Source organism: Gossypium arboreum, chromosome 6 (genome assembly GCF_025698485.1).
Source record: "Gossypium arboreum isolate Shixiya-1 chromosome 6, ASM2569848v2, whole genome shotgun sequence".
NCBI classification, from domain to species: Eukaryota; Viridiplantae; Streptophyta; class Magnoliopsida; order Malvales; family Malvaceae; genus Gossypium; species Gossypium arboreum.
This window is the reverse complement of record NC_069075.1, coordinates 65,153,471-65,225,559: the sequence shown is the minus strand read 5'-3', so window position 1 is coordinate 65,225,559 and position 72,089 is coordinate 65,153,471. Positions and strand designations below refer to the sequence as shown.

The 72,089-nt window shown below is 35.8% G+C and overlaps 2 protein-coding genes and 1 non-coding gene across 6 annotated transcripts; 1 reads left to right on the top strand and 2 right to left on the bottom strand.

Annotated features, from left to right (window-relative positions):
• Positions 1-4,020: 4,020 nt before the first annotated feature.
• LOC128294524 (small nucleolar RNA R71) lies at positions 4,021-4,126 on the bottom strand. The gene has a single exon (XR_008284833.1). It is a non-coding gene; the product is annotated as a small nucleolar RNA R71 (small nucleolar RNA).
• A 31,140-nt stretch (positions 4,127-35,266) lies between these two features.
• On the bottom strand, positions 35,267-55,808 carry LOC108486124 (uncharacterized). Of its 4 annotated transcripts, XR_008284162.1 has the most exons (23): positions 55,473-55,808; positions 54,047-54,431; positions 53,332-53,445; positions 53,164-53,243; positions 52,725-52,871; positions 52,485-52,633; positions 52,274-52,404; positions 52,060-52,182; positions 51,868-51,941; positions 50,753-51,340; positions 50,503-50,614; positions 50,227-50,364; positions 49,625-49,954; positions 48,973-49,246; positions 47,287-48,536; positions 45,644-46,043; positions 44,584-45,515; positions 44,431-44,496; positions 44,206-44,331; positions 37,541-37,785; positions 36,233-37,410; positions 35,858-36,031; positions 35,267-35,749 (listed from the first exon to the last, which is right to left on the bottom strand). XR_008284162.1 is itself a non-coding variant. In XM_017789963.2 (22 exons), the coding sequence occupies exons 1-22, from the start codon at positions 55,604-55,606 to the stop codon at positions 36,015-36,017; spliced, it is 6,993 nt and encodes a 2,330-aa protein (XP_017645452.1). In that variant the 5' UTR covers positions 55,607-55,808; the 3' UTR covers positions 35,267-36,014. The 4 variants fall into 4 exon arrangements, 2 of the variants coding, with proteins under 2 accessions (XP_017645452.1, XP_052885532.1); XR_001871430.2 differs by having other exon boundaries at positions 35,267-36,031; positions 36,167-37,410; XM_017789963.2 differs by having other exon boundaries at positions 35,267-36,031.
• A 2,815-nt stretch (positions 55,809-58,623) lies between these two features.
• LOC108486549 (conserved oligomeric Golgi complex subunit 4-like) lies at positions 58,624-64,233 on the top strand. Its single transcript, XM_017790667.2, has 2 exons — positions 58,624-60,891; positions 63,543-64,233. Exons 1-2 carry the CDS (start codon positions 59,278-59,280, stop codon positions 64,170-64,172), a joined length of 2,244 nt encoding a protein of 747 aa, XP_017646156.1. The 5' UTR covers positions 58,624-59,277; the 3' UTR covers positions 64,173-64,233.
• The last annotated feature ends 7,856 nt before the right edge of the window (positions 64,234-72,089 follow it).

Here is a 72,089-nt window from a genome sequence, read left to right as displayed (position 1 = left end):
TTAAGTTGGCTTGAATTATATGTTGGATAAATGATATATGTGATGTTTATAATGTCCTAAGTGTTGGCTTGTTTGGAATGGTTGTATGGATGCTCTTTTGGTTAGTTATTAGTTGATACATTAATTCTTGAGAAATGGTATGATTTATATATGATGAATTGGTATATTGAGAAGCATGATTTGGTTGATAGAAAGGTGAGAAGATATGTAAGTTTATGATGATTTTAGTATATTGATTTGGTATGTTTTTTTAACATGGAATTGAGTAGTTGTAATGGTTGATGTTAAATGGCATGATTTGTATGTCATTTGACATATTTTGGCTGCTCATATATGTATTGAATGATACCATTTTGATAGCTAGGTATGCTTGTGGAAAGGGTGGCAAATTGGCTTTGCAAATGGCCTATTTTTGTCTACACAGGCAGAGACACGGGCGTGTGTCTCAGCCATGTACGACACATGGTCATGTAACACAGCCATGTGTCCTTTAGGATACCCTTTCGAATGAAGGCAGTATACCCAACACTTTTGACACGGCCTGGACACACGGACGTGTCTATTGGCCGTGTCTGACACATGGGCGTGTGGCTGGCCGTGTGACCCAAGTCAGCAACCCTCATTAGATTTCACACGGCTTGGCACACAGGCATGTCCTCGGCCGTATGGTGCAAGTCAGTATGTATGCGTTGTGTAACGCCCCAAATTTGGGCATAGAAGTATTAGGCCTTGTGTATGGGTCCGTAAGGAGGTTGTATATAAGCATTTAATTGTATAAGGAAATGACACAATTAAATGTCTGCTTTGGTGGTAAATGGCCCTGAGAAGTGTTGGAGAAATCTTGGGTTCAAACCTAGGCTTTAGCATAAATTTTGGTTTTAAGTGAATAAAACCCTGGGTGTTTGGATGAAGGCCTTTTAAATTATTGTGGTAAATAATGACACAAGGAAGCATGTGGTCTAGTGGTTGTGGCGTCATTAAGTTTGCAAGGGAGCTTGGGATAAAGTCTTGTCTCTTGCAATTTATTTTGGTTTTTCTTTTAAAGGAACCTGGACTTTGGCCTATAGACCTTATAATTAATTGAAGCTAAAATGGTGGCACAAAGAGCCTTGTGGTGTAGTGGCAAGGTGGCGTGTTATGTAACCGTGAGGTCTAAGGTTCAAGACTTGGCATGCACAGTGGAGTGATTATTTTGCTGTTTGAGCTGTGTAAGAGGTGGAGTTGGACTAGAACTCTATGGTTGAAGTGGTAATAAAAAATAAGGAATTTTCTTAATGGTTATAGAACGAAGAACATAAGTTGGTGAGGCAAAAAGTGATTAAGACTCAATGCAGGATGCGCCAAGGTTAGTGATCATGGACTTCAGTGCGTTCTCATAAACATGTGTGTATTTTGCACTCTCTAGCTGTAGAACGGAAAATGCCAGAATGCCGAAATGTCGATCACACGGTGATGGCAACCACACCAGCTTGCGAGCGCACATGTGGGAGCTTTGACGTGATGGTTGAGGCCATCATGAGTGCTCTCATGGGCTTAGGTTGCTTTGGGTTGAGATGGGCCAAGTGGGCCCAATGGGCCCAAGTGGATAAATTGTATGACTCTGTAGTAAATATTGGATTGGACTATGTGAATCTCATATTTGTAGGCTAGTATTACTGAAATGCCCCTGTAAGATAGAATTACTGAATACCCTTAGTTTACAAAATTACCAAAATACCCTCGATTAGCAAAATTAATAAAATACTCCTGATTTGTGAAATTACCGAAATACCCTCAACCTGTAAAATTATTGAAATACCCTCGACTTGTAAAATTACCGAAATACCATCGATTTGTAAAATTATCAAAATACCCTTGAGTTAAAAAATTACCGAAATACCCTTGATTTGGAAAATTATAGAAATACTCCTAATTTACAAAATTACAAAAATACCCTTGACTTTCAAAAATTACAGAAATACCATTAGTTTGCAAAATTATCGAAATACCCTTGGGTTGTAGATTTTCCAAAACACCCTTTTAGGGTGAAATGACTAAAATGCCCCTAATAGGTAAAAAGACCGTTCTGCCCCTCTAGGGTATATGACTCACTAATAATACAATTTGATTGATTTGACTATGTTTTGACTGAGAATGTATGACTGTGATTGGACTGTTGTAACTGAGATTTGTATGATTTTGTATGTCGTGTGTATATTTGCTGCACTCGTATAATATTATGTTGCACATGGGTGGGGATTATTAAAAAGGAAGAAATTGAGGATCGCATGGTCGCTTGACGACCATGGACCCACCGATTGAGGATCGCATGGTTGCTTGACGGTCGTGGATTCACCAATTAAGGATCGCATGGTTGCTTGACGACTGTGGATCCACCGGTGGCTTTTAAGCCCAATATATGATTATTGACAACTCTGTGTCGATCATATTTACCCGAGGCTATGTACCGACTATATTACCATCGCTAATGGCTATGTGCCTAAAATGATACAGCTACCGATGGCTTAAAGCCAATTATTCTGATTATGGCTTTGTGCCAACCTACATATGGCTCTGTGCCAACCTGATTATGGTTGTGTGCCAAACGTATTTGCCTAAGGATATGTGCCAATATATGAATATTGACGACTCTGTGTTGATCACATTTACCTAGGGCTGTGTGCCAATTATGTTACTTTAGTTGAGGGCTATGTGCCTAACATAATGCAGTTATCGATGGCTTTGTGCCATTGTGCCATTCTGCTTACGAATTCCAGCCGTCCTATTATCTGGTAGCATTGCTGTGATGTTTAAGGCTATGTGTTGTCCTGTTTACGGCGTTGAGCTGTCCTGTTTATAGCGTTGAGCTATCTTGTTAACTTAATGCCGCAATCGGTGCTAAGCTTGGTATGTTGGCTGGGTGGGTCGATTTTATCCACACATGGTGTGCTGGTTGGTATGGGTGGTGTGTTGGTTGGACTGGGCTGGTAATCTGTCTGCATATCTACATATGATACTGATTCTGTAATGGGCTCCGACCCAAACTGATTCTCAATTCTGTCTGTTTACTAACTGTTTTAGTTTAGGAGGGGATTACACACTAAGTTTTCATAAACTCACCCCATTTATTAACTGTTCAGGTAATCCCCAGCATTAGGAGGATCGGTGCCGCGAGGGGCTCGGAGACGACCACACAACTGCACATGTTTTTCTATTTCATTTATTTAGTTAAGCACTTTGGTTTTTGATTTGGGTTGTATTAAGGCCTTTTTATTTTTTTAACTTTTTGTTTGGGAAATTTATTTAGTATGCTTAATATCGGTTAGAAGTAGGACGCGGTTTTCCAAAACAACCATTGGTTTTCAAAAAATCATATTTCCGCAACTGTTTAAAATTAAGCTTCCGCAACAAGTAAGGTTTTAAGGGGATTAACATTTCACAAGTTTTAAAATGGCCAGAGGTTTTAAATAGTAAGGAGGGTTTTCAATGAGAACATGGTTTTTGAAAAACACTTCAATGTGACACGTCAGATTCAGGCCTAACTTCTAGGTCAGGTTTGGGGTGTTACACCCTGTTTTCGCACAACCTGTGACACGAGCGTGCCTGGTGATCGTGTGAGGCACACGGCCGGTTCACACGGACGTGTGACCCTTATATGTTTGAAAATTTCTTTAAGTTTCCTAAAGTTTGTAAATGTTTTCAATTAGTCCCGAACCTCTTTTAAGCAAGTTTTAAGGTCTCGCAGGACCTTAGAAGGGACAATATGATTGAGATGAATGGATTTTGATAATGAATGCATATATGTATGTGAATGTTGTGTATTGATCGGTAATGCCTCATAACCCTATTCCAGCGACGGATACGGGTTAAGGGTGCTACAAATGTGTTCCTGAAGATGCCCTGAGACTTAAATTGTTTCCATGTTCTTTAAGAGATCGTGCAAGAGTATGGTTGAATGGTTTACCGTCAGGAACAGTGGCATCATGGAATGATCTTTGCCAGAGGTTTTTGCTACAGTGTAATCCATCAAATATGAATTCCAAGCTTAGAAATTACATCACATATTTTTTGCAATCAAAGGATGAAACACTATATGAAGCTTGGAACAATTTAAAGAATTAATTCAGAAATATTCGATGCATGGATTTCAACACTGGACTCAGATAGAGATATCCTACAATGGGTTGAATACACATACAAGGATGGTAGTTGATGATTCATCCAATGGTACTTTGTTGGATAAATTTTATAATGAAGCAGATAAGATCTTGGAAAAGATTGCCAACAATGATTATCAATATTCGATCAAAAGAGCCAGGACGGACAAGAGAGCTATTGGTACTATAGAGCTAGATGCAGTAACTTTGTTGACAACCCCGGTATCTTCTTTGGCTTATATGATCAAAACAGATAAGAAACCCCTTATAGTTCAGGAGATGAAATTAGTCGAGCTATCGTGTGTTTATTATGGTGAAGATCATGTCTTTGATGAATGCCTATCAAACCCAACATTTGTGTACTAAATAAGTAATTTTAACCAAAATAGTAGTCCCTATTATAACACCTACAATTCAAGGTGGAATCAACATTCAAATTTTAGTTGAAATAATAAAGGTGTGAGGAATTCAAACAATGTTGCAAGACAGAACGCACCACCTGGTTATAATCACCCTCTGCCAAGATAAAATATTCAACAGGGTCAAACATCATCATCCTCAACATCTATTGAAGCTTTATTGAAGGAATATATGGCTAAAAATGATGTTGTAATTCAAAGTCAGGCTACTGTAATTCAAAGTCAGGTTGCGTCTCTCTGAGCTCTTGAGAATCAAGTGGGGTAAATAGCGAATGATTTGATTCGAGGTCACAAGGAGCATTGCCAAGCGATACAGAGAATTCAAGTACAAAAGACAGTCAACATTGCAAAGCAATTACTCTTAGAAGTGGGACTCAGCTGGAAGACATTGTTCAAGATGCCACTGTAGCAGAAGACAACTCTAGACTCAACCAGGGAAAGAGTTCAGATTCATATCAAAAATATCCTGCAGCTAAAAAGTATAAGCAGCAAAATTTTGTGGCAGAATCAGATCATGTTGTCAACAATAATGCTACAGCAAAACAATATCGGCGATTGGAAGACGACCACATCCACCTTTTTCTTAACGATTCAAAAGTTCTAAACAGGATGTTCAATTCAAATGATTTTTGAAGGTCTTGAAGCAACTCTATATCAACAAACCGTTAGTAGAAGCTTTGGAGAAAATTCCCAATTATGTGAAATTTTTGAAAGATATACTGTCAAAGAATCACGGATTGGGAGGATTTGAGCTTGTTGCTCTCATTGAATGGTGTACAACGATGTTGATGAATAAGTTACCTCCAAAGTTGAAGGACCCAGGAAGTTTCACTATTAGTATGTTGGTAAGGCATTATGTGATTTAGGAGCAATTATAAATCTAATCCCTATGTCTATTTTCAAGAAGCTGAGAATTAGGAAAGCAAAACCTACTACGGTTACGTTGCAACTGGCTGAGCTATCCTACGCACATCCGGAAGGTAAAATTGAAGACGTACCTAGTAAGAGTAGATAAGTTTATTTTTTCGACAGATTTCCATATTTTAAAATGTGAAACTGACAAAGATGTGTTAATTATTCTCAGAAGATCATTTCTTGCTACAGGCAGGACTTTAATTGATGTGCAGAAAGGTGAACTAAATATAAGGGTAAATGATCAGTAAGTTACTTTCAATGTATTTGATGCTTTGAAATGTGCAGATGATAATAAAGAATGCCATGCCATTGGTTTGCTAGAAACAACAGTGTAAGAATAGTTTGAAAGATATTTGCCACAACAAAATCTTCTATTTGGAACAATCCATTCGAGCAACAAGTGCTCAACTCACTCGGTCAATTACAGAAGCAACTCAATCTCCCTAAGACTCGACAACTCCAAATTGTTGCGAAATTGGAAAAAGCATAAAAAAAATCTTTTCTTTCTTTCTTTTCTTTAATTACTTTCCTTTAATTTTGTTTTTATTATTTTTATCTTTAATTACTTAGAGTTATTTTCATTTATGATTGATCATCTTATTAATTAGATCATGGAGTCTGATAAAGAAGGGGGGATATACACCTAATGAAAAGGAAATTGTGTTATAAGATCAGTGCACGCAAATCCACCAGCAAAAAAGAATGAAGTAACCATACTTCACTCCAAGTTAGGCAAGTTTTCTTCCTTTCTTTGCATCATGCATTCCATTTGTTTTGCATGCCATTTTTTATTCATATATATCTTCTCACATTCATGTTTTATATTTGTACATACCTTGAGGACAATGCATCCCTTAGGTTTAGGGGTGTATTGTGCATTTAGGCTGTATTTTATATTTAGTATGTATGATCATTTTAGTATAGTTATTCTAGTATAGTTAAAATTGTTTTTCCACCGCCATGTAACTACTAAGTATTATTTTTCCTATGAGGATTACAATATTAACTTATGATTTTTGATGATGACATCAAATTCTTCAATATACCTAGAACATGTGACTGTGGATTAGGTGAAATTAGCTTAGGTTAGGTTGCTTGAAAATGACTTCCTAAAAAATGAGATGTCCTATACTCAGTTTTTTTTATAGCAAGTGTCTTTTAATGAACTTAGGGACTTTTGATGCCAAAATTAATCATATTGCCACAACATTATTAAAATAAAAGAAATAGGCACTCCAAAACTTAGAATTGTCGAGTAAGTCAGCACTACTTTGTTTGCTCCATTGTGTTGCTGACTAGAAAGGTGAGTTTAAGTAAGAGTGTGTAATAAAAAAAGAAAATAAATTAGGGGCGCACTCCACTATAGTAACGGGCTGAGTAGCTAAGAGGTAGTTGTTTGCCCCATCCATCTTCTAAGTTAAAAGCCTTAGCTTCAAGAGTGATTTTTATTTAAATTTTTACATGATTGAGTACTAGGTAATTCAGTGTATGCTCTATTTTGATTATCATGTCAAAGAATTTTGTGACATGCTAAATCCCCAAATACACATAATAAAAAAAAACAAATACAAATAAATATTTTGAGTAGGCTTAGAGCAAGGGTTACAAAGTAACTTGAGTTTAGGTAACAAATGAATTGAGTAAATTAGGAGATGTTTGCTGTGGCCAGAAAGCACACATGAGTACTTAGAAAATTTTGTTTTTAGGGAGAAATTTTATGCACTACCTTTGTTGAGTGAACCTTTAAAACTTGAACACGTTTTAGAGAAAGAAGAGTGCCGAGAACTGATGAATATATTATTCTTTAAATAGACTAGCAGTACAGGGTAGTTACATGTGCTGGTAAAAGTTTCGCATTCATGCATATTTTGCTTGAGGACAAGAAATAACTCATGTTTGGGGGTGTGATAAGTTTTAAAAAGAGTTGTATTTCTTTCTTTTAAATTACCTAGCTAATTGTTTGAACTTGGGTATATTTAGTTGCATTTTAGAACATTTCATTGGTATTTTTCTCATTGCATTAGGATCTTGGACTGTGTTTAAATGTTAGGTACTTTTAATTGCATATGGAAGGGTTGTGTTTGGTGGTTTGGCAGGTACAGGATGTGGAGAATGAAATAAATGAGTGAAGGTTTGTCAAGGGAAAAGGTTGGACAATTTTCCAACTTGTATGCCGTGGCAATTCCAGGAAGATAACCGAGTCAACACTCAACGCATACCAGTCTCATCCCAACTCTACTTGTACCAGAAAAACCTACCTAAAAAATAGGAGAGGATATCATGAGATGTTGGATTTATCCTAGGGGAAAAGCTTATAAAAAGCCAAAGGAGGAAACCCTAAAGTGCGTGGAGATTTGGAGGCAAAAAATAGAGGGTAGCGTCTAAGTAGAGATGAAAAGAGGAAAACGAAGGCAGTCCCTCTCAGCTACCATAGGACATTGTGTCACTGGAGTGTGAATTGGATAAGAGAAAGTTGTCTTCCTAAAGTTCTTTCATATATCTTACTTTGTTCCTTCGTGAATTGATTTGATTGAAATGATGTTGGATGATATTTTGGTTTTGAATTTTACTTGGCAACCCATGAGCTAAATCTCGTAGGGTTGGGATTACATGATGAAACCTTTATTTTCTTTAATGGTTAAAGCATAGATCTACATTAATTTATTATTTCATTCAATTATTTTTATTTCTAAATTGTATGCATGCAAATCCCTAGACATAGATGACTATGCAACATGCCCATAAATTGACCTAATTATGAAAATGTTGGATTAGTTAGACTGAAATTGAATGATATAAGCTAGAACTCAACCGATACTTGTAGTAGACTCTAGATATAGAGCAGCGTTCATATGGGAAGCAAACAAAATAATGTAGGATACCATGCTAAAGGCTTATAGACATATATCACTTAAGGCAAGGTAACTTGAGGTTTTTGCTCTCGAAAGAAGTAAACCACTTTAAAACTCTTCTGAGCAGTAGATTGAGTATGATTTTGCTAGGGCATTATTGATAAAAATGGTAGATTCATAGTAATCCTGACCTTCCAAATCAACTTTGTATATCCTCTATCCTTTGCCGTAGCATCTTGCCATAACATATTTAGTTGTTTACTTGTTCATTACATATTATTCACATAGTTATTCTCGTAATTGCTATTGAATTTTTACTCTTGCTTTGCTTTAGCATTTTCCAGTATTAATCAGTACACATTTATCACATATATTTTATTCCTTTAAATTACTACCGCATACTTATCTTCGTTTTTCTATACCATTAATCATAATTTTTTATAATAACTTGACCACCTAATTCTATCCCTGTGGAGACGATCTTACTTATCACTTTATTACTTGATTCGACTTGTATACTTGCACAATTCGTATATCATTTCACACGCGACACTTCAAGTTTGTGTGATACTATGAGTTTGCATGTAAGACACTTGCACCCTTCTATGAGATTGCACAATGTAGGTTAGCACACTATCGCATAGGCGAACCCACATCATATAAACACGTGTTAAACCTAGAGTAGGGTACATGTCGACATGCATGAAACCTACCTACAATATCACATTTATGAATAATAACCATATAATATAAATACACAACTAAACCCATCCAAAGGACACAGAGAAACACTCAATAATTTGGTGCGGTGAGTGTGGATAGGCTTCTGATCTTCATATTGCTAAAAAAACCAAAATTACTCACCCTAATGATAATTTCCCCACTAATTTCCTGTCGGGACAAGCAAAAGGTTCTGGCACTGGCAGTCAACCCAACGAGATAGATATTTTTGTTGGTTGGTTTGTCGACCGACTAGAGAATTTCGGTAACTTGGGCCATGCAAGTGTTTCCAACTCTTTAGATCTCAACGCTTCTTCTAGTCATGGATTGTCATTTTCCTCTGATCAGGGAGCATCGCCACAACAAGTGTTAGGTTTGTAGGAGTAGATGGCTCAATAAAGTGCTAAGTTTGAACAGCAACAAGCATTTCAGTAAGAAGTATTAAGACAAAATGAAGAGTTGAGGAGGAAAATTCAATTTGACAACTTTGATCTTTAAGATAATTTCATGTCTACCCATGAGGAGGATGTAGGGGCACATGCAAAACCGTGGCAGAGTGAAATGGTTGTTCTGCATTAGAGATGTAAGAACATTACATCCAAATGCCTAATATATGGATTGGTTGTTTTGTTTTAACAATCTATTAGCTTCTGAGATAGTAGTTGTGAGCCTACCAGCTGAGTTTAAGGTTCTGAAGGAAATGTTCGAAGCAAGAAGGGATCCAGAAGAACATCTCATGTAGTACAATGATTATATGAATGTGCTAGGGACCTCTGATGCTGCAAAGTTTAAAGCCTTTTTTATGACCCTTAAAGGAAGTACGAAAGATTGGTATTTGTTTTTACCACAGGGCTCCATTTAGAGCTTCTTGCTGTTGGGCCAAATGTTCTTAGGAAGATTTCAAACTCATAGAACAATAATGAGCAATCCTATGGGTTTGATGTCAATAAAAAAGAGGGATAGAGAATCCTTACAAGATTATGTTAAACGTTTTCATGTAGTAATGCTAAACACAAATTTGTAGGATTAGTAGGTCATTGATGACTTTATCATGGGTGTTTAGAATAAACATGTGCAATATTCATTCACTTATAATAGGCCACAAAGTTTGGCAGATTTGTATGAGAGGGCTCATAAGTTCGCTGAAGTAGAAGAAATTAAAAAAGCGGCTCGCAATACCTTCCAAAGGGATGATAGATAGTTTAGAAACTGACAGGGAGTTTGCAATCATCATGGCCCTGTTTCTCAGAGTCTACGCATAGAATGAGGGGCACAACAGAGGACTTATTCATAAAATGAATCACCAAGACCATTTCAATGATCTCAGGTTTAGCACATAAGAAGGTATGATCCTCATGGAAAATTTGAAACCTATACTCCCTTAAATGCTACACGTGCCTATATTCTTAATCAGGTTAAAATTTTAAGCATCTTGCCAAGTCCTCCACCCATACGACATAATTAGTCTAGGTCAAACTCAAGGGACAGGTGTAATTTTCACAATGATGGAAAACATAAGACTAAAGATTGTTCTTCTTTGAAAGATTCTATTGAAGAAGAAGTGAGGAATGGAGAGCTTAAAAATTTTATGGCTCGGGATGCTACACCATCAGGTCAGACTTTGTGAGAAGATGATAAGGGTAAGCAAAAAGTTAGAGGTAGAATACATGTGATAATTGGTACGGATGAAGAGTGGACGACCTCCAACACAAAGAGAAAGCTTATCATAGAAATGTAATGTCACTCAGTTCACCGAAAGATTGCATCAGTAAGAAAAATGGAAGGTGGAATTTAATGATGAGGATTTGGTGTGTGATGAAGAAGGAAATGATCCAATGGTCGTGTCAGCAAGTATAGCAAGGTTTGAGGTAAAGAGAATTTTTATTGACAGTGGAACATTTTAGAGGTGTTGACTTCGGATGCATACCAAAAAATATGATGTAAAGAGCAAACTATGAGGAGGGCAAGCCCTTTGTATGGTTTTGTGAACTATACAATCGAGGTGAAGGGATGCATTACTTTACCTATTCAACTCTTTGTCGTAGACCTTCAAATGGCCTATAATGCCATTTTTGGACATCTCATTATTAGAATGGCAAAGATGATGCTTGCAACTTTTTGTATGAAGATCAAGTTTCCTACAAAAATAAGGATAGCTTTTATGAATTCTAATCAGCGAACAGCTAAACAGTGTCACCTGTTAGCAATCAAACAAACGTACAAACTAGTGTCGCTGGGATAAAGCTCATAGTAAACAAGAGTGGTTGGTCAAGTTTTGGATTTGGATAGTTTAGATGTCAGAGGTGAAAAAAGAATTCATAAGCCAGAAGTAATAGAGGTCACAAAAACTTTACAATTATTCTATGATAACACAGATAAGTTTGTAAATATTTCTTCAACATTGGCAGAGGGGGAAAAAGAGGACTTGGTTCAATGTTTAAGAGTGAACTCTGACATTTTTGCATGTTCAACTACAGATATGCCTGGTGTGGATCCTCAAGTGATCGTTTATATGTTAAATGTATCTCTCGAGATCAAGCCAATTAAGCAGAAGAAAAGAAGATTTACTCTACAAGTCGTGAAGGCCATAAGGAAGGAGGTACGAAAACTGCTTTCAATAGGCTTCATTAAAGAGATGGCATGCCTTGATTGGATTTCAAATGTAGTGATGGTGAAGAAGGCCAATAAAAAGTGGAGAATGTGCATTGATTTCACCAACTTTAACAAAGCTCGCCCCAAGGATAGTTTTCCTTTACCCTCAATAGGTTGGCGGATGCATCCTCAGGTCATAAAGTCATGAGTTTTACGGATGCATTCTTGGGTTATAACCAAATTTTCGTGGCCCCAGAAGATCAAGATAAAACAGTAATTTATCACAAAAGGCTTAATTTGCTATCGAGTTATGCCCTTTGGGTTGAAGATTGTACGTGCAACCTACTAGATAATAAGATTTTCAGAGAGCAAATTGGACACAATGTTGAGGTTTTTGTTGATGACGTGTTGGTAAAGAGCTCCACTCTAAGGGAACATATCTAAGATTTATCTCTATCTTGGGAGCTCATAGCATGAATTTGAATCTAGAGAAATGTGTTTTCGTTGTAAGAGCAAGAAAATTTCTAGGCTTCCTGATTGTAGATAGAGGAATAAAAGCGAACCTAGAGAAGATTCGAGCCATTTTAGATATGCCTCCCTTGATGGCCACCAAGGATATTCAGCGCTTAACGGAGAGGTAGTTGCGCTTAATAGGTTCGTCTCTATGATGGCAGATAAATGCTTACCATACTTCAAAGCCTTAAGAAATTGTTTTAGTTGGACAAAAGTGTGTCAAGTTGCTTTTGACAAACTCAAGTCATATCTCACATCCCCACCACTCTTGATGTCACCTCGTATGAGGGAAACTCATTATCTTTATTTGGCGACCTCAGATGAAACAATAGCAGTTGTTCTAATTAGAGCAGATAAGGCTTACCAATTTCCAGTATATTATGTTAGCAATGTGTTATAGAATGGTGAACAAATGTATTCAAAGACAAAAAAGCTCTTTTTCACTTTAATTGTGGCAACTCGCAAATTGCATTCTTATTTCCAGGCTCATCCTTTAATTGTTATGACTAATCAACCTATCAAAGATATTTTGTTTAGAGTGGATACTTCAGGTAGAATAACCAAATGAGGAATTGAATTAGTTGAGTTTTGAATAGAATATGCCCCCCAAGAACAATAATCAACGCTCAGATCCTAGCTGATTTTATGGTAGAATGCTTTTTTCATAAATCATCAGACCCTGTAGGTAAATTTTAATTTCGAACATTATCATTCACACAAGATTATCCAAATTTTACTTAACAAATACTTACTTTTTCTTACGATGTTTTATTATAAATGCATATATGCCTCTAAAAAGAATATTCTATTCATCACACAAGATGTAGTATTTAGCTCATCACAGGGGCAAACAAGTTTAGTTGCAAAGCCAAAGTGTTGGGCAATTTATGTTGATGGCTCCACAACGAAGCTTGGGTTAGGAGCAAGTGTTCTTCTAGAAGATCTTGATGAAAATGAGTGGCAATATATACTATTTTTTTGCTTCCAAGCATCTAACAACATTGTGGAGTATGAGGAACTAATGTCAGGATTACAATTGGCTCTACATCTAGGGGCAAGGGAACTACTCATACATACTAATTCTTAGCTTGTAACGAAGTAGATGAATGGTGAGTATGAAGTGAAAGAGCCAAGCTTGAAGAAATACCACTCCCTAGCAACTTAACTACTCACTCAGTTTCATAAAGCACAGGTTAGACAACTATCAAGAACGGAGAACACCAAAGCCGATATTTTATCAAAGTTAGCATCCTCTATTACCATTGAACAATGAGGAAAAATTTTGTTAGAATGTAGAGTCAAAGCCACTATTAAGCTTGTACTTAACCCATATGTACTTGCAGCAGTTTAGGCGAAGGTTCGAATACCAATTCGTAATAATGGATTCCATATCTTCATGAGGAGAGAAAAAAAATAAACCCACCGAGCCCCCTCAATTTTAGGCCTTTAGTTGGTACAAATTTTGAAAAACAACGATCAATGGCACTTCTTCCCATTGACTGCACTCAATGAAGTATGTCATTGTGACCCGCCATGAAAAACCAGATAACTACCCCAGAGATATCATGTATTCATCAAGAAGGTGAAAAAAGAGGGGTGGAGAGGTAAATGGAAACATGTCTCTATCACGTGTAGTGGAAGTATAAAACTACCATTGTGGGTGTCACTCAACCGATTTAATCCTCCGGGGGTTGAGAAGTCATAAGCGAAGTTCAGTATCTAAATTCCCCGAACAGCCAAAATGCGATTCCTTTCCTCCACCTTCTTAGTGCAAACATAGGCCTTATCCTCCACCAGAGTACTCACTTCATGGTGTTGCGAAAGGATGTTCTGAATAATGCGACCACTTCCTCTAGTCCTAGCCATTGTGTTCTAATAAAACTAGAAAAAATTAAAAAAACGATGGAAATTTTAGAGAAATTACCTCTGTAATTGTTCTTCTCAACAACGACTTCTTCTATAAAAATTTTATGTTCAGACAATGTAATTTTTAAGGTTTAAGTAACTTCCTTTTAAAAGGGTTTTTCGCACTTTAACAATTCATATATCTAAGAATAAAGGCAGAATCAGTTACTTGCAAGTTTACCCCTTCTTGACATATGGCGAAGTGTACGTTGCAAGCTAAGGTATAAAATTTTATTCAATAAGCTTCTCCTTATGTTACCTATCGTCTCATAAAACCAGTTTCTACGAAGAGTCACTTTATAACTCTTCCTCAAACTAGGCGAGGACAAATTGTTATGATACTTACTATTACCGACCTATAACCAGGTTGGGTCTAGATCGAGTTCTACATGGTTCGCACTTTAATTTTGCATGACACTACGAGTTCGTGTGTAAGGCCCTCGCACCATTCTATGAGACCGGACGATATGGGTTCACACTTCATCACATAGGTGAACCCACAATATATAAACATGTGTTAAATATAGAGTAAGGTACGTGTCGACATGCATGGAACCTACCTATGATATCACATTTATAAACAGTAACTATATCATATAAATATACAACTACACCTATCTAAAGGACATATAGAAACACTCAAAAAAGTCTTTTTTTTTATCATTTTGAAAGTATCTACTACAAACTAAACATCTCCATTTTTGGATTGATAATCGAGACATAAAGGGAGCTCATTATTCCTTACCTTTTTCCCAGGATGAAAAACTCTTCCAACATCAAGCCTTCACGAAGGAGAAATTCAAAGAGGTGGTATTCCTAATTGGTGCTCTAAAATTTCCAGGGATCGATACTAAATTCGATTTTTTCTATCAACATTTCTAAGATGAAGTATAACATCTTACCACTAACTCAACCTTATCCTTCCTTCAATTGGGATTTATGATAGAGGAGCTCAATAAAACTATAATTACTCTAATCCCTAAAGGTGATTCTCAAGCCTTCCAAAAAAATTTTAGTCTCATCAACCCTTGCAATGTGGCCAACAAGATCATATCAAAGGTCTTTACCTGTAACAGCCCGATTTAGGGCCAAGTCAGAATAGTGGTCTCGGGACCACAAATCCAGAGTCGAATAAATTATTTTATAATTATTTAGATGTTATAGCATGTTTTTAAGAGTGCATGAAAAATTTGGTGAGTTAATTGAAAATGACTAAATCGCATAAAATGCAAAAGTCTTATTTTCATAGCTAAAAGTACCAAATAGCTAGAGAACCTAAATTAAGGGTATTTATAGGGAAATTAGACCCTTTAGGGAGGCATACTCAGCCATAGGAGACAAAAGTGGTCAAATTTTCAAAATTTGGTAAGTTAGGTGGCTTATTTTGACTAAAATAGGAGTAAATAAAGGAAAGATGATATCATCCCTTTTTCATCTTCTTTCTCCACTGAAAATCAGCCATTGAAGGTGGTTTGAAAGCTTAAAAATGTTATCAACTTGTAATCCTCAAAAGTAAGTGATTTTGATAGTTTTTCTTGATGATTTTTACATTTTTGAGACCCTTGAAGCATGAGCTTTCAAATGAGGGTACTATTTTGCTAAATGACTAAGATTTTAGGGTTTTACCATGAAAATATTTGTAAAGTTTGCTAAGTTTCTTAAGGAATAAAATGAGTCTTGGTGTCTAATAAACAACATTTGTGAAAGGTGTTAGCATGAAAACACCTAAAAGGACTATTTTGCATAAGTTGTAAAATAGATGATAAATGTGTGTTATAGTGGGAATTTGGAGTTGGCATAAGAGTAAAAAGGGTGCGGCTAGACTTAAGATAAGAAGAAATTTGATAAAAATTGATTTTAGAGCTTAGAGGCAAAAAGGTCATTTTGTCAAAGTCTAAGGGCAAAATGGTCATTTTACCAAATATATGAATTTTTGATTGCCTAATTTTAATTAGTGACTAAATAAGTACATTTTTCATTTATAGATCAAGAAATACCGAATCCGAACCTAGACCGAGTTAAAGACAAGCAAAACGACTAAATCGACTAGTTACCATATTTTATAATCCGAGGTAAGTTGTATGTAAATAGTACAACTCATTAATAATATATGTATTTGAATTGTATTGAAATTATTATAGTATAAATTGTGGAAATGAGAAAATGTGATGAGAATAGAGATAGTAGAACTCTCATTTGAACCTTACGAAATAAATCGGATATTCATGCCATGACGTTTGGGTCACTTGTGTGAGCTAGTGTAAGACATGTCGAGGACATGCATCAGTCACATTATGAGAGCCAATGTAAGACCATGCCTGGGACATGGCATCAACATTGAGACGATGCTAGTGTAAGACATGTCTACATGCTTCGGCCACGAGACGTAAGCCAGTGTAAGACATGTTTGGGACATGCATCGGCTACGAGATGTGTCAGTGTAAGACCATGTCTGGGACATGGCATCTGCACAGATATGCTAGAACTTGTGTAAGACCATGTCTGGGACATGGCATCGGCACATGACCCCATGTTTGAGGCTAAATGAATATCCGATAATGTTCCAAACAGTTCAACTGTGAAAGTATGATTTCAAGTTAACAAGGAAAGTATAACCATGTTGTGAGTGGTACGGGTACCTATATGGTATGTATGAAATGTGAGCTGAATATATGCTATATGAGGTGTATTGAATATTGATGAGTAAGTTTTTCTTATGCCACTTGTGTATTATGATACTTGTTGATGAATGGTAAAGTTATATTGTATATTTATTTATGTGCAACTTACTAAGCTTTATGCTTGCCCCCTCTCCTTTTTCATTTTCTTATAGTGCCTCCTATCTAGATCAAGGACCAAAAGAAGTCAGAGATATCAATCACACTATCAATCGAAGCATTCACTATAGTTTGATTTATATTTTTGAATATGGCATGTATAGGGCTTAGGCTTTACTATTTTTGTGTCATTGAGAACTGGCCAAATGCGTTGGCTTGGGTTGGAAACCCTTCATTTTGTATTAAGCCTTGAATGATGGCAAATATTCATTTTGATATATGCAAATGAAGTTACTCTCATGAATAAGTAATTGCTTAATTGATATGCAGTCTATTGTGGCTGATTGGTTTAAATAAGTTATTCTTGTATTGGTTTGGTTGCTTTTTTGTAGGTTGTGTAAGTAAGGGTGGCAAAGAGGCTTGGTAAATAACTTTATATCATCCACACAGGTAGACATACGGGCGTGTGTCTAGGCCATGTGTGACACATGGTCTGCCCCATGGGCGTGTGGTTTGGCCATGTGTCTCTTGCACGTAAAACTTTCAAGTCAGTATACATGGTAGTAAACACACAGGCAAAGACACAGGTGTGTGTCTTAGCCGTGTGATGGACACGGCCTAGCACACGGGTGTGTGTCTTAGTCGTGTGACATTTTTGGGATGCTGACATCAGAAATGGAATGTCCAAGCTTTTGCAAATGGGCTAGGACACAGGCGTGTCATGGCCGTGTGAAGGACATAGGCGTGTGGCAAGCCGTGTGAAAACCCTGTAGGTGTGCATTTAGAATTAATTCCACATGGGTGGAGGATACGGGCGTGTCCCTATATTACTTTAGGTCGTGTGAGCCACACAGGTCATCAACACGACCATGTTAAAATGGCCACACGGGCGTGGTACCCTTCTACACGGGCGTGTGCCCTGTTTCAAAGTCAAATGTTCTATAGATGGTTTAAGGGCCCGGGTTGATCCCAAATAGATTTCAATGGTCGATTTGAGGCTCGTAGGCCCATAAGAAAAAGTTTAAACTAGAAATAGAAAAAGTTTGAAATTGGACCAAGTCTTGGTAACTTGGGGAGCGTTTGTATGCATGAGATCGAGTTAGGTAATGCATCATATTCTGCTCCGGCATGGGTTAAGGGTATGGGGTGTTACATTTAGAGGTATCAAAGCTATGGTTTAGTCGGTTCTACGACTAACCTAGCGAGAGTACGAGTCTAGCTATACATGCCATAACTGTATATTGATAGTGTAACAACTTCTGACGATTATAAACTGTATTTTTTATATAGTAAATGGATCCTGATAGAGCCACAACGAATGACGTGGCGAATAACGTGTCGGCTCTCGTCGAAGGGACCGCGCCAGTTGAGAGTGAGCCCGTGACTATGGGCCAAGCCGGAGGGGCTAGAGAAGCCTATCTCCGAATGATGGATGCTTGGTATACGGAGTTCGTTCGTGCGAATTCGAACACTCCACCTCTCCCACCTCCTACGATTCCTTAGTATGCCTCGATAGCTCCGTAAGGCGCGGACTTGATCAGGAGGGAGAAGCCTCCGGTAGACAATATTAGGAAGCAAGAGGCCGAGGAATTCCGGGCTAACTTAGATAACGACCCTGAGAAAGTAGAGTTTTAGTTAGAGAATACCATCAGGGTATTTGATGAATTGTCGTGCACGCCTGAAGAGTGCATGAAGTGTGCAGTGTCACTCCTACGGGATTCGGCTTATCAGTGGTGGAATACTCTCGTGTCCTTTGTACCGAGAGAGGAACACTTGGGAATTCTTCCCGGAAGAATTTATGAAAAAAAGTATATTAGCCAAAAGGTTCATAGATCAAAAGAGGAAGGAATTCCTAGAGCTAAAGTAAGGCCGAGTGTCGGTGACGGAATATGAGCGTGAATTTGTGAGGCTCAGTAAGTATGCGCAGGAGTGCGTGTCTACAGAAGCTACTATGTGTAAAAGGTTCGAGGATGGTTTTAATGAAGATATCTGAGTATTTGTTAGCATCCTAGAACTAAGAGAATTTGTAGTGCTTGTTGAGAGAGTATTCAAGGCAGAAAAGCTGGTAAAGAGTGGAGGAAAGCGACTATTGAGTCGCGAGATTCAAAGAGGAGACAGATGGGGAAATCACATCAGTCCTTATCCAAGAGATCAAAAAAATTAGCTACCCGATCGAATGCTTTGGTAGGGTTTTTGAATAGAAACAAGAACCGGCAGAACAGAACTTCTAGAGCCTAGACCACTTCTGTCGCGATCTTCGGTAGTGCTCGGCCGAATAGGCCAGAATGTTCGCAATATGGTAGTCGTCACTTCGGTGAATGCTGGAGGAATGAAAGGGGCTATTTTAAGTGTGGATCATTAGAACATTTCATTCGAGACTGTCCTGAAATAGAAGAGAGAGAAAAAATGTAACACCCCAAACCCGGCCTAGACGTTACGGCCGAATTTGGCATGTCACATTGAAGTGTTTTTCGGAAACCATGTTTTTATTGAAAACCCTTCTTGATGTAAAACTCAGTGGAGCGTTATTGTAAAACTCATGTTTTAATTAAAAATCTTTTAAAAGAATATTTTCGTTATAGATTAAAGTGAATGGAAGCTGTGCACCAGGTAGGAAGCCAAAAAAGAGGAGGTGAGTCAATTAGACTGCTTAAGTACCCAGCTCTTCACGGATCCAATCCTAGACATCCACACAACCATTTCCACACTTTAACTGAGTGATTGTTTAGGGAAAACCAATTCGTTTAAAACCATTTGAAAAGGTTATTAATTTTGAAAACGTTTTCGTTGCGGAAGCCTTGCTTTGTTATCGCGATATTTTGCAATCAAGTAACCTTTTTAAAACGCACCCTAGAGCTATTCAATTTCAAACAGTTAAAATAATATCATATCTAAGCTAAAAAAAACATACTAAAAACAATTAAAAATAATTAAAGCGGCCTTATTACAAATTAAAACCCAAAAACATAAAGGAAATAATCTAAAATAAAAGTGAAGGTATAAACACTTATTTTAAACAGTCCACATGGCCACTCTGAATCCCTCTAGCTCCAAGTCCACCGATCTAAGGCTCACCTGCAAAGATGGGAAAAAGGGGTTGAGTTTGGAAAACTCAGTGTGTAAAGTATCCCAACCAGAGCCCAAATCAGTTCAAGCTTTACTGGGCCTAAGCCCTATTTAAAAATCAAAGTTAACTCAGCCTTAGCCCATATCAATATTAATCTGGGCCATAGCCCCTTACAGTATCAGAGCATACTAGGCCTAGTCCATGTCAGTATCAATCTGGGCCATAGCCCTATTACAACTCGAGATATATTGGGCCTTGCCCATATTAACACAGTTGGGCCCATTTCAATACAGTTGGCCCATAACAAAACAAATTCATATGATTAATGCATGATAACCCCATCCAACCCCGCACTTGCCTCCGTCCATCCTTACACTTCACGTGGGAATAAATCACCCACGCCATCCGTACACTTACGAGTGTTAGCACCGATTCTGGCACTAACTATAATCCGCAAAGAAAGCTACTTATATCGTAATAGGTGGCACGACCACCGTAATGTGTTCGCCCTCCATAACAAAACCCAACCTCATGCAGTATGACATGTATGCAGAATATATATATATAATTAACAAGGCATGCTTCAGAAAGACAGTCAGATTATAGGGTAAGAACAGTTATTTACCCTCGAGGGGCGTAATCGTAAACTTACCCCTTTAGGGGTATTACGGTAATTCTACCTTTCAAAGGTATTTCAGTAATTTTATCAGTCTTTTTAGGGTTTCATGGTCATTACAGCTATTAACGTATTAACAGAAACACTTACCGATCGTTTTTACCGAATTAGGCCTGTTGGCCTATTAACCCGAGTTTGGCCCATTAAGCCCAAATATACCGAATTGCACAAATTTGTGCACTCTACAATCTTACCACTTGTGATTACCAAAATTAACAACCAAACCATCTCACAAGCGCTCGGACGCTCGCAAGTTCACATAATGTCTGCTTTTTGGCATTTCGGCTTTTCGGCTTTTGCCGATCTAGTCTATGAGTGGGTGTCGTTCACACACCTGATTTGCGACAACTGCTACCGAAATTTCCCATGATATCCTACAATCGTCACTACAATGATAGCCATTATAAACTTACTTACCATAATCGGCCATCCATACCTATGGCCCTTGAGATCCTACCTTTGCCAAAACTAGAGACTAGATCTAGATCTAGTCGTTCCACTTGTCCAAGCCTTCAATCAGTAGCCTCTGGGAAGCAAATCAATTGTTACAACCCTTAGAGCCTTAAGCTCCAATCGACAGCCTCCCTATGCCTTTAGGGATTTTGGCTTTTATAAAACTCAAAATAAAGAATAGATTTGAGTGCCTACCTTAGGTTCTTTCAACCAAAATGATTCCACTTCAGTTTCTACTCAGATCTGACGCAGATCCAGCCCTTAAACACTAGTAGAAATAGAAACTTAGAGATCTAATGATTCGGCTATATGTCCCTAAAAACTATGGTGTTTTTAGCTTTTGGAACTGTGAAGAGGAAGATGATTTGGTATGGTGGTTTTTGTAGTGGTATTGCCGATAGGGGTTGAGGTTTAGAGGATGTGAAAATTGACCAAAAGAGATGAAGAAAATAGGAGGATTTTGGCTAGAAGAAATCGACACAAGAAACAACTTTTGGGATTTCGGCTTTTATGGCAATCGGCTATAGAGGTTTAGAAAAGAATGGGAATGAAAGAGGAGATGAGTAGAATGGTAGGAATGTTTTAGCTAGAGAAGAAAAGAAGGAGAAAAAGAAAATAGAAGAAGAAAAGAGAAGAGAAGGAAGAATTCGGCACTCAGGAGATCTAACTTTATTTTTTTTTGAGATACTGAGAAGAGAATAGAATGAAAGGGAAGGCTCTAGGTGGCTAACCCTAATTGGGCAAAACAAAAAGAAAATAAAGCTTGCCCTAATGGCCATTCAGACCCACGGCCCAACCTTCCTAAAGCCCTAACCAAATTTCCACTTAAGCTCTATCACATGCCTGGCACATGCACACAATAAAAGTAACAATACGCTTACATTGTGACTTGAGCTCTAGCTCCCCCTAAACATCCACACGTCACTCCCCAAACACCTAGATGGCGCCACATGCCACTTTACCATAGATCTTTTTGTGTCCTTTTTTACCATCTCAACTTTAAAAGCCCATATCGCCAGAACCCTTTCTCCCAAAATTAAAATTCAGGAATTGCCTCGAATTAAATTTACTCTTGGGCCTTTTTTCCCACACCATAAACCCTTCGTAATTTATTTAATTACTAAACTAAACATACGAAATAATAATAATAACATCCAAATTATTCAGGCCGTTTTCCACCCGAACCCAGACTCAAGGCCCAATACTTCCAGGCCCAAAAATCGGGATGTTACAATTCTACTCCCCTTAAAGAACTTTCGTCCTCGAAATTTTCTAACTATCAACTAACCGTATTACTGAAGTCAAACCACTATGCTTTTGTTGCGCACTCTAATTAAAAATAATTCTTAGTACGACCCAGAACGTCTAATTACCAAAGTAAAGAAACATCTATCAAGTACGCATACAACTCGTAACACACACTTAAATAAAATAAGCTTGGCAATCCTGAGCTCGATGCTCCTTGGACCCACATCTAAAGCATGCTCCTGTCTTCCTATGGTATTCACCCGGATGATGCCCGTTGCAGTTCTTGCAGGTTGGAAAGTTTGGTCGTGTCTTAACATGTTTCACAGAACAAGGCTCAGTCTTCTGAGAACTAGAATCCTTCCTCTTCTTACACTCCAAGCACCCTACTTGAAGCGTTTCCCTAATTTCCTTAACATTGGTCTCCAATACTTCTTCTACCACTTTCCTTACTAACTCGACCAGTGCCTCAGTCCCAAGCTCCGAGTTACCGCTACCCGAAGTTGGCAGACTTCGCTTGCCCTCAGATTCTATATCAACACTCTACATTATCAGCATGCATAACAATAACTACCAAGATCTCGATTCAAAAATTTCAGTAATTATACAGATGTCCTATGCATAAAGAGTATTTCAAAGTTCTTGTTTTCGCAGTATCGTATCCTAGCTACAGTCTCAGTCTTCTAAAGTTTTCAATTTTCCCTACTGTCTCAGTTTCTATAGTTTCAATATTACCCTAACTACAGAATCATAGTAGGGTCTCAGTACTATCTATAGTAGTATAACAATATTTCAGTACAATACAGAATAAAAATACTTACAGACTTGGTGCTGGGGATTCAGTGTGCCACTTCTTCGGTTATCAAATTTCAGAAACGCAGAAAAACTTAAACCATTTTAAGATTGAACCTTAAAACATGTATACCTTGTAAAATATCTTTGAAAAGAATTTTCCAAAACCGTTTCCAAAATACCCTTATTGGGGCTAAGTTTAGCAAAGTTTTTCGAAAAACTTTTCAGACCCTGATCCAAAGCCGAGTTATTATAACCGGGCTCTGATACCACTAAATGTAACACCCCAAACCCGGCCCAGACGTTACGGCCAAATTCGGCGTGTCACATTGAAGTGTTTTTCGGAAACCATGTTTTTATTGAAAACCCTTCTTGATGTAAAACTCATTGGAGCGTTATTGTAAAACTCATGTTTTAATTAAAAATCTTTGAAAAGAATATTTTCGTTATAGATTAAAGTGAATGGAAGTTGTGCACCAGGAAGGAAGCCAGAAAAGAGGAGGTGAGTCAATTAGACTGCTTAAGTACCCAGCTCTTCACGGATCCAATCCTACACATCCACACAACCATTTCCACACTTTAACTGAGTGATTGTTTAAGGAAAACCAATTTGTTTAAAACCATTTGAAAAGGTTATTACTTTTGAAAACATTTTCGTTGCGGAAGCCTTGCTTTGTTATCGCGATATTTTACAATCAAGTAACCTTTTTAAAACGCACCCTAGAGCTATTCAATTTCAAACAGTTAAAACAATATCATATCTAAGCTAAAAAAACATACTAAAAACAACTAAAAATAATTAAAGCGGCCTTATTACAAATTAAAACCCAAAAATATAAAGGAAATAATCTAAAATAAAAGTGAAGGTATAAACACTTATTTCAAACAGTCCATATGGCCACTCTAAATCCCTCTAGCTCCAAGTCTACCGATCTAAGGCTCACCTGCAAAGATGGGAAAAAGGGGGTGAGTTTGGAAAACTCAATGTGTAAAGTATCCCAACCAGAGCCCAAATCAGTTCAAGCTTTACTGGGCTTAAGCCCTATTTAGAAATCAGAATTAACTCAGCCTTAGCCCATATCAATATTAATCTGGGCCATAGCCCCTTACAGTATCAGAGTATATTGGGCCTAGTCCATGTCAGTATCAATCTGGGCCATAGCCCTATTACAACTCGAGATATATTGGGCCTTGCCCATATTAACACAGTTGGGCCCATTTCAATACAATTGGCCATAACAAAACAGCCTCATATGATTAATGCATGATAACCCCATCCAACCCTGCACTTGCCTCCGTCCATCCCTACACTTCCTGTAGGGAATATATCACCCACGCCATCCGTACACTTACAGTGTTAGCACCGATTCTATGGCACTAACTATAATCCGACAAAAGTCGCTTATATCGTAATCGTGGCACGACCACCGAACGGTTCGTCCTCCATAGCAAAGCCCAACCCCATGTAGTATGAAATGTATGCAGAATATATATATAATTAACAAGGCATGCTTCAGAAAGACAGTCAGATTATAGGGTAAGAACAGTTATTTTCCCTCGAGGGGCGTAATCGTAAACTTACCCCTTTAGGGGTATTACGATAATTCTACCTTACAGAGGTATTTCAGTAATTTTATCAGTCTTTTTAGGGTTTCATGGTCATTACATCTATTAACGTATTAACAGAAACACTTACCAAGCATTTTTACCGAATTGGGCCCGCTGGCCTATTAACCCGAGTTCAGCCCATTAAGCCCAAATATACCGAAGTGCACGAATTTGCGCACTCTGCAATCTTACCGCTTGTGATTACCAAAATTAACAACCAAACCATCTCACGAGCGCTCGGACGCTCGCAAGTTCACATAATACTGGCTTTTCAGCATTTCGGCTTTTCGGATTTTGCCGATCTAGTCTATGAGTGGGTGTCATTTACACACCTGATTTGCGACAACTGCTACCGAAATTTCCCATTATATCCTACAATTTTCACTAGACATATCAGATCCAAAATACAATGACAACCATTATAAACTTACTTACCATAATCGGCCATCCATACCTGTGGCCCTTGAGATCCTACCTTTGCCAAAACTAGAGACTAGATCTAGATCTAGTCGTTCCACTTGTCCAAGCCTTCAATCAGTAGCCTCTGGAAAACAAATCAATTGTTACAACCCTTAGAGCCTTAAGCTCCAATCGACAGCCTCCCTATGCCTTTAGGGATTTTGGCTTTTCTAAAACTCGAAATAAAGAATAGATTTGAGTACCTACCTCAGGTTCTTTCATCCAAAATGATTCCATTTTAGTTTCTAATCAGATCTAACACAGATCCAGCCCTTAAACACTAGTAGAAATAGAAACTTAGAGATCTAAAGATTCGGCTATATGTCCCTAAAAATTATGGTGTTTTCGGCTTTTGGAACTGTGAAGAGGAAGATGATTTGGTATGGTGGTTTTTGCAGTGGTATTGCAGACAGGGGTTGAGGTTTAGAGGATGTGAAAATTGACCAAAAGAGATGAAGAAAATAGGAGGATTTTGGCTAGAAGAAATCGACACAAGAAATAACTTTTGGGATTTCGGCTTTTATGGCAATCGGCTATAGAGGTTTAGAAAAGAATGGGAATGAAAGAGGAGATGAGTAGAATGGTAGGAATGTTTAGGCTAGAGAAGAAAAGAAGGAGAAAAAGAAAATAGAAGAAGAGAGGAGAAGAGAAGGAAGAATTCGGCACTCAGGAGAACTAACTTTGCGTTTTTCGGCTTTTTGAGATACTGAGAAGAGAATAGAATGAAAAGGAAAGCTCTAGGTGGCTAACCCTAATTCGACAAATCAAAAAGAAAATAAAGCTTGCCCTACTGGCCATTCAGACCCACGGCCCAACCTTCCTAAAGCCCTAACCGAATTTCCACTTAAGCTCTATCACATGCCTGGCACATGCACACAATAAAAGTAACAATACGCTTACATTGTGACTTGAACTCTGGCTCCCCTAAAACATCCACACGTCACTCCCCAAACACCTAGGTGGTGCCACATGCCACTTTACCACAGATCTTTTTGTGTCCTATTTTACCATCTCAACTTTAAAAGCCCATATCGCCAGAACCCTCTCTCCCAAAATTAAAATTCAGGAATTGCCTCGAATTAAATTTACTCTTGGGCCTTTTTTCCCACACCATAAATCCTTCATAATCTATTTAATTACTAAACTAAACATACAAAATAATATTAATAACATCCAAATTATTCAGGTCATTTTCCACCCGAACCCAGACTCAAGGCCCAATACTTCCAGGCCCAAAAATTAGGGTGTTACAAAAAAAGCAAGAAGCGAAGGCAAGTAGTGCTCCTTTGAGAGGTAGACCACAAAAGAACCCCGAAAGCGGGGCTGCTAGCAGAGGTGCGCCAATAGATACTATAGTGAGGTCTGAGGGCAGAACGCCTGCAAGGACTTACGCTATTCGTGCTCATGAAGAGGCCGAATCTCTCGATGTGATCACGGGTACCTTTTTTATCCATGAAATATCTGTTGTTGCTTTAATTGACCCAGGGTCTACCCACTCTTATATTTGTACAGAATTGATACCTCGTATGAACATGATAGTAGAGTCCACTGAGTTTGTGGTAAAAGTGTCCAACCCTTTAGGCAGGCATGTGCTAGCGGACCAAGTATGTAGAAATTGTCCTTTGAAAATTAGATATCATTGTTTTTCGGCTAGCTTGATGTTATTTTCGTTTAATAAATTTGATGTAATTCTTGGGATAGATTGGCTGACTTCTCATAGTGTTGTAGTGGACTGTAGGAGAAAAGTTATTGAGTTGAAATGTGAAGACAGAATTGTTCTTCGGGTTGGACCAAATGAGTCAGATAATTTGCCTGTAATAGTATCGTCTTTGACTGCTGAGAAATATTTATGAAAAGGATATGAAGCTTACTTAGCTTTGGTGTTGAATACTCAAGTGTCTAGGTTGAAGATTGAATCGGTGCCAGTGGTTTGTGAGTTTACAGACGAGTTTCCAGAGGAATTACTTGGATTACCTCCAATGAGGAAAGTTGAGTTTGGAATCAAGTTGGTCCCCGATACGACACCCATCTCGATTGCTCCATCTAGGATGGCTCCTACGAAGTTAAAGGAGTTGAAAGCTCAACTACAAGAGTTAACTAACAAGGGCCTTGCGAGACCGAGTTTTCCCTGTGGGGTGCTCCGGTACTCTTTGTGAAAAAAGAAAGATGAGTCGATGAGGTTATGTATCGACTATATCCAGCTCAATAAGGTAACAGTGAAGAACAAGTATCCTTTGCCAAGGATTGATGACTTAGTTGATCAGTTAAAGGGAGTCACTGTATTTTTCAAGATTGGCCTGAGGTCAGGATACTACCAGTTAAGGGTGAAAGAGCAAGATATACCGAAGATTACGTTTCGGACAAGATACGGGCATTATGAGTTCCTTGTCAAGCACTTTGGTCTAACTAATGCCCCAGTGGTGTTTATGGATTTGATGAACTGCATTTTCCGACCGTATTTGGATAAGTTCGTGGTGGTCTTTATCGATGACATATTGATTTACTCGCGTGATGAGAGTGAGCACACGAAGCATTTGAGGACTGTATTACAGACCCTGAGAGACAAACAATTGTACGCCAAGTTTAGTAAGAGCAAATTCTGGCTTAAGGAGGTTGGATTTCTAGGACACATTGTGTCGGGTGACGGGATTAGAGTTGACCCAACCTAAATCTCGACTATTGTTGAATAGAAACCGCCGAAGAATGTGACAGAGGTCCGAAGCTTTTTGGGTTTGGCTGGATACTATAGGTGGTTTGTAAACAGATTCTCTATGATAGCTACCTTGATGACAAGACTGCTGTAAAAATATGTCAAGTTCGAATGGACAGAAAAGTGCCAACAGAGTTTTAAACAATTAAAGGCTTTGTTGACCGAAGCCCCAGTGTTAGTGCAACCAGAGTCGGGTAAGGAATTTATGATATATACCGATGCCTCCTTGAATGGTTTGGGGTGCGTGCTTATGCAAGAAGGCAAGGTTATAGCCTATACCTCAAGACAGCTAAAGCCACATGAGAAAAATTACTCGACGCACAATCTAGAGTTGGCCGCCATTGTGTTCACATTGAAGAGTTGGAGGCACCATTTGTATGGAAAGAAATGCGGAGTATTCACTGACCACAAAAATCTCAAGTATTTAATGACACAAAAGGAATTCAATCTACAGTAACGAAGGTGGCTAGAGCTAATAAAGGATTATGAGCTGATAATTAACTATCACCCGGGAAAGGCGAATGTAGTCGACGACTCCTTGAGTAGAAAGTCATTGTTCACCTTGAGAGCCATGAATACTCAGTTGGCTATATCTACCGATGGTTCAGTCGTAGCAGAGTTCAGAGCTAGACCAACATTTCTACAAGAGATCTATGAAGCTCAAAAAGATGATAAGGAGTTGCAAGTTAAGATGACTCAGTGTGAGATGGAATATGAATCCAAGTTTCGTATTGGTGTTGATGGATGTTTAATGTTCAAAAATAGAGTTTGTGTACCCAAGGAAAACGAGCTTATTTAGAAGATTTTGCGAGAGGCACATAGTGGTTGTTTGTCCGTCCACCCAGGCAATGTAAAAATGTACAACGACCTGAAGAAAATGTATTGGAGATCGGGGATGAAAATAGATATTTCAGAGTTCGTCCCCAAGTGTCTTGTGTGTCAGCAAGTGAAGGCTGAACACCAAGTACCTTTGGGTCTACTTCACTATATCATGGTCCTCGAGTGGAAGTAGGATCAAATCACTATGGATTTTGTGACGGGTTTCCTGGTAACCCCGAAGAAAAAGGTTGCTATTTAGGTTGTTGTGGATAGGCTAACAAAGTTGACACGTTTTATACCAGTGTGTACCGACTACTCCCTTGAGAGATTGGCTAAATTGTATGTTTCTAAGATTGTGAAACTACACGGAGTGCCCTTATCAATTGTTTCAGATAGGGACCCGAGATTTACCTTGAGGTTTTGGAAAAAGTTACAAGAGGCATTGGGAACAAAGCTGAGTTTTAGCACAGCATTTCATCCACAAATCGACGGCCAGTCGGAAAGAGTGATTCAAATTTTAGAAGGCATGTTGCGGTGTTATGTTCTCGAGTTTCAAGGTAGTTGGGAAAGGTACTTACCATTGGTTGAATTCGCCTATAACAACAGTTATCAGACAAGTCTAAAAATGGCGCCTTATGAGGTTTGTATGGGCGAAATTCCGAATGTCCTTATATTGGACAGAGCTTAGAGAAAGTCAACTTCACGGGGTCTATTTAATCAAAGAGACTGAAGAGAAAGTTAAAGTGATTCGTGACTGCTTGAAGGCCTCCTGGGATAGACAGAAATCCTACGCGGATTTGAAACAAAAGGAAATTGAGTTTCAAGTCAGTGATAAGGTATTTTTGAAAGTATCCCTATGGAGGAAAGTCCTCAAATTTGGTAGAAAAGGCAAGTTGAGTCCTCGTTTCATAGGACCTTATGAGGTTATCGAGAGAGTAGAACCGGTTGCCTATCGATTGGCTTTGCCACCAAAGTTGGAAAAGATTCACGATGTGTTTCATTAATCCATGCTACGTCGATACAGATTAGACCCTTCGTACGTGATTGCACCGACAAAGGCTGAGATTTATCCGGACATGACTTATGGCGAAGACCCGGTCAAGATTTTAGCTCGAGAAGTCAAACAGTTGAGAAATAAAAGCATAGTGCTCTTGAAAGTTTTGTGGCAGAGATATGGATTTAGGGAAGTCACATGGGAACCCGAGGAAACTATGAGAGATCAGTACCCAAACTTATTCACCGGTAAGATTTTCGGGAACGAAAATCCCTAAGAGGGAGAAATGTAACAGCCAGATTTAGGACCTAGTCAGAACAGTGGTCTTGGGACCACAAATCCAGAGTCAAATAAATTATTTTATAATTATTTAGATATTATAGCATGTTTTTAAGAGTGCATGAAAATTTGGTGAGTTAATTGTGACGTTTATGAGCCCAATTGTGAAAAATGACTAAATCGCATAAAATGCAAAAGTCCTATTTTGATAGCTAAAAGTACCAAATAGCTAGAGAACCTAAATTGAGGGTATTTATAGGGCAATTAGACCCTTTAGGGAGGCATGCTCGGCCATAGGAGACAAAAGTGGTCAAATTTTCAAAATTTGGTAAGTTAGGTGGCTTATTTTGACTAAAATAGGAGTAAATAAAGGAAAGATGATATCATCAATTTTTCATCTTCTTTCTCCACCGAAAATCAGCCATTAAAGGGGTTTTGAAAGCTTAAAAATTTTAGCAACTTGTAATCCTCAAAAGCAAGTGATTTTGATAGTTTTTCTTAATGATTTTTACATTTTTGAGACCCTTGAAGCATGAGCTTTCAAATGAGGGTAATATTTTGCTAAATGATTAAGTGTTTAGGGTTTTGCCATGAAAATATTTGTAATGTTTTCTAAGTTGCTTAAGGAATAAAATGAGTCTTGGGTGTCTAATAAACAACATTTGTGAAAGGTGTTAGCATGAAAACACCTAAAAGAACTATTTTGCATAAGTTGTAAAATAGATGATAAATGTGTGTTATAGTGGGAATTTGGAGTTGGTATAAGAGTAAAAAGGGCTCGGCTAGACTTAAGATAAGAAGAAATTCGATAAAAATTAATTTTCGAGCCTAGGGGCAAAATGGTCATTTGTCAAATTCTAGGGGCAAAATGGTCATTTTACCAAATATATGAATTTTTGATTTCCTAATTTTAATTAGTTACTAAATAAGTATATTTTTCTATTATAGATCAAGAAATACCGAATCCAAACCTAGATCGGGGGAAAGCCAAGCAAACAGACTAAATCGACTAGTCGCCACATTTTGTAATCCGAGGTAAGTTGTATGTAAATAGTACAACTACATTAATAATATATGTATTTTAATTGTATTAAAATTATTATAGCATAAATTTCTTGATTGTGGAAATGAGAAAATGTGATGAGAATAGAGATAGTAGAATTCCCGGTTGAACCTTAGGAAATAAATCGGATATTCATGCCATGATGTTTAGGTCACTTGTGTGAGCTAGTGCAAGACATGTCTGGGACATTCATCGGCCACATTATGAGAGCCAGTGTAAGACCATGTTTGGGACATGGCATCGGCATTGAGACGAGTGCTAGTGTAAGACATGTCTACATGCTTCGGCCACGAGACGTAAGCCAGTGTAAGACATGTTTGGGACATGCATCGGCTATGAGATGTGTTAGTGTAAGACCATGTCTGGAAATGGCATCGGTATAGATATGCTAGAACTTGTGTAAGACCATGTCTGGGACATGGCATCGGCACCTGACCCCATGTTTGAGGCTAAATGAATATCCGATAATGTTCTAAATGGTTCAACAGTGAAAGTATGATTTCAAGTTAACAAGAAAAGTATAACCGTGTTGTGAGTGGTACAAGTACCTATATGGTATGTATGAAATGTGAGCTGAATATATGCTATATGAGGTGTATTGAATATTGATGAGTAAGTTTTGCTTATGCCACTTGTGTATTATGAAACTTGTTGATGAATGGTAAAGTTATGTTGTATATTTATTTATGTGCAACTTACTAAGCTTTATGCTTACTCCCTCTCCTTTTTGCCGCCTATCTAGCTCAAGGACCAAAGGAAGTCAGAGATATCGATCACACTATCAATCGAAGCATTCGGTATAGTTTATATTTTTGAATATGGCATGTACAGGGCTTAGGCTTTACTATTTTTTTGCGATTGAGAATTGGCCAAATGCGTTGGCTTGGGTTGGAAACCCTTCATTTTGTATTAAGCCTTGAATGATGGCAAATATTCATTTTGATATATGCAAATGAAGTTACTTTAAGTAATTGCTTCATTGATATGTAGTCTATTGTGGCTGATTGGTTTAAATAAGTTATTATTGTATTGGTTTGGTTGCTTTTGTGTAGGTTGTGTAAGTAAAGGTGGCAAAGAGGCTTGGTAAATAGCGTTATATCATCCACACGAGTAGACACACAGGTGTGTCTCTAGGCCGTGTGTGACACATAGTCTGCCCCATGGGTGTGTGGTCCAGCCGTATGTCTGCTGCACGTAAAAATTTCAAGTCAGTATACATGGTAGTAAACATACGGTCGTGTGTCTCAGCCGTCTGATGGAAACGGCCTAGCACATGAGCGTGTGCCTTGGCCGTGTGACATTTTGGGGATGCTGACGTCAAAAACAGAATGTCCATGTTTTTGCACACGGGATAGGACACGGGCGTGTGTCAGTCTGTGTAAAAACCCCTGTAGGTGTGCATTTAGAATTAATTCCACACGGGTGGAGGCACGGGCGTGTCCCTGTATTGCTTAGGCCGTGTGAGCCACACGGGTTATCAACATGACCATGTTGAAATGGCCACATGGGCATGTTGCCCTTCTACATGGGCGTGTGCCCTGTTTCAAAGTCAAATTTTCTATAGATGGTTTAAGGGCTCGGGTTGATCCCGAATAGTTTTCAATGGTCGATTTGGGGCTCGTAGGCCCATAATAAGAAGTTTAAAGTAGAAATTGAAAAAAGTTCTAAATTGGACAAAGTCTTGGTAACTTGGGGAACGTTTGTGTGAATGAGATCAAGTTAGGTAATGCCTCATATTCTGCCCCGGCGTGAGTTACGAGTATGGGGTGTTACATTACCAACCAACTTAAGAAAATTCTTCCTAGCCTTATCTCATGCCACCAAAATATGTTTGTCCCTAGTCACCTTATTTTAGATAACATTATTTTTGGAAGTGAAATTTTGCACACTATTAGGAGAAAGACAAATCGAAAAGGACCTCTGATTGCTTTTAACATCTATATAAGCAAGGCTTTCAATAAGATTAGTTTAAACTTTTTTAAAGCCACAGTCGAAGGCATGAATTTCAATAATAATAAAAATAGGTAAATCTAACCTACCAATGTATCTCCACAAATCTCTTATCAAATCTAGGTAAATAATTCACTTACGAAACCATTCCAGTCCTTTACGAGACTTTGACAAATTTATATCTTTTCATCCTCTACATGAACACCCTCTCATTAATTTTCTAAAGTTAATATGTCATTAAAGGCGTGAAAATTTGTAGAGTCGCCCTTTATCAATCACCAGTTGTTTGTTGCTAAATGCTACATTTTCTTTAATGCTTGTCTAATCTTGCAAAACCATCAAGGCTATTCTTACCAATTTTTGCAACTTATTTGGCCTTCTTATTGACTTCAACAAACTTGAACTCTACCTCAACCCTTCAACTAAATCACAAATAAAGAGATGGCTCAGTGGTATTTTGAATGCTAATAAGGTTAATCATCTTAGCAAATATCCCAAGTTTGAAATGAGGAAGATGCACAAAAAATAATTGTTCTTTTATAGCATTATTGGCAATACGCTCACCTTGTAGAAATCTAAATGTCTCTTACTTCTTTTCCTCTTTATTCTTTCTCTGCATTCAAAGCTTCAACTAACGCGTATGATGAGATTGATAAAAACCATTCATGCCTTTCAAATGAGGATACGACACAAGAAAAAAAAGCTTCATCTCTAGAGTCAAGACAAGTTATGCACCCCTTCTTTCTAAACTTGCATAGAAAATAATGAGGGAGCCAAATTGTTTCCTCTCTAGTGTTCTAAAAGATAAGTATTGCAAACGCCTTTCAAACTATCTAATCCCAACAATTTTATTTATGGGTTTGAGAAGCATTCTCTTGAGTAGAGACGAGTAATAAAAGGAAAAGGCATTCAAATTTGGAGTGAAAAACATTGTTGGATTACCTCAATTTTAAGTGAAACTCTTTAAAATATAATCAAAACTAATGAAATAGCCATGCAAGTTCAAACTTCCTTTGATTTTAGTAAGAAAGGTTGGAATGTAAGAAAAGCCATGGAAATCCTTGGCAAGAATTGTGCTTTTATAAGCTAATTTCACTCCAAGGAGGCAAGGACAACATTGTGTGGAAAAGCGATCACAATGGTATCTTCACTGTGAAAAGTGCTTGTTCATTTCTCTACCAATCATAATCTTAGAACAATCCCAAAGCAACTCCAACAATAAAACTTGGATCAAACAATGAAGTCTAAAGCTCCCATTCAAGCTTATCATTTTCCTTTGGAAGATCTATAACAATGGTCTACCAACTAAAGATTCTCTTACCATGAAATATCTTGATTGAATTTTTTTTGATTATGTCAAAAGAGTGCGGAAACTTTAGAACATCTTCTCTTGAAATGCAACTTTGCTAGAACAGTATGGTTTGGATCTCCCTTTGCTTTTTGAGCTGAGTCTCTCTAGATCCTTTCAGTTTCATTTTGGTTCTTCCAATGGCTACTTTCTAATAATCTTGAGTCCTATGACACAAGTGACTTTTATACACTCATCACCTGCACCCTATAGATAATTTGGAAATCTAAAAATGAGCTTATCTTCAACAAAACATATCGCAGCAAACCCTTTAGGAACCATCAAAAAAGAAAATGAGCTTTATCTCCTCATTCTTAGTTCCTTTTGAGGCTAACCCGCCTACAACCACACACCATGGCCCCTAAAGATATCTGGAAGTAAGAGGCATCGACTCACAAAGTACAATGTCTTCACGTTAACAAATGTCCAAGTAACAATCTCATTGGCGGAGAGGCAATTGTCCGAGGAAATGATTGATCGCAGTTCATCTCAACAAAGGCTACAAAACAACCAACCAACCAACTACAAGCTAAAATCCAATTCCCATCATCAATCTTAATGTTTTCTCAAAACTCACAACAATTCTTCCTGTAAGTTTCTCATTAATGATTGAAAATGAGCAAACATCATCCTCGGGGAAAATTAGTGGGATGAAAACTTTACCTGACATATAGTGACATCCTTGATCCTCCTAACTCTACAACCATCCATAAAGAGGCCATTGACAATCCGCAACTAAGACAAGAAGCTAGAAGATGGGCTATTTGTGCATCAAAGACCTTTATTAGTTTCTCGACTCTAGTATCATGACATTATCCTTCTTTGCTATGTACTAAAAACAAATGAAACAAACTCCAAAAGAAAGCTCAAGTTTTTAGGAGAAATACTTAAAAACAAATTATAATGTACATACGAGCAAAGCACATGGTTGATCTGATTTCAATTAAACGTACAGGTTGTCCGAACCACACATGTAGACTACAACAATACAGATATATTATTACGTGCAAATTTTCAAGGCCATTTTTCTTTTGTTTATACATGCCATGTTAGAAACCAAGTTTACTATTTGTACATGATCAATTTGTCGAAAGCCCTTTTAAAGAATTCTAACATTACATATTACAAAAAATTTCTTTACAAAGAAGCCTCATTCATATTAACACCTTCAACCAGAAACAAGATGAAAAATATCAAGCAAAAGGTGGGTCGCCAAAATTTAATCTTTAAGCTATAAAAGCTACTGGGAACACGAAAACCTTTTTTTTTTCTTTTTTAAGATCTGTTTTGGAGAGTTTCAACTATGATTTGTGAGCTATCCATCAACTACAGAAACCAAGACACTTATCAAGTATTCTTCCCAAAAGACGAGAGGAATGCCTGTTAATTTCACCCCGTATTCCCACAATGGCTGCAAACTCAGCAACTTTCTTGCTTCTTTACAACTTAGAAAGATGCTGATAAACACAAGCTCCATTTAAATTCACGGAAGCTAGAACCCAGTTTTAGATCAAATAATTATTATAGGAAAAGCATAGAATGTAGCCACTTTCTTCCTTTTCTACCTGTTTATATAAGAAAGACGGCAGCAGTCAATTGAAGTTGTTGCTTCATAAAAGTAGTATGCTTTCCTCCATATGTGTAGGCCCTATAAGGCTATAAGCTCAAAGAATATCTCCTGAACTGAGCCCTTGATGAATCTGATGGCGTGGTGCCCTTGTTTTAGGAATTTGGTGGACCTGTAAGCACCAAATAGAGAATTATCAAAATCACCCATATAAATTATGCTTGGACCTCAAGCAGAAATGTTTCAGTGAAATAAAAATGAATTAGCATTTCAATCAACCATGGCAATTGGCAGGTACATTGCTTACTAGTGTAACCACAACCAGCTAAAACATAAATCAGGAGTTGCATTGGGCAGTGAAGCAGTGGTTAACCTTTCCTTTTCTTTGGTGGTTTGAAGCTGCCGCTTGCAACTGAAGGTGGGACAATTGACCTTTCTTGGTGCAACTTTTTGGATGATTGTTCGGACTTTTTTGAAGGAATTAGACCAGAGAAAAGAATAGCATCAACAGCTTCCCGTTGCTGTTTCCGTTTCAGAAATAAATTCTGAGAAGTGGCAACCTCCTTAGGATCTCTACCACCTTTATTTGATTCTCTCTCTTCATTGTTGCCATCAGGTTGGGGAGTAGAAACAATTGAACTTTGCTCCTGCACAGAAGATTTCTTACTCTCTTTTGACATCTTATTTTTGCCACTACGACCCACTTCTTGTCCACCATTGTCATTGTTGCTTCTCTGGTTTTCCCCCATTTTGACTTCTACTTCACTACCCTCTTTTTCTTGGCTTCCACTAGAGATAAGAAGTTTCTCTGGACCCCTGGACTTCACTTTCTGCAATCGTCTTCTATCATCATTTGCAGATGCAGACAAAATAGTCCTTCCAGGGGGAGGCTCACAATCATATTTTGCTTTTCTTTTGCTACAATGTTTATCTTTACTCTTCAAAGAGTCGATGTCACCTCCACCAGAAGACCAGTTACAGTCAGTCACACTGTCGATATGCTTTCTCTTCCCTTCAAACTTCAGCTTTTCCTGACACTCATTCTGTTTGGCAAGTTGGCCATCACCTCTGACCTTTTCAACATGCTTCACCTGACTCAGTTGATTATCAGAACCTTCTGGAACAAGAGTCTTCCTAGTGTTTGTTCTAAAAGAGATATTGTAAGGCCTTTTAATTGATAGTACCAAATTTCTCTGCTTAGCATCCTTCACAAGAGCAGACCAATTACGGTCTGTCTGCAAAGTCCTCGTGTTTCCCAAAATCCAAAGAGAAAGCTTAGCTCTTGTCAAAGCAACATTCATCCGTCTCTCATCAGCGACAAACCCAATACTACTGCTTGAACTTATGCCTTGAGAAGAACTTGCTGCTCTAACAGTGGAAAACACTAATATATCCACCTCCCGGCCTTGAAAACCATCCACTGTGTTGAACTCTATATCAGTAATAACAGAAGAACCAAACACACTAGAAAAGCGAGATCGCAAAAGTGAAAGCTGACACTTGTATGGAGTTATTATACCAATCTTGCAAACAACAAACTCCGACGGATACCTATATCCCAAAACAAATTAAAATTCAGCAAGATGAATCATTCTACTATTCTAAAATCACAAAAAAAACTATAAAAACTATAATAAAAAAAAAACAAAAAACAAAAAGGAAAGGACAAAGAATAATTAACCTTTTCCTGAAAAATTTAAGCAGCTCGACTGCTGCATCAGCCTCGCATTCATTATAAAGAGATAATGCACCAGAATTCTTTTCACGAAGCTCCAGACCATCAACAACATCATAAAACACATATGGGCCAAGGCCTTCAGCTCCATGAAATGACACTGATTTGCTCAAGACTGTATCACCATTCAGCAACTTCTTGTCATAAAAGTGCAAAGAAGGAAATCGACATATCTCTGGATGCATCCTATACTGTAAACAGAAAGCTCTTAAGCAAAAGATTAATATACCAAGTATTGCAAAGATTTCATGGAGCTGACACCGTGCCCTCATGCAACAAACAGTATCATACATAAAATACATGATAAGAATTAAAATTTCGTATAACACATACACAGTACTTCACCTTCCTCAATTAATTAAATTACTGTTGAAGAGATGAATTTTCAATTTACAGATCTCATTAAACAAAGTGCAATATATGCAATGAATACAAACATTGTACAAAAAGCATGAAGGTACGACCAAGAAAAAGAAGGCCGTACAAGAATGAATAGCATAAAGAAAGAAGGAAAAAGGAGGATTCCCTCTAGTTTACACGGTTCGATAAATAGACTACAAACCCTTCATAAAGATGGATTAATAACAGCTGAAAGGAAATTCACGACATACGTGCAAATGAGAATCTTCATAAAGACGGTTTATCATCAAAGAATACATAAAAGTCAGACAAATAACCGAAGAATACCATACAAAATACTAGAATGTAAATTTATATATTTTTTGGAAAGACTTCGTTGTAAATATCTAAATATACCGTGTTAGACAAACAAAATGGAGAACGGGTAAACTGATTTGTATCAAATAAGAGCAAGAATACCAAAAGTCTCTATTGCCTCTCATGGTTTCGTTCTTTAGGACATAATATTAAGCTAGGCAATGTGTTGCAACATGTTGTAACTATTTAAGAAGTGGATGAAAACAAAGAATTAAATTTCAAGATAAACTCTGGTCAAACAACATATTCAGAGAATCAAAGTAAAAGATAGAATTTGACACAGGAGCTTAAAATTAAAAATAAGTATATTTTATTTAAAGTCTTAGATATCTTTTTTGACAGCTAGGATTATTATTACTTGGGGGTTAAGTCTAGTATTATCAATTAAACTTTATTTGCAAGGAAGAGTAGAAACTTTGCCTACAAGGATGTTTCCTCTATATATTTTGTAAAAGAAGTTACAGCAGCAGACTTTTATTATTTCCTTGAATTTAATAAAGAAAACTAGAGGTTTTTATAACCCTAAGTTTCTAGAGTTCTAACTTCTTTCCTATCCGTTTGTTAAGCCCTAATTCTTTTTTAATTGCTACTGTTTTCTTCCCCAATCTACATCAATTTGGTATTAGAGCCTAATTAGATCCTAGGGTTTATATTAGGGTTAGCTATTAAGCCATGGTTGGACGCATTAGTGGTCAAGGAAGAACAAATGTGTGTCAAGAAACAGAATTGGCTGCACTATGACATGTGACTGAAGAATTGTCGCGTGCAGTTTATGCTTGGCTGCAACAGGAACAAAAAGGAACCTTGATGGAGATTCCAAAAGGTGCTCACAACCAGTTTGACATACTGGAAGGTAGTCTTGCTGATATATTTGATTTTGGTGATGAAGAAAAAGTCTTTCATGATGCTGGACCAACAAAGTTTGCAGTACGTGGATTGAAGGAGCGGTTGATACATGCCCCTCAATCAAACGAGGGCAGAATCAATGTTGAAGTCGTTGATTCTCTTTGCAAGATGCATGTAGAAGAGAAAGATTATGATATGTTAGAACCAATCTATGATGAATATCCTGAAGAAAGTGAAGAAGATGAAGCGTATCCAACCAAAGGAAAATCTTTGGTTGTTTGTATAATGACAGCCACAACCATAAAAGAAGGGGAGGATTGAAGGCGAATTGGAAATCTCCTAGACATGTCCTATGATGATTTTGGAGTAAAAACAATTAACCCTGTTTCTGTATGCCAATCAGATTCTGCCAAGAAAAAATTGTGTGAACTCAAGGAAAAGTTGGAAAGTTTGAAGGCAAGTCATAGTGCAAAATTGATGCAGTCTTTTGAAGAAAAAATACCTGCAACCAGCCATGAAAGTTGTTGCTGAAAATCGAGCTCCAATGGCTTCTAGAGGAAGTCCGCTGCTAGTGAATGAAATTCATGGAATAGGTTCGAATGAGGACTTTTTGTTGATACTTTCGCATGACTGTTTTCCTTGGCACCCAAACAACTATTTGTTTGAACCTCTTGGTCTAGTTGATTTTTTTCTCTGAGACAACTTTTAAGACTATAGATGGCATGTACAAATTGTTAGAAACATCAAGTGCATCTACACGGATCATGAGTGCGGTGGGCAGACGACTAGACATTGCAAAACAGCATGCAGCTGTTGTAACAGCTACTTTAAATGCTGTAATTTTTTCTGGAACCTGCTCAAGAGAAACTAAAGATGGCAAACATGCTGGGTGTGAGAGCAAGGATATTACTCATATGTCAAACAAGACATTGATTGAGGTAAACAACAAAAATTTAGATGGACAATCAGCTGTCGGTACACCAGCTCATGAAAAAGTTGCTTTAGCTTGTGATGTTCCACAAGAAAGAAAAATGTATGTTCTACTCAAGCTGGTGCAAGGGAATTAGACAACAGTGTGGAAAACAACAGGCCTCTTGCAGTTACAGCCTTTGTTCAAAGAGCTAATTCTTTGAAACATGAGTGCAAAAACTATATTGGCTTAGAGAATCTTGCAAGTTCAAAACGGATTCCAAATAACAATTTAATCACAAAGAGAAAAAACGGAGGTTGATAGTACTCGCCCTCAAAAATACTGGTGACAAGAAAGATGGTTCTCAAGGAACTCTTACTTATGGTGGTGATCAAATAGGTATGGTGGAGACTTTTATTAATGATTCTGAAATCAAAGAAGAAAGTCTTGGTATGACTGGTATAGATTCTGGAATTGAAGCGAAGCCTTCTTCGAAAGGGTATCTTAGAGCTTGTAATGGAAATAGTAGAAGTGTTGCTCTTAAAGATATTGCTGCAGGCACATTGGTTTTTGATATATTTGCTGCTTGTTTGAGTAGAGTATCCTTTGACAAGTATGACTTGATTTGTATAGTTAAGAGGTGTTTCATAGCAGCTGTTGCTTCTAAAGGTTCCAAAGCTTTAGAAAACACAAACAATCTTGTAGGTAGTTCTTTGGTGGAAGGCACAACTCTAGCCTATGAGACCATTACTTTAGAAAAGACTTTGATAGACAATTGCAATCTGGAATTGGGTGGCATTGGAGCTAAGAGGAACTATATGCCAGAACATGATCTCTCTATTGCATTGATAGACAGTGTGTTCCGCAAGATTAGGTGCCATTGACTCATTTAAGCATGGATTTTGTCTTGGGATTTCTAAAGACAACAAAGGGTTATGATTCAATCTTTGTTGTTGTGAACCGTTTCTCGAAAATGGCACATTTCATTCCTTATTCAAAAACTTCCGATGCAACTCATATTGCTGAATTATTTTTCAAGTGGTAAGGCTACATGGTGTTACTACGCCTATAGTTACCGACAGAGATGTCAAGTTTGTTGGACACTTTTGGAGGACTTTTTGGAAGAAAACGGGAACCCAATTGAAGTTTTTCATTACTTGTCATCCACAAACAGATGGGCAAACTGAGGCTGTTAATCGATGTTTAGGAAATTTCCTTAGGTGTCTTGTCGGGAATCATGAGAAGAGTTGGGATTTGATTACTCCTCAAGCTGAGTTAGCATCCAACAAGTCTGTGCATAGAACAATTAAAAGGACACCTTTTGGAGCTTCCTATGGACTCAAACCTCAAACACGTTCTTGATTTAGTTCCTTTTCCATTTGGAACTAAGGTGAGTGATGATGGAGAAGCTTTTGCTGATCATATAAGACAAGTCCAAGAGGTGATGGCTGCCTTGAAAGCAAGCAATGAGGATTATGCTAATGAAGCTAGTTTAAAAGAGAGACTTAGTTCTTGTACATTTGTGGCAAGAAAGGCTTCCAAAGGGTACTTAACACAAGCTGAAACCAAAGACATTTGGGCCATGTAAGGTGTTGAAGAAAATAAGTTCTAATGCTTATGTGATTGAGCTGCCAACCGATTTGCTCAACAGCCCAGTTTTTAATGTTTGACTTATACTCTTTTTAAGGGTTTTGATGGGGATGCTGCTGAAATTTCAGACCAAGTGCAGCAACTTCCTATGACTAAGCTGGAGGTTATCGAAGATGTGTTGGATGTTAAAAAAGTGAGGTCTAGAGGGGGTAACAAATATAGAATGTTCTGGTGAAATGGTTAGACAAACCAGCTAGTAAAATTACTTGGATTGCGGAAGAAAAGCTGCAAAGAGTTGATCCAGAGATTTATGCTGAAGTTGTGAAGGCTTTTTCACCGGAGTTGAGTTTTCCAAGCCGAGGAGAATGACACAAGAGCTTAAAATTAAAAATAAATATATTTTATTATTTCAGTTTATAAGAAGTATTAGATCTCTTTTTTGACAGCTAGGATTATTATTACTTGGAGGTTAAGTCTAGTATTATTAATTAAACTTTATTTGCAAGAGTAGAAACTTTGTTTACAAGGAAGTTTCCTATATATATATATTTTGTAATAGAAGTTGCAGCAGCAGACTTTTATTATTATTTCCTTGAATTTAATAAAGAAAACTAAAGTTTTTTATAACCCTAAGTTTCTAGAGTTCCAACTTCATTCCTATTCGTTTGTTCAGCCCTAATTCTTTTTTAATTGCTACTGTTCTCTTCCCCAATCCACATCAGAATTAAGATGCAGTCACCATGTTTTAAACAATTGAGTTTATTCAAGAGAGAAATCAAGAGAAAGGGACGGAAAAGGATTCTTTTTGGTTGGATTTACTACTTTCAATTTAGGTAGAGAGCTTAATAGTATAGCTCAGCCTGTCTAAGATAATAATGAAATAGGTTACTCATTTTAAAGCCACAAAGAGATGTGTTAATCCTGTTAGTATTTCCTCAACACATTATTGGTCAGCATCAGTTCCATAATTAATATGTTTTGATTTCACATATTTTCAGTCTAGGAATAAGTTTATTAAGCTATTAGGTTTTGGAGAAGCTTGTTTCGTCAAGCCACTCAAAAGACATAGATGCTTAACATGATAAGTGGAACTTAAAGGCCTCAATTTTTTTATTATAACAAGAACGTAATCTGTTCTGCTAACAGCATTCTTTCTTCCCCCATTGTTTTTCATTCTTTTCTAGATTTCACTAGATTGGCACAAGTGAGGTCGACTTAAGATATGCTTTGGAATTATTAAAACAATTTATCTTTAAAGTGCATCCTGCATTGATGCTGGGTGGACATGAAGAACAAGACTATGAACCAACTGTGATAATAAGTTGGGCAATTCCAGCACATGAACTACATAATCACATTTCCAGAGGCACAGCTGATCTCAAACACTTCCACGGGTTCTTGATAGATGTTAGACATTATGTTAATTTGAAGACAGTCATCAAAGAGTAATTAAGTTGTTATGCTACCAGTATAAGCAATATTAGAAAACTCCAAGAGTTCCCACAAAGATGAAAATATAGAACCAAATGTCAAACAAACATCAGATAAGCAAAGAAAAATTACATTGAAGAATGCAAGCGAAAATGGTACCAATATTGCATAGGGAATAAAGACAAGTTAAAATAAACAGTACAGATGTGCAATTAGCAATCTGATCAAAGGAGATATTTATCCTTAATAGCGTGGCCTAAAAGATTATCAAAATAATGAGAATAAGGAGCACCCCCGTCAAGTCAGTCCAGACAAAAAAATATATATATAAAAGGCAGTATCAGAAATAGAGCCAGAGCCACCATCAAACTAACACACTTACACACAACGCACAACACATATGACCTTTGAAAATAATGTTAAGAATATGTAAACAAAAGTTCCCAATCATTTAGCAACATCAAATCTATATTCTTTTATATGCTAAGGAAACTTGACCTCAATATTCCTTAAAATGTGATCAATCTCATTTCGATGTTAGATAAATTTAATCTTAACCTTAATTACCCTTAAGACATGACTACACTACTTCCAAGTGCTGATCTTTTTCACCTTGAGTAGAAATGGTACGTCATACAACTGGGAATAGAATTCCAGGGCAGAAAAGAATTTGAAGAAACGTCAAACCAAACTTCACAAATCATATAGCAACAGCTGACCTACGACTTTTTGTATCCATTAAACTCTTAACTTTACTAACCTTTAACATGTGATCACATTCATGGTAGGTCTTTTGTTTCATATCCAGAAAGCAGCCACTGTAAAAAAAATTATTACTTGTGCCAGCACATTTGTCCCCCTAATGTGGCAATAATATATTCGTTTAACTGTAATCTCATTTATGAATCACTTGGTTTACCCTAAATTAATAGACTCCACCATTGAATTTGTCCAAAGACAAGGAGTATGAATGTTTGAGATTAAAAAAAAGGTGGTGCAAGTATCATGACTCATGTAGAAATGGTACAAATGGAAGATAGTAAAAACGTTACCAAAAAACAAAGGACTTTATGTTTAGACACTAAGCAAGGAATAAACAATTTTCAGTGAAGGTTACCTGTTCAGTAAGCATAACAACAGGATGACCAGCTCTTTGTAAACGCTCAAACATGCTGCATTCATACATATATTTGCTCGCAACATTAGAGAGAACTGTTGCAGGAAGCTGCTTTGGATCACCAACCTTGAGGAAAGACTCTTTACTTCAGTGTTGATTCTCAAGTTCAGAAAATACAATGCTAAAGACAATTAAGTAGTTAGTTCTTAGTCTTTTGGCCCATACCATGATACATTTTGTCCCTCTTGACTTCAAAAGCTGAAGAGGAATCAAAGTAGCTGGCTCCAAAGCCTGTAATGACAATTTCAAACGTTATAAACAAAGAGAAAGCAACAATAACAGTAACAAAATGGAAGCATTGCAAAAAGGGGCAATTACTTGTGCAGCTTCATCAATCACAACAGCATCAAAAAGAGTATGTTCAGATGGATTGCCAAACTTAAAACTTGATATGGTTTCAGCACATACACCATAGAGATCTCCACCACAACCACTTAATGTTGTAACGATTATTTCAGCTTCCTTTAAAATAGACTTCCGCAGTTTATGTCTTAATGCTTTGGTTTCCTCATTAGTCTTCTTCTCTTGTGCCTGAGCAGCACTAAGATCTTTATAAATTTGTTTCTTTTGCTCATACAATCGTTGTAGCTTAGCCTCTAATTCCGGACTAGCCATTTCTTTTACATCCATTTCCTTATTAGATCCTTTTGATGTTTTCTTTATGCTTGAATTGCCATCCCTTATGTTTGCACGCTTGGTTTCGCAGAATCTGATGTTTTCGACTACCTTCTCTAGATTAGAACGCAGTACTGTAGAAGATGCCTCCATACTTAAATCATTTCTAGCATCATTTGTATGCATTTTCTCTTCTGCCAACCGATGATCAACAAGTGTATCAATATAGAAAGGTAGTGAATTTGGATGAACTGTTTTTGCATTCCCAACCCGTACAAGATACGGTTTGTACCTCTTCCCATCTCTCCCATATAGACCTTCACTAGATATTCTTGACACCAGCTCATCAACTGCAGCATTTGACTGAGCACAAATTAACACCCTTCCTCTTGTAGAACTTTCTATTGACTTTTTTGACCTTTCAACATCTTCATTTAATTGTCTAGCCAGGGCAGCATCCTGCCAAGCTCTTGCAATGGCAGTGGCCTGACTTACTCGTGCATTTGAATTGGTGGAAGAATTATAGCATTGTCTCAAATAACCACTCTGAGAATTCTCTGATTCATTTGTTCTCCGTTGAAAGGAAGCTAGCAAAACACCAACCATGGCCACAATAGTTCGGGTCTTTCCAGTCCCTATTGAATCAAGCAAGAAGCTCTAAATACAGAATATGTTTATGGTTTGCTACTGATTGAAACATTATCTAATATAACAATATACTAAAAGTAAAACTAAAGTAGAAGCAAAAACGAATAGAGCCTACCTGGAGGACCCTGAATAAGAGACAATTCAAAATCTTTCTTTATCTTCTGTGATCCAACAGCAACATTCAAGGCTTGCAGTTGGCTATCATTGAAGGATGACCTCAGAAATTGCTGCAGGGGCTGGGATAGCTTACTGAAATCTAGTGTCGGTTTATACGAGATGGTAGGATCACTGACAGGGTTTAAAATGGCAGGAAGCAAGGGGATATCCTTTATAGATGACAGTGCCTGAAATTCTCGGATCTGGGGTGTAATGCTCATGATACGACTGGCATGCCATTTACTACGTTCAAGAAGCTGCCTCCTAGCTTGATTCAAACGTATTGAGCCATTCTGAAGATAAAACCGAATCAGCAGCATACTTGACTTCCTTTTATTGTCTCTCTCACGTCTTTCCACCTGTGGACAGGGAAGTTGCGTTGGTGAAATATGGACAGTAAATTTTTAAATCTTTTCAATTTAAAGAAAAAAAATTACACCAACCAATAACAAAGTGACATTACTTTATTAAAGCTATGGGAAATCAAATCTTTTTCAATTTAACCTCAGCAATTATAGAAAAGTAAATAAAAAGGTTGCTAGGTGTTTAAGCAAATGAGAAGAAAATTCAGCACAATTATACAGATCAAAAGTCAGGAAAAGTCCTCCAAATAAATTCAGGAGAATCAACCATAAAAAAGTATGCAGATTCATTTGAGGATCTTGGACCACACAAAAACACCCCTCAGAACAGGATTCAACAACATGAACTCTCAAGCAACTTTTCCACCAGATTAGATTAAACAAGTGGTAATGCTAGCAAGTTGCCATAGAAGCCAGGTTACAGAAGATAAAATTTTAGATGTTTTCAAGACCAAACAACTAAAATATTAGTGAAGGTAGAGAGAAGCAATGAACAATCAGTTGATCTTTCTAAGTGAAAATTACTAAATAAAAAGATATTTTTACTTTTGGCAGTAATACAAATTTAGTAACTTCGGCATTAACTTGGGCAACAATAGATTAGCCTTCATAATTTTGGGTTAAAACCCTCAAAGCTATTCAAACTCATTGCACTCTCTAAGACTTCATAATAATTAAATTTACAAATCAGCAATCAGTATTTATTTACCACTGAAATCAACAGTTCAAAACCATATTTAACAGAATAGTTGACTAAAGAAGTCAACAACATGTCATCTTCACCACCATGCAAGCATACTTAACCGACTACTGTAAGTTTAGGTTTTACACTTAAAATTATTGGCTAACTGTTGCACTCCTATAGGAGCATCCTGATCATATTTAATAACAAAACATAAACATTAAACAAATAATAAACCACTTTTACAATCAAATATCTAAAGTAACATAAAATATTATTAAGCAAAAGCTAATAGAAAAAGTTACTTCCAGTCAATAACTAAATAGGATAAACAAACAGTTAATGATACACAGCAGTTTTGTGTTAGATGTTCAAGGTCAAGAGTAATAAATTAAAAAGAGTTATATATATACACACAAACAAAAGAAATTTGCCTGAAAAGAGGGTCAATAAGGTCTTGCAGAAAAATGAATTAAAAAAATATACTAGGGAGAGAAAACACTGCAATCAGAACAGGAATGATACGATCCCAGTAAATACTATATTAGGACAAAATACCTTTCCAACCATATGAACATCATGGGAGGTACTTTTTGGAAGATCTTTAGTGAGTAAAACAAGGTCATTCTCTGACAAACTTTTAGATGCTGTAGAATCATCAATATCATAGACAAATCGAACAAGATGGAAATCATCAACCCTCTCAACTGACAGCACGGATATACTGCCACAGTACATCTCCTCCCATGAAGACATCTCCAGAAAGGAACTATACAGTTGTGCTTTAAATTCCTCCAAAACTAACGGCCGAAAAATGTTTACATACTGTTCAGGTGAGTGGAATGACACAGGGACCTCCTTTAATTTGCTAACGGTGTGACTCTCATCATCTTTTGCAGATGCTAATCTCACCGTTACAAAGAAATCTACTTCTAGTATTGGCCTGTACCAGTCATCCAGTCTTGGAGGCTTGAACCTTTTAACCTGAGCTTCCGGCCTGTGTAGGCTAGATCTATTTTCAAAAGGTGATCTAAGTTGAATGACTTGCCTTTTAGGAGCAACAGGACCAGACTTAGCAAGAAGTGATGGCTGTACAGTTACAGTTCTGAAAGCAGCCTCCAACGGATCATCTGCAGCAACTACCTCCCTCAAAATTGTATCTTTGGTTCCAAAATTTATTTTTTTGCAACCTTGATTAATACTGTTTAATTTAACAGATTCATCAAACTTGTTCTCCTGATCAACTTTACTCTGAGATGAAATAACACTACTTCTGGAGTTGGAGCTTATTTCTTTCCTCTCACTGTCAGGGCCTTTTGGTTTGGGACAATGCGGTGGCTTGACTCTTGATTTCTCAGGTTTCTGTGTCTGAGAAACAAGGGAATCTTTTTTCATGGGAGACTCAAGTAGATCCGCTGAAGTATCAGTACCAGTGCTATGGACAACCTTCTTGGCATGGTAAGTTTCTGAAGCTTGCTCATCAGTAGAAGGAAATTCCACCTGGGCATGCAACATTTGATGACCTGACTTACTAGATGCAATATGTTTCTCCTTCTCATCATCGGAAATAACAATCAGATTACTTTCATTCATTTTTTTTTCTGATTTTAAGGAATCGAAAATTTTTACATCCATCCCAGTAGAAGGAAGCTGCACATCAGCTGCAGGGTACCTTCCCTCAACAGATGCTCCAGAAAACAATTTTTTTGACCTTAAGGTTGAATGCCCAATAGCACAAGAAACTTCTTTAGATAATGTAACACAAAGTCGTGATACTTGTTCTATCAATTCATCCATGTCAACAGCATCTACATTGAAAAAGCATATAATACATGAATAATACCTAGCAATAGACCAATATTCACATGAACAACAAAAAGGGAAAAAATGAGAATAAAAATATGATTAACTGAAGCAGCACCCAGGAACTTACATCTATAAGAAGAAGAATTTATATTAAAATGTAGTACAATTTGTATATTCACAATCTAAGCAAAAATGAATTTTATGGTTGGTTACATTCAAATTCATAAATTGTTGGATGTTGAATTAGTGAATTTAAAAAATTATCATACAAAAAAAAGGAGTGGACTTTGAATGCTATCTTTACATAGCTATATAGATCCTTACAGTTTGTATAAACTCCAAATTAAATATGCAAACAATTTTTTTATCCAAATGAAACATAAAAAATTAAAAGACACAGTAAGACGAAAAAATTAAGACACAGTAAGACGAACTTACCGCTTGAAATAAGATTTTCAACTGCCCCAACCATCAACAGAGAACTATCACTCCTTAATAGCTTGATTACATTCAGCAAAGATATTACAGCCTTTTTCCAATAGACAACAATGACCTTAAGTTGAGACTTTCCCCAGTCCATAAGATCATGAAGCCATTTGAAATCCACTAAATTCCCTAATGCTACTTTAGAATCTCCACACAAACTAACAAGTGACGGACTGAGTCTTCCAAATAGAACAGGGAGGATCTCAAGCACACGAACACAAGTCATCTGAAAAGGAAGCAAATACTATCAACTATGCCTGCTAGATGGAGCTATTAAACAGAAATTTAATGCTTTTATTACCTGTACACAAGAATAATGCCAGTCTCTTCTATAATTTGATAGCAGCAAAAGACTAGCCAACAATGCATGTGCAAAGGCAAATATACAAACAGATGGGGTGGCATTAGTGCACATTCAAAAGCATTGAATGATGAGGTCATACAAAGTGAATTTGTAAGACCCAAAAAGTTAGTCCAGAAGGAACTAATTAACTCTCTTCAGATGCGTCCATAACAGCAATTAAATGTAAAATGCACTTCCATTATATAATCAAGAATTTGCAAAAAGAAAAACAGAAATGCAATGAAAATCAAAGGATGATACCTGGCAAAGACTGTAATTAACGAATGCCTTCCCTTCTACCAAGCACTTGCATAAGGCTGGCCACACAATCTCAGACAATGAGTAACAGAAATTTTCCCTTAATTTTGGGTCAACACTGGAGTAATTTCTGCCCATGTTTGCAGGCAAAGCATCAAACAGTGGCTGCTTAAGAAATCCACCCTGAGAAGAGTACTTCATGATATTTGAGGCATTGGAAGAATCTTCTGCTACTTCTGAATTAGGCAAGTCCTCATCTTTAAGTAATTTGCATAGAACAAAGAAAAAGTGGTGCAAATTCTGAAATTTTAATAAAACAGAATCTAACTGGACCTGGAGAGTGCAAGAAAAAGACATCAGAATATGCCTGACCTCTACGCAGAAGTAGCAACATCATTGAATCACTAATGTGCTGTAAACCTACAGTAGCAGAACATCTATGATATTGCAAAAAAAGCCCTTGTTCAGGAATGGTCCTTTAATCTAGAGTACTATAAGCTGAGAGCATAATCAGTTTGTGCCAACAACATTAGATAAAGAAGAAAATATAGCTAAATGCTCACTGTGCTTCTTTTAAGAGCTACTGCAACACGAGTAACACTTACAAGTCTCAAGGCATGCCTCAGGCCCAAATAAACAGCAGATAGAGAAAGAATGTCAGAGCAAAGAAACTTCAAGCCACAACCAAGACCCCGTGTATTTGAAACTTGTTCCAAGATACACTTGCCAAACTGCCTCACATTCTGCATCAGAAGAAACAAGAAAAAAAGTTTATGCACAAATCCTGAAAGGCCAACCACAGCAGACTTTTTCATCACTTGATCTATATCATAAAGGCAATACAAGTTAATTTATGAGATCTAGACAACAAGTAGACATACATCATTTGGGTCCACAAGTGAGAGGATCAAGCTTTCACCCATCCTTGGTTCCCAAGACCACTGCTTTCGAAGTTCCCCTTGCCCCATTCGAATCAAAAAATGTGCAGTTAACCTGTCAAAGAGCATCCAGTATTATAAATTGCATTTAACTTGATATGTGGGTTTCACATTAGAGGTAACAATTTGAAAACACATAACAGATTTTGCTATAAAGTAAAAGATGTAGACAAAGAAGATACATGCTAAGAACCTGATGAAAGTCTTTATCAAAGGAAGACACATTGTTGACAACCTCATTGAGTTTTTAGATTCCTTCCCCCCTCCATCATCAGAGCCAGTTGGTATCTTCCATCCAAATGTACTTAAGATTTCTGCAGCGGAGGATGAAAGCCAACCTCTAATATCAAGGGCCATTTCAGCACTATTCTCAGGTTCTATCATAGGGAAACGAGATCGAGCCCATAATACAGCCTTTGAAAATGATATTGGGAGAACTGAAGGATCAATATCGACAAGAACGTCAATCCACAACATAGGAATACACATCCATTCTCTATACTCCGGAGAAGTAATTTGACTCTGAGTGCTAAATTCACTCCAACAACCAGTATCGCTATCTTCAACATCCTGAGTAAATGGAAGCTTATTATGTCCTTCCTCGTCATCTAACTCAATAGAAGAGCTTTTAGCAATACTTGTAGCTATGCAACAATTCAGCATTGAAGTTATCAAGGTAGCAGCATCAGACACTAAAATTGTTTGTATGAGATCAAAGGCAGGCTGGCGCAGGGAACTGTAGAGTGAAGAATCCTTCAAAGAAGACACAAGAGAAGGACCCCTGTCCAGCATGATTGCTGATATATCAGTCATTAATTTGTTTATTTGCAAACTCCCTCAATATGAAACAAAGAGTTCTGCATAAATATATGTCAGTACGGTATGTCCTTTAGCTAGATTACTAAATGCCCTAAGAATAAATACCAAGACAGCAAGCTTTACAGCACAATTTTTTTCCTTCAGTAAAAGAGGGGATATTTGGTTTCAGAACAGACAGACACTTAGAGAGAACACTCCCATCTATTGCTGCTAGAAAAATTGAACTTCCAAATATATCCATGGCAAACAATAACTAAGGTCAAACTTGTACAATAATAATGCTTTAGCTAATAGAAACGCCATTCTCTTCCACCAATATCCATGTTCATCCAATACCATCTTGGCCTTCAAACCCTCTCTCTGAGAAGTAACAACTCAGAATGGGAAAAACCAAAACACATTAAATAACAGCATTTCATCCATCTCCAAATATTGATTCCTAAAAAAAGTTTGAAAATGTACAGGATAATGATATTCAATAACACATACCACATATGTGCACATTCAAAAGGAGGGCATGGTGGATTCATCTTGTAGCCTCGATGAATGATAAGAAGAGCAATCTGAAAATAAAATCTTGTAACAAATTACACAATAATAGAACCATTACAACAAAAAGAAAGAGAGAATAAGAAAGTACAAAGCATTTCCATCCACCATATTCCAGAATATAGTAAGGACCTTGCAGGCTGTTTTTCTCGTTAAAACACTGAAGTTACTGCTCACAGGAACTTGGTGGAGAAGAAAATAAAGGAAATGCCTACGTTGCTTTTCATGTTCCCCGTCTTGCAAAGCTTCAAGTGACTAAAATAAAATTTATCACACATCAGCAACTTTATAACAACTATATATGCTGCAAAGCTAACATCAACTGACAAGTAAGAAAAGAACATGCCTGCAGAAATGGCTGGAAAAGATCAAAAATATCTTTATGCATCTTCTCATTTCTAGTGTGAAAACACTGACCCAACAACGTGTTGCGCATCACACTGGGAGATAATGTAGCCCTCAGCCAAAGCTTACAACCTTAAGAAAGTAGAAAAACATAATTAGATATTTGGGGGAAAAGGCAAGAGAAAAGGAAAAAGAAAAAAAAGGGCTCATACCAAGCATTTTGAAAAGTTCTCTCAAGCAACTAACAGCATGGGAAAATTCAGGTGAATCACCACTGATATGGTTGAGCACAATATCAAGAAAGATGGGATAGCGCTCCAGTATTCCCTCTTCAAAAGCTGGAGGTTCCAAGAACTCAAGCCTTCATCTCAAGAGAAAGAACATTACATTACAGAGAAAGGAGACAAAATAAAAAGTTATAGACAATCAAGAATTTAACCCTACTTCCTTACAAGGATGTAATCCCAAGCCATATGGGTAAGCGGTCCAGCTGCGCTCTTGGCCTCGAAGTCTCTAAAGGTGAAGGCAATACTTCATTCTCCAAAAAGCCAATGAACTTTTTAAGCAAAGGTTGCAAAGGTTCCAAATCCATTGCTCTCCTACATAAAAAGAGAACAAGTATAAGGAAATAAAATGTGATAAATTAAAATGATATAAACCTTGGTTTCCAGGAATGATGGATGAACATAAATGATTGGATAATTAAAGAAAAAAAACTCACAGTGACAAGCAAAACATTACAGAATGCACCATGTACAATAAAAGAAAACTATATTTGAACCTTTTTAATGCTCTTTTAAACAAAAGGGACAACAATTCCAGATGAGCATAATAATAAAACAATAACAGAAGGGAAATCAACATACTAGCATTGGTACAAAGCAACAATACCTCATTTTTCCCATACATTTAGCTAAACGATGACCAACAGTCCGCACTCTTCTATTGAAAAAAAGCAATGCATAAACACCCTGACAAACATGTCTACTTGATGAGGTGGAGATCAAAATGAAAAACCACAGACAGAAAAGGTGCATAAAAAACTTTGCAGTGAAATACCGGAAACTGTTGCCCAGCCAAAGCCAATTCATGCATATCATCAACTGCTTCAATGAATTTTTCAAAATCTATAAACAAGGCCTGATCATCTAATAGGGCGGGAAACGTCAAAACCTGTGAGCAATTAGACAGTAAACAAGAAGCAAGGAGAAGTCAGCAGGGCAAAACAAAATAAAAACTAATATACATATATGTGAGCTATCTAATCAGCTAGAGCCAACATACCGAACATGAGATAATTAGCTCAGAAATTTTGATCACTAAAGTACTAAGCAAATTTGATCAAACCCAACCTACTCCCATGTGTACCACTTTCTTTATATACTAACTTAAAAACAATGATAATAGGGGAAACAAAAACAACAACTGGATATTATGTTTCATAACCAACTCTTTAAATTATTTATGGAAAAGATAAGTTTCATTCAAGATAGGAATCTACAAAGAAACAATACCAAAGAAACTTAATCATCCACCAGGGACTAGATAAATTGACTGGTGTGCTCCTTCTCTGTGCAGTAATAATCATTTATCATTCACCATATACCTGCAGCTTGTTCTTACAATTAAGAAGACTTTAAACCATAAACCAAAAAGAAAAAGAAAAACGAGACTAAATAACAGTTTCACCTTATTCTAGTTAGCATGTTGGCAAATTGTCAAATGCAAGTAACAAAAGATAATACATGAAGTAGGAAAAGAAGAGTAATTATACCTCATACATGAGATTGACAACCTCGGCATTGTCACATACAGGATCATACTCCTGCCGCACCAATCTTTTATTGATCTCTCTCAAATGTTGAGTCACCCTTTCTTCATCAAGGCTCTGCAACACATCAAGAAGGGGACCTATGGTACACAACTCATACTCCGTGCTGTACATCTCCTGGGCTTGATGGTGCTGAGAAACACATTGAATGCAATGGCACATTTCCTCAGAGATCCTCTTCCATAGAAGCCGTAGAGGAGAATCGTTGCGGTCATCTTTAAAATAATTGTAGAAAGTTTCCAAGAGAGGACCCATTATATCCCATGAGCCACACCAAATGTGATTTTCCTTTGGTAAACTTATCAACACACTGAATGCATCAGCAAACCTGGCATATGAGAAAGGCCAAAGAAATCCCAGCTTTGTAAACTTTTAAAGGCAACAAAGCCTATAGAGCTGGAAAACTACAAACAATTTCCTCAACAAATAGGAAACCAAGAACAAAGAATTAATGAAGCTCAAAAGGTGAACCTTCACAGTGATAGCATGCAAGGAATTTGGTAACTAGATAAGTTCATCTATCAATGAAATTTTCAAAAGAAAACAAATAAATAGTCAATATTATAAACACATATACATAAAATGGAGAGAACCTCCAATGATTAAGGGAAAAAAAAAAAAAGGCTTCAATAAAAAGTTTTCCCAAAATATAAAACCACCTCAATAATATTGGCATCAATAATTCATACATAAGAGGAAAATCACATCGGCATGCACATATAATTTATGGTGAATTTACTTTGCACGAGGTAATAATAAAACTGCATAGGAAAAGAAGTAATCAAGATCCGTCATCCTTTTGGACAAGAAGGCAGTTATCTTCTTGACTGAAACAACTAAAGTATAATTGCTTTTAGAACTGAAAAACAAGAAGAGGAACAGCAACACATTCAAGTTCCATAGCAAAAAATTCCAAAATAAATTAGTCACGTAATTGGCCACAAAACTAAATGCCAATATCCAACATTTCTGAAACTTATAATCAAAACTTTTCAAATGCAAAACCAATCTACGGATATCTATTCTTTTAACTTCCGTTTATTTAAATTATGGAGAGCAGAACTACAATGGTCAAGAATAAGCAATGCACCAGCTCTAACATAATTATTCTCACAATAGTTTCACAACCTAATGTGAACTTCAAGCAAAATTCCGTTTCCAGAGCTCTTCTCAATAACAAACAGTCAGTTCAGTAAAGCAAAAACAACGAAAAATGTGACAATGTCAAAATCAAATTTATGGCATTTTACTAATTTTCTTTCATTTCGATTTCAGCGGGAATGATCAGTAAAACGAATAATAAAAATAAATATCTTGAAGCAATTGCACAAGAAAATACGAGAGAGAAAAAAAGAAAAACGAAAAAAACCATTCTTCCTTGCGCTTGTGAAGACGACGTCGCATAGAAGGATCAGTATCGTCAGTTTCTTCTTCCTCTTCTTCGATGCCTCTCCATCGTTCCAACAACTCTCTTGTAGAAGCAACTTTCTTGGCCATTTTCATAATACTTTTTCTTAATTGATAAAATATTAAACAAAAAACTATGGAGAATTGATATTGGAAAAGAAAAATATGATTTTAGGGTTTTTCCATTTGCGAATGACTCGCTAAAGAAGACGTTGGTACATTTTATGTTTTATAGACATGAAAGAAACGGCGTCGTTTAACTTAAGACTTTGGCGCCTCCCGGCACTAAGATTTTTCATTTTCCTTTTAAATTAAGAGATGTTGGATAAAAGTAGAGTACCCAGTTGGATTGGTTTCAATCGGTTAAAGTGTAGTAGAAGTCCCTCTCCTATAGCAAGAAATTCATTTTAGATCATCTACTTAAAAATTACTATAGATTAATCTTTCATATTGTAAATTTTACTCTTAATTTTGATAAGTATATCATACTTAACTAATTCAATTCATAAAAATTTAACCATAAAAAATCAACATATTGGCTAAAAAATAATCTATATATCTTTTATAACCAAGGTAAAATAATCAATGTTGAAGAATTGAATTACAATAAATAATCAAGTTCGTAAGAGAGGTAGTCACAAATGGAAAATTCATGAGCATTTTGGGAGTGTGTTCTATGGGGATTTGCAAGACACAATCACAATCATTTAAGGTTTTTTTTTTCAATTATAGAATATTTTAAAGATACATAAATTTAATATCATATATTTTATTCAATTTATCAATAATTTAATGGCAAATTTTAGTGATGTAATTATCTAAATAAATTTTAATATATAAAATTAATTTGAAGCAAAATTTTAGTAAAAGGACTAAATTGAACTTTACATAGTACTCCTAATAGACTTGATTGTTTAATTCAGGCTTATTAATATATTAGATTATGTCACAATTATGTTGTAGGTGAAACTTTTAGGTAAACTGAAAAGATAGTTACCCAAACTATTAGCATATTTTTACTTTGGTCACTTAGATTTAATTTTTTATTATTTTAGTTACTGAATGCTATCGAAATTTAATATTTTTGTGTTAAATTACTAATGTTTGCCTTTTTTAATGTCATAATATAAAATTTAACTTTCCAATATTTATAAATTCTATCAATTTAATCCTAAATCTTAAAAATTCAACAAACTAACCATCAACTTTACATATTTTGCCAATTTATATATAAATGTATTGATAAATATTCATTTATTTTAATTATAATGATAAAATTATTTAAATATTAATTTAGATTACAAAGGCATATTTTAAAATTTTCTTTAATTAATATCACAACAAAAAATATTATTAAAAATACATTGAGTGAACATTAAAATTATAAATAAATATATTAAAACATTGAAAAATTCAAGTTAGTTAAAACATAAAAACAAATAAAATTACTCAATAAAAGCAAATTTGAAAAATGAAATGTGTAAGCAAGCAAGAAGAAGAAGAAAAGGCATCTTTTAAAATGAAAGTTTTAATTTGAAAAAGTTTTATTACGTATAAAATTTAGAGTTAACGGTGAGTAATTAAATTTAAAAATAATGATGATTTAAATATTAAATTATAAATTTAAGAAATGATGATTTTAATATATTTATGAATTTTAAAACTTAAAAATACTACATGTTAAGATGTAATCTCATATATAATGAAAATTGAATACAAATATATATATATATATATATATATATATATATTACATAAAAAAGAGAGAATATATGTTTGATTATTTGAAAATCTAATCAAATAGGTAATTTTTCTTTTTAAAACAAATTACGATATATATTTGATTATTTAATTCTAGATAATAAAACTTTGGTTTTAAATTTTAAAATTTAATTATTTAAATATATTATTTTAAATATTTGATTATTCAAATTTATTTTTTTCATAATATTATTAAGATAATATAAATATATAATAATTATTCATAAAGTTGTTCCAAAATATGATAAAACCTAATGAATAACTCAATTATATAATTTAAAAGAAATACTTCTTTTAAAAATGTGATAATGAATTTTAACATTTTTATGATAATATCAAATTTTATAATATATATTAATATAGATAATATTTAAATAAATATTTAAATTGAATCAAATTGATAATTTATCTAATTAAATATTTATTTAAACTTTAAAATCCTATTTATCTAATTAAATATTTAATATAATATAAATATGTAATAATTATTTTAAAGTTATTTGAAAATAATAATGAAATCTAATGAATAGATCAATTATATCTTAAAAATACTTTTAAAATGAGATAATTAATTTTTAAAATTATGTTAAAATCAAAATTTAACATACATAATAATATATATAATAAATAAATGTTTATATAATAATATATATAATAAATAATTAATTATCTAATTAATTTTTATTTAATTAAATATTTATCTAAACAGAAAAAGCATAGATTCATAATTTTAATGGTTGTGTACCTTATTATATGATATATGATATAGATTGTTATTAATATATATTTATAATATTTCTGATTTTCTTTTCTTATTTTCAATATTTTGTCCAATTAAACCAATTAATTAAAATTGATATTTTGAGTATTAAAACATGGGTAAATTATCCTTTAAAATTATGTCATTCCTATTTTTATTATTTCAAAATAATATTATTAAGGACTACTATTAATAATTTTAAGCATTTTGGTCACTCAATTAAGCATCATTCGATTGTGTCTGCCATGTGTGTTTTATTTTATATGTTATTAAATAAATTCCCAAAAAAATTAAATCGTTTTGGTTTGCCCCAACAAATCCAACTTGAAATTACAATGTAAGAAACTCAGATTTTAATTTTGCCTAACTTGTTGTTTTAGCTCAAGGAAAAATGGCTTAAATGAAAGATGGGAAGATTTTATATACCTTCGATACTAGATAACCTTTGATGCTGGACAGACATATTGCTAGCTTTCCAAATGGCAATATTCTCAAAAGCTTCAATGGACGCACAGAGTGTATGTTGACAGAATTACAATACTCATTGCCCTCAGTTTTGAACCCATAATTGAGATTACAAAGTTGATGGAGGTGACAATGATAGATGTTCCGTGTATACACTATCGCATGTCATCCACACACCATAGCTAGAAACAGGCGTTGCATATCTGCTCGCTGAAACAAAGCATTGCTTAAACCTGTCGTGATCATGTTGTAACCAACCTTGACGAGGTCCTCATACTCGCAAGTACCGTTGACGACGTCGTGAGGATCTGATGTTGGTATTAAGTGGCGCATGCGAAGTGCCAAATGGAGAATTAAGGCACTGGTGGGGAAGAATAGTATTGGGAAGTAACGGTAGAGATGAGGATAGTAGTGAGAGTGAGAGGAGAAGAGCTGCCACTACAGTTATAGATGGCATTAAAATACGATTGTTTTGGATAAAATGACTTAATTTTTTAGGGAATTTAATTTATGACATGTACTTCACAGGCACAATCAGCATTTTGTTTGGTGTTTAATGGAAGAGTGACCAGAATGCTGAAGTTATCAACAGCAGCGCTTAAATTGATAAATTTTATTTTAATGTGAATAAAATAGGAACTGGTAATTTTAGAGGGACTAATGGATAGTTTAGCCTTATCAGTTAAGCAAACCGTTGTCATAGTATTGCGTAAAGTCGAAAAACGAAGCTAAATCTGAGTCAGAACCTCCCAAGAAAGGTTAGCATTGAGGGAAGAAAGCAATGCCGTTGATGAGAAGCAGCTCCCTCCCCAAACCAGCCGAATCAGCGGAGCACCGCACTGACACCTCAGTTAAATTCGGCACTCCCAAGGCCCTCGACTACGTCCGCTCCCTTACCGACGTAGGAGCCATGACGCGTCTCCTCCACGAATGCGTCGCTTACCAGCGAGCCCTCGATCTAGACCTAGACACCCTCCTCTCCCAGCGTTCCGATCTCGATAAGACTCTCAACAACCTCCAAAGATTCGCTGACGTTCTCGACATCGTCAAGGCCGAATCCGATCACATGCTCTCCAACATCACCTCCACCTGTGACCTCGCCGACCAAGTCAGCCGCAAGGTCCGCGAACTCGACCTCGCTCAATCCCGCGTTAACTCCACGCTCCTCCGCATTGACGCCATTGTAGAGAGCGGTAATTGCATCAATGGCGTCAAAAGCGCTCTCGACGCTGAGGATTACGAGTCAGCCACCGAATACGTACGGACGTTTCTGGAGATCGATGATAAGTTTAAGGATTCTCGATCCGACCAAAGGGAACAGTTGTTAGCGTCGAAGAAGCTGCTGGAAGGGATTGTAAAGAAGAAACTCACGGCTGCCGTGGATCAAAGGGATCATCCTACGATTTCGAGATTTATTAAGCTTTATTCGCCCTTGGGGCTTGATGAAGAAGGCTTGCAAATTTATGTTGGGTATTTGAAGAAAGTGATTGGGATGAGATCTAGATTAGAATTTGAGTATTTGATTGAGTTAGTGGAACAGAGCCATGGACAAAATCAGAACCATCAAGTAAATTTTGTTGGGTGTTTGACTAATTTGTTTAAAGATATTGTTTTGGCTGTCGAGGAAAATGACGAGATTTTAAGGAGTTTTTGTGGAGAAGATGGAGCGGCGTATGCAATTTTTGAGTTACAAGAGGAATGTGATTCAAGGGGTTCTTTGATTTTGAAAAAATATATGGAATTTAGGAAATTGGCTAAGTTGTCTTCTGAGATCAATGCTCAGAATAATCATTTGTTAACTGTTGGAGCACCCGATGGAGCCAATCCGAGGGAGATCGAGTTGTATTTAGAAGAAATACTGTCCTTGATGCAACTTGGTGAAGATTACACACAATATATGATCTCAAAGATCAAGGGGATGCCAACTGTGGATCCAGATTTAGTCCTGCGGGCCACTAAAGCTTTTAGGGCAGGAAGTTTTAGCAAAGTTGTTCAAGATTTTACTGGTTTTTACGTGATTTTGGAGGGATTCTTTATGGTGGAAAATGTGAGGAAAGCAATTGGGATTGATGAACATGTATCTGATAGCCTTACTACTTCAATGGTGGATGATGTGTTTTATGTTTTGCAAAGTTGCTTGCGAAGGGCAATTTCTACTTCTAATATTAGTTCTGTGGTTGCGGTACTGAGCGGTGCTAGTAGTTTGCTGAATAATGAATACTATGAAGCTTTGCAACTGAAATTAAGAGAACCAAATCTTGGGGCAAAGCTGATCTTGGGTGGTGATGGTGTTCAAAAGACTGGGACCGAGATAGCTACAGCACTGAATAATATAGATCTTAGCAGTGAGTATGTTCTGAAACTAAAACATGAAATTGAAGAGCAGTGTGCCGAGGTCAGTGGTTTAGCTGCTTTTTGTTCTTCTAATTTGTTCATGCATCTAATTGCTTACAATTTGATCACCTGCGGCATATTAGTGAATTTCCATGATTTTTGTTTACTTATTTCAAGTATATAGTTTATTTCTTTCTGGTTTTAGGAGTTATAAAAACATTGATGGTTCTCCATAATTACAGTTTAAGAAAGCTCAGATCTAGAGACAAGGTTCATAGGGACAGTGGGGCATAGAAAAAGAGAGGAAAAGAGAAAATAAACTATTAAAATAAAGTTCATAAAAGGATCACTATTATTATCTGCTTGCTCAGTGAATTAAAGTTTACATCATTTAACTGCCAATGGTTGGATCTTGTTGTTATGATTTTATGAACTGGGTAATCTTTTGATAAACTTAATACTTAGGGAGTTTGGTAAGCCCTGTGTTAGGCTGAGTTTTGAGGATATGTAGGAAAGATGTATCACTGCGAGTATTTTGAATGGCAACAATTGTTTGAGAATTCAACTTTCAAGGAAAGATTGGTTTGAAGGGAAAGTAGAAACTTTGAGAGAGTTTTCCTAACCTTTTTTTTTTTTTTTTTGTTCTGTAGGGATAAAACATCAAAAACAGTTAACCATAACAAAGCCTTTGTTTAGCCACCTGACTAATATCATCATGCAAAAGCATAAGAGTTTAAGGCTGAAAGGTACAGATTTAGTTTTTTTAATGTTATATGAGTTTAAGGCTGAAAATGTAATAAATAACTCTAATGTCATCAAAAATGTTTCTTGAGCTATGATTGTAGTATTTAAGAGAAAGTTGCGTAAGATAAAGGAAAAACTCACTAGTGCAATGGCCATGAACAATGCTATTGTATATGCAGCTACATTTGTTAACCAAGATATGTTCATGAATCGAAATCTCATTTTCTAGTATCGAGTATCATATCTTAAGATGCGGTACAAATTTAGAATTAACTAAAAGAAACATATATATACATGTAAGATAAACCAAAAATATTATATCTATACTACATATTAATAGGATTGAGTCATTCTGTAAATGAAATAGAAACCATGGTTGTTTTGTATTATATATTTTTAAATAAAAGGTTTCATGTTATCTTGCTAAGAAACAGCCTAAACTTTTTGCTTTTAGTTTAAAGTATTTAGAAAATATGTTTATAAGTTCTTTTGGGTTAAAAAAAAGTATTAAAATTGTATTTTAGGTAACTAAGTTTAATCAAATTTTAATTCGGCCTGAACCAAATTAACCACGAGCGTATTGAAGTTCATTGTACAATACACATTGATTTGATTGTGTATTGATAGGTAAGCCAGCAATTCATAATAAAACCAAGTCTCCGTACAAATACATATTGATTTTCTAGTGAATCAAATCGGATGTGCTTCATAAAACTTAACATAGGGTCATTTGAGTAGGTCAAATCCCACAGAGATATTCAGGTACAAATAAAATTTTTTGGCTTAAAAGATGTACAATTCTGATGCTTAAATGCACCCCTCCATCACTGGCCAAGCTACTCCCATGTTCTATATTGAAGACAGGGCCTTATCCTTTTGTAGACATATTTTGAAGCGTTTTATATAAGTTGTTAAGCAATGTTATCTTCAATCAGTTATGTTTGTGTTTGATGTGGCTTTATACTCAAGTTAGGCCTCCCCACTTATTGTATTAGTGTTTAGGTTGGGTGCATGACATGGAACAACATAACGGCCCAAGTTTGTTGTCTTGTTTGTTGCTACTTATTTTTTTCTGCCCACATTTTAGGCTCGTTTGTTTTTGTTGTTAGTGTTGGACTACACGTTAGGGATAATATTTGGTGGTGCTATCAATGCTACTTAAGTACTGAGTTTCTGTAGGAATATTCTGTAAATAGTTTAGGAATATTTTGTAGATATTTTTTTTTATTAAAATCCCTTATTTTAAGGGATCATATCTCCTAATGGTTATGGGTTATAACCAGTTTCTTATGACATATTCAAATTGGACAACTTCACCAATTGTAAACGATTTAAGTTGGATGCTGAATACATGATAAATTTTCAAAAGTGGGCTTTTATGTTCCCTAATATATTAAATTGTAATCCATTTTATAGTTGTGCATTATTTAAGAAGTTAACTGGTTAGTGCTAATGTATCCGAAAGTTCTTGAAGATTTTGTACTAGAGTATGTCATGCTATTGGAGATTTTGCAAGTTAGAACTTCATAATATTCTCAGGTGGTTTTTTCTTGAACAAGCTTTGGTGCCAATTCTTGCTGAGCATATGACTTAATGGTTCATGCACCTAAAAAGAGACAAAAGTGCAGTTTAGGAATTCAGACTAACTGGAAAAGCTTTGATATCTTGTTTCTTGCAGCCTCTATTTTTGATATTGGAATCAATGTATGCAGATTGGTCCAGTTGCTAGCTATTCTAGAACTTATATACATTATGTTGGTACCAAACAGTGATCCCTACTATATGATAAGAGTTGTGTGATGACTTTTGTACTTTCTCTTGATGACTTCAGGGCTTGTGATAAATAGTTTCTTGGAACACGCTCAATTTTGCTTCTGTTGCTGGTGCTTCTGTGCATTAGCCTGTTTTTCAAGCTTGTGTTGTTATCTAAGTATCCACACTGTATTTACCGTTTTGCATTCTCTTCAGGTGTTTCCTGCACCGGTTGAAAGGGAAAAGGTGAAATTTTGTTTGTCTGAGCTGGCTGACTTAAGCAACACTTTCAGACAAGCCTTGAATGCTGGTATGGAACAACTTGTGGCAACTGTGACACCTCGATTCCGCCCAGTATTAGACAGTGTAGCAACCATCTGCTATGAACTATCAGAGTCTGAATATGCAGATAATGAGGTTAATGATCCGTGGTTACAGAGGCTTCTTCATGCGGTTGAAATTAATGTGGCTTGGCTCCAACCTCTAATGACTGGTAACAACTATGATGCATTTGTACATTTGGTGCTTGACTTCATTGTGAAGCGGCTGGAGGTGATAATGACGCAGAAAAGGTTTAGTCAGCTCGGAGGGCTTCAGCTTGACAGAGATACCAGAGCTTTGGTAAGCCATTTCTCGGGGATGACACAGAAGACAGTGAGAGACAAATTTGCTCGTCTCACACAAATGGCAGCGATCCTGAACTTGGAAAAGGTTTCCGAAATTCTGGATTTCTGGGGTGAGAACTCAGGACCAATGACCTGGAGACTGACCTCTGCTGAGGTTAGGAGAGTTTTGAGTCTTAGGATTGATTTTAAACCTGAAGCAATTGCTGCTTTGAAATTGTAAGACCCCGCAAAGTTTCTCCCTTTTATAATGATAATTGTCTTGCATTCTTTGCCTTTTGCCATTTTCATTGATATGAGTAAATAATATAAAGTATCAAACAGAGTACATCTTCTGGATTAATTAACTATTGAGTTTGTGACCAAACTTATATTTTTTTGGCAATTTATTGATTGTTTTAAAAAAGTTTATGGAAATATTTAAATTGTGGACCTCAATGTCTTCAGTGGGAGCCATTTCACTTCGATGGTGATTTTCTTTTGTTTCTGCCTCTACATCTATGCTATGCATGGTTGTGGATGGTTAATTAAGGTATTTTTTATTCTCATTTTGCAGTCCATGAAAATTCTTTTGATATTAGTAACTGCTCTATCATTTTAAAGTTTTCAACTTAAAATAAATCTTATTTCAAATAAATGACTAAATTTAAAATATATTTTAGAATTAATATGTATTTAAATTTAATCTTAATTCAAAATCTAATTTGAAAATATTTAAAATAAATATTAAATTAAATAATTTTTACAATTTTATGGTGAAAAAATTGTATAAAATAATGAAAAAATAATTAAGAAGGGGACGTTTTGTCTCAAAAACCAATTATATGAAAATGTTACTTGCCGTCATTATTTCAATGAATCACATTCTCATGGCTAAGGGAAAGAAACATTCCCAAAAAAGATGATACTTTTTACCATGCCAAATGTGGGAATCGCTCTCCCACTAGTTAAAGTCTCAGAAAAGTGATAAATTTATATGATACCAAATACTTTTATGATTGTCGACAATGAAAGTATCATTTTTAATCTAAATTGGTATCTAAGTATTTTATGTTTCATTTGGTTGACATATATTGATTGACAACTTTTTTTTCTTTAGGAAAAGATCTTAATTGCTCAACTTTTGCCAAATCTTAGCTTTGTTGGCAGTAACTTTGGTCTTTGGCTGATTATTGGTTGTGATTTTTTTAATAGTATTTCTTCATTTTTATTTTATCTTTAATCACATTTTACGTTATGGTGGTTTTATTTTGTCCACTCTATTTTTTCTAGAAGCAATAATAGTTTTAGTTTTAGTTTTTAGTTTCTAGTTCTCTTTTAGCATATCTATGAGATTTGCCAAGTTAAGGGTGCTGCCAGATCTATTAAAAACCTTTCTCGGAGAGCATTGTCATGATAGAGCATAGTGACGGTATTTGTAAAATTAGAATTCAATATGATGAGGAGGAGGATAAGCCATCAAAGATTTGGTCTTTTATGCATCATTGATGCGGTAGGTCTCTTGGGGTTCTTAGTAATGGTTTCATGGTTGAATGGAGTTCATCGTCAAGTTGATTTGTTGATGGTGGGGTTAGGACACAATTTTCAATAGTTTGATCAAAGTGATGCATCTGTGGTTTGTTTCTAAATTCTTTTAGTGTTGCATTTACTGTCAATTTGTCTTTCTCTTTTTTTTTTTTGAGATTATTTTGCGCATATAATATTTTTGCATCAAGTTGTAATGTCTTATTTATTATTTGTACTAAATCTCATGTGTTTGTATTCTTTATATTCATGGTTTTCATTAATGCTAGTATTTTATTTAAAAAAGTTCTTTTGGTTCACCACGAAAAAATTATTTGGTTCAAAATTTTGGTGTGTTTTAATCATTTCATGGTGTTTCAATTTGTAATGGTGAATATTTGCTTATAACGATGTATATGAAACCCATATTGGTTGGTATGACATTTTGATATTTTAAATAGATTTATTTTTATTTTAATTTTTTACTTTTATAAATACATTTAAAATTAAAATAAAATAACTAATTTAAGTTATAAATCTAATTTAAAATTTATATTTGCATATAAACATATTTTTATATATGTAATTAAAATATATTCTCATGCATACATACTTTGTCATTAAGAAACAAGAAATTAGGTTACACCATATAAAAATATTTAAAATGCTAATAAATTTGAAATGGTATATTAAATCACACCGATACAAGTATATAGCACAAGAAAAATAATATACCCATATTATGATTTTAACTACCTTAATTGATGTTATAAATCTTCGTGTTGATTTTTTTTAATTTGTAAGTGAATCAAACCAAGTTCAAGTTGGTAGAAAATCAAGCTCAATATCAATTCAAAATTAGTGATATGAAATCTGTTTTGAACTTGATTGACTTTAACTTTCAAATTCGAGTTGATTTGAGATTATTAGCTTTATTTTTCTAAAGTATTTTGATAAAAAAATATTAAGAATTAAATTAGATTTCTTAATCTCTTAATCAATTTTGAAAGAAACTTTTTAAAATATTTTCAAATATTATAAAAACTCAAAAACAAAGTTTACAAAATGCCATCAAAATGTTTTTTAGTAGCCCCAAGACCCTTCAAAATTGTTTTAAAGTTATAAGATCTTTTTAAGGCTAAGGATGCATTTGTTTGCTTGTAAAAGCTTTTACGGAAAAGCTTTTCAGCCTTTTCCAATATTTGTTTGGGTGAAAATAATTTCCCACCGTAAAACCATTTACAAAACACGGGAAAAGGAGCGTTTATTTTAGTAAAATGTCTTACAGATTTTATTTTGGTAAGACATTTTCCAAACCTGAAGCCTCTTCCCTTTCCCCTTCCCCTTCCCCTCCCCCATCCTTGCCATACTAATCTACTACTTGTCGTCAGCCAGCAGCGGTTTCACAAATACAAAGTCCCAAAACAAAAAAGAGTGAAGAAAGAAACTGAACGACCCCTTTTCTCAGTCGCTATCTCCGACTCTGCGATAACCGAGTGATCACACCAACCCCTGCCCAGAATGTTGTGCCGAGCATCAAGGCTAGTGGCCCGTCGACCCTTTTTGGCAGCAAGGGGTAGACCCTTCTCCACTGATCTGCTAGCGGCCCCCTCTGCGGATGCCACGTTCACGGAGGCGTGGACTAAAGTGATCCCCAATATCGACCCTCCTAAAACTCCTCCATCTTTCATGCAACCTCGTCCTCCCACTCCTTCCTCCATTTCTTCCAAACCCACTGTCAATTTCGTCCTTCCTTATGCTTCTGAGTTGCCACCAAAGAGGTAACATTTGGGTTTTTTTTCTTTTTTAAAAATATATATTTTGGATATTTTTTATTTGTCTTCAATTCTATTTTCTGGGATTAGGATTGTGGAAATGAATATTTTCATGCTATTCTCCGGTAAAAGGCAAAATGTCAAATCTTTATTTTTTATTTATGCTGAAATTATGTTAGTTTTTTTTCGATAGAATGCAATGCCAATTACCTTTATTATCTTCTTTCTTTGTAATGGTGATGATCTGAATGGGTCTCTAATTGTATGAAGTTACTGTTAATTTCAAACATATGCCCTGTACAACTCCTAATGGTGAATTCATCCAATAATGATACCATTCAATGCAATCTTTAAATCGGGTTATAAATTTTGAAACAAAATTAAATTCCCTGAAAGACAGGACAACCAATATTGCACTACAATTTAAAGGGTATTTGTATTACCTTTGTTGATTTTCATATTCAAGGACTGATTATAAGATATCTTTTAGGCTTTTAACTGTAGCTCCTTTGTCCTAAAAGAAATGTTTGTTTTCATATTTGTTGTCTATTTATTGTTAATGCCATTTCTGCTACTCTTTTTAGATGAAAAAGTTAATGGCCATATCGGGCTTATTTGATTTTGAGTTCATTCGGAATGTACTTAAAAATGCAGTGACATTGATAACTAGTGTCCTTAAAATCCTGGAGTAGACAAATAGAGAGGGTTGTATTTTTATTAGCATTTGCTATCCTACTTTACTTCATGCATTTGCACACCTTGCTATCATGATATTTCTAAGCATTCACTCAGATACTTGAAGCATTTGTGTTGGAAAGTTGGATGTGCTTATATAAAACTTATCTGTTCATATTTTAGTTCCATAGTATTCCTTATTATGCTATATATATTTTTATTTAATTTTCAAAAGCATTTGCCTTGCTTTGAATTTTGGACATCGAATGGAACCTAATACTTTTGCACAATGGTAATTAGTTTCAGCTCATGGGCATAGGTTGGTAATGAGTGAAAAGATGTAATTCTAAAGGATTGCACTTAACTACCAAAACTACTGTCTATCTATCACTTATATTTGTTCCTTGAAGGATGATGAGATTACTTATACTTGATCAAGTTTGCTAATCCTTGCTATGATTTGATTCCACTATTCAAACATTTTTCTTACATTCCGTCTTTATTTCTCTTGATAGGTTCCAACACCAAAGGCCACTAAGAAATCTCTTATTATTCTCAAAATGTAATTCTGGCCATATCTATCCCTTCCTTTTAAACGGGTCACTCAATTGACAGAGTTAATTGTTGAAGGTTTATAAGGGGAAAGGGATAAGAGATTAATTCAAAAATCAAACTTAAGACTAATGTCAACTGAAGACTTGATATCAAATCCTTTGTCACTCCACTAGTGTTTATTTATGTTCTACTCTTTGTGTTTTGGTATGGTTTTACCTATGAAAATTGAAATAAAAATGAAACTTTTCATGGTGCCTTTGCCAAGCAGGAAAATCGTAGAATGTATGAAGGAAAATAATGGATAATATAGTCTTTTATGAATTAGCTCGATTATTATCAGCTTGTTGTGTTACTAGGAATATGTTACTCCATTGGTAATTAATAATTTACTAGGATAGGAAGTTTAAAAGTGGAGATGTTTTGATGTGTAGAGTTAGTTACTGCAAATGTTACAAATATGATATTGTGATTCCAAGATTTTGAGTATTGTTGTATGAAAATGAAGATTTATATAAATCATTGCAATATATGTAAAAATAATATAAAATATAAATTTAATAGATATAAAATAAGCTCAATTAAACAATGAAAAATTAATAAATTCTCGAATGTATGTTTGTTTAATTTAAAACAATTTTTGTAAAACATTTTCAGGAAATCTGCCAAACAATAGAAAATATTTTACACAGATTTATCCAAACACCAGAAAATATCAACTTTTCCAGAAAAGTAAGTCATTTTCCAGAAATCATTTTTCGGAAACCATTTTCAGCCAAACAAACGGACCATAAGTATTGATATCATGCATTGAGGTATCAATATTTGTCCCAAGTATTGATACCCAAGCTTGAAATATTGATAGATTACAAGACAATAGCTAAAAACACTTTCTAAAAGGGTAAAATATTGGTAACCTATTTAAGGTACCAATACCTGACCCAAGATATCAATACTCGACCTTTGACATCGATATACAAAATGAAGCCAATAGCCAAAAGCACAAACTAGAGGAGCAAGGCATCAATACTTGTTCTCAAGCTATCGATGCCTAAACATTTCTAACAACTATTTTTACATGAGGTATCGTCAATACTGCTTGCAGAATGTCTTAGATGCGCAAATTTAATGCTTCCACCAACTAAAAATTCCCTCAACAACTATTAAACAAAAAGAGGGTATAAATAAGGCCTCAAAACACTTAAGAGAAGCTAGAGATCAACATTCATAGTTCAAGAGTTTAATTTCTATCATTCTTATCTTTATTCTTTCCATGCTTATATTTTGTACATAAACCCTTATTGAGTTTATTTTTCATTCCATGCTTATATTTTTGTACATAAACCCTTATTGAGTTTATTTTTCATTCTTTCAAGTGTTTATTTGTATTTTTAGAGAGCTTAATTTTGTAAACACCTGCCTTAGAGAGCTTCTTATTCTTTTTACATCTTTTTAACCTTTGTAAAAGGGGAAGATTTTTTTTAGTTAATTTACAAAAACTAGGAAAAGGTTCTATCTTGCCCTAAGTAAAAGATAATGAGTTGTAAAGATTATACAATTTCTTTGAAATATACTAATTAATGAATTGGGGCTTAGTTGAGGAAAGCTAAGATAGTGGAGGTAGATAATTGAGGTTGAACCACTACAAACTATTGTGTCAAGATTTAAATTTTAAATTTTAAATTTCTCATTTGAATAATCAATTCACCTTATCTCGATGTTTATGAGCTTAAAAACTAGTATTTAAGCTAGAATTTTAGAGGAGATTTAACCACTAAGAGAAAATATCCAAAAGAAGCTAAAGCGATACAACAATAGAGATTCAAAATTTGTTGGAAAAATCAATTAAAATAGTTATGTTAAGTACAACAGAAGTTTAAAAAATTTCTTTGAAATTGAGTCATTATGTTATTTATAGTAAGAAACTTAACAGAAATAATGAAACTAATGGATATTGTGACACCCCATACCTGACTCGATCGCTAGATTCAAATTCATAACACATATTACATTGTCGGAGCAACTCAGACTAGCTCAATATCATTCTATTAAAATAAATAAAATAACATGTAAGCTCAGTTGAAACATATGAATATAATCAATGAATGTTAATGGAACACGTTTAAAATTTTTAGATGTTGTAAGAGGTTTAAAAACAATGTTAGGATTCGAACCCAAACTCATTTTTCTGAATTCTACTAGTGGTCTCGATGCAAGGTTTTCATGTCTTAAGACATGATAAAATTGATTTTTTATTCAATGTTGAAGTGTCTCGAGACATTAGGGTCACTGCCTTGAGACTAAAGCCTCCTTGTCTTGAGACTAGTCTCGAGATGTTCTTCCATTGTTTTCCTAATTTAGTTTCAATGTTTAGCTATCTTGAGACAAGATGTCTTGAGACCTAAAATAGGGCAAGTCTTTTTTAGCTTGATGTGCCCATGTCTCAGGACAAAGACCACTTTGTCTCGAGACCTAAATGAGATTGTCTCAAAACTTACTTAGTAAATTTTGAGACCATACTCAATGTGTTGCACCAAATGGTAAATTTTGTTATTGAGGTCTTAAGACACGTTTTTACTGTCTCAAGACTAAATGATTCAATGGCCTAAAATGCACATTTCAATGCTTCCAAAACTTAATCAAAAAACACCTAAACTTACCCAAACTTACACCAAACTTAAAACACATATTAACTTATTTGATCATCAATCAAACATATCATTCAGTGCATCACAACATAGCAAAATTAGAATGCATAATTAAACACTTATAATAATGCATCATTTTTTTTACTAATCAAGCATCAAAATTCATCACTCTAAAGATTATAGGTGAAACTACCTAAATATGCTACAAATATTAAAATAGACATTAAGCCATAAGACCAACCTAGGTTGTAACACCCAGACTTGGCGAAGTCTTGAGTCTGGGAGTGTAGGACAAAGGAAATTTGGTTAGCGCGATCTTCCTGCCCAATTGATGTTTCGACACGCTAGTAGGGTGCATAAGCAATAATAGGATTTTAAAAGCAAGAAATGTCCTCTGTAAAGTATGTGTATGAATAGAAGAAGAGATTGGCAAAATATGTTAAGGGTTCATGAGTAGTTGGGGATGTCACAAAGATTAAGGAACGCCCAGTTGGTTTAGTTAATGTATAGGTTATACAGTAGCAATATGGTTTGGAATGAACAATAGGTCAAATTGAAAATATGAAAAGATTTTGGATTCTTATAAACATTTCTTCATAGTTGTAAGCCACCAATGAGGGAAAATTTGAAAGTTGAGTCACACGTGTCAAACGTCACAATGAAAAACATGAATTTTTGCTAAGAAAACTTCTGAAGGAAGAAAAGTTTTCCTCTCCCTTCTATTTAAAAGAGCATGATTGTTACATTCCTATAGTTGTTGATCAGGGGATTTTTCTGCTATAGTAAAATTACAAATTGAAGTTCAAGTATAGGGTTGTTTGTTCACCTAGGGTAAGTGTTCTGGACTCATATGAATTTTTCTTGTGAAAGTGAGCTTGCTTGAGTGTAAATAGAAAGATGAAGAAGTAAGGCCATGCATAGAGTTTGTTTAGGTTCTGGATGTAAATAAGAGTTATATGAATAAAGTTTTGACAGTATTCTTATGTT

Excerpts from the sequence above, each read along its gene's own strand:
- LOC108486124 (XM_017789963.2), bottom strand. The coding sequence starts at position 55,606 with ATGAAAATGGCCAAGAAAGTTGCTTCTACAAGAGAGTTGTTGGAACGA. Across the intron at positions 53,446-54,046 it reads TTGTCAATCTCATGTATGAG|GTTTTGACGTTTCCCGCCCT; the intron begins GTATAATTACTC and ends AATTGCTCACAG. Across the intron at positions 48,537-48,972 it reads TGAAAATCTTATTTCAAGCG|ATGCTGTTGACATGGATGAA; the intron begins GTAAGTTCGTCT and ends TTTTCAATGTAG.
- LOC108486549 (XM_017790667.2), top strand. The coding sequence starts at position 59,278 with ATGCCGTTGATGAGAAGCAGCTCCCTCCCCAAACCAGCCGAATCAGCG. Across the intron at positions 60,892-63,542 it reads TTGAAGAGCAGTGTGCCGAG|GTGTTTCCTGCACCGGTTGA; the intron begins GTCAGTGGTTTA and ends CATTCTCTTCAG.